The 54712-nt window shown below is 42.4% G+C and overlaps 1 protein-coding gene across 1 annotated transcript; it reads left to right on the top strand.

Moving 5' to 3' along the window:
- Window positions 1-9280: 9280 nt before the first annotated feature.
- RNF130 (ring finger protein 130) lies at window positions 9281-41930 on the top strand. The gene is made up of 8 exons (XM_009870145.1): window positions 9281-9471; window positions 22793-23043; window positions 26637-26708; window positions 28505-28587; window positions 35254-35350; window positions 36383-36587; window positions 38737-38830; window positions 41737-41930. Exons 1-8 carry the CDS (start codon window positions 9459-9461, stop codon window positions 41750-41752), a joined length of 831 nt encoding a protein of 276 aa, XP_009868447.1. The 5' UTR covers window positions 9281-9458; the 3' UTR covers window positions 41753-41930.
- Window positions 41931-54712: the final 12782 nt, after the last annotated feature.

The following is a 54712-nucleotide window of genomic DNA, read 5'->3' as shown; positions in this document are numbered from 1 at the left end:
TAAAACGCTTCCCGGGGTTTGCCGGCCTTTGTCTGAGCCGGGCGGGCTTTTTCCCGCACCCTGCTTGGGGTTGCGGCTCAGTCGGCGCGAGGTTGATGGTTGGGCTCGATGATCTTTAAGGTCTTTTTCCAATCTGGGCGGTTCTGTGGTTCCTAGAGAGCTCTGGCGAAAGAGGAGGGAGGGCTTGCCCACGGGGAAGGTGATTATAAGCGACCCAAACAAAAAAAATCCATGCTTGGAGAGCGCTGGCTCAAATAACGGCTCTGCAAAGCTAAATGTGTTTTCCGGCGGGGATTCCTGTGGGCTCGCTGCACCGAGAGATGAAGGTGTTATTTTCAAACTAATTACGGAGCATCGGTAATGCTAGTTAACAATATTGGGTTAAGCAGTGCCACGAATCTCAGAAGAGCCGCATCGCTGTCTCGCCACGATAGACGCACGTCTGGATGGCTTTTGCAGCTGCATGAGGTCATGGTGGTTCGGGGTACCTGTCTTAAAAATGCTGTTTAAGCCATCCATCAAGGCGTACAAAGACTGAAGCCATCAAGCTGTTACTCTTGCAGTCAGTCCAAAATGTTCATGTTTGCAGCACTGAACGCTGCGTAGTGCTTCCAGATAAGTTTTCTTCTAATTAAGTGAAGCTGTTGTCCATCGATTGTGGTTGTTTGGGTTTTTTGTTTGTTTTTTTTGTTTACAAAGGTCTTACAGAGAACGCTTAATTTAAACAAGTGAGAGTATTGTCTTGATTTTTGCCTGAAATGAAACCAGTTGCTTAAGTCTTAATGATGTGGTTTTAGTAGTATCTCATTTTGAAAACCCTTCTTGACCTTATCTAAACTGCCATCTTTAAGAAATGCACCACTTGATGGACCACAGTGGTCCCAGCCTGTCTCCTGGACAGTAAACCTCTCAATAATGCATTAAGTGAAATAACGCAGTCAGTTAAAACTAGACTCTGGTGAATATTGAGAGTTTTTTAAAAGACTTGATAACGCAGGACTATTGTATTATTAAAGGCTTTTTAAGAATTTACTAAATCTTAAGATCAGGAAAACAGTTTGATGCTTCTTCAGGAAAAAATGCCTCCTTCTAGGCAGCCTGCTACAAGCTTCTAGTATGCCTGAAGCCGACTGTGCATCAGCAGATGCTTGGTGGTTTCACTGAAGCTCAGTTTCATTAGCTTTTCAGAATGTTAACTAGGTTATAGTAATGTAGCATGTTTTGGGGTGGAAGAATGAGGAAGCAGAAATCGTTAAGCAATTCCACTGTAAAAGGATTTTCACTTGTACTTCAGATCCTATCATCACTGTGCTTTCGGATTCAGCCAAAGTCAAATATGCTTCTGCTTCCTGGTATTCCTCTCTTAAACACACACACCCCATGATGTGAAATCAGGAGGCTGTCCTGGAAGTGTTAGGCATGTAAATACTGCTATCGCAAGAAGTATTTTTAGGGGGTTTAAAACTGCTGCCTTTTAATGTATGCAAGGTATCAAAACACTTGATTTTTTTAATTTATTTTTTTTAGTAGCTGCATTATTTGTCAAGAAAATCTTTTGATATTAATTGCTTTATAACCTGCTTCTCTAACTTTTCCTGCTTTCTTGTGTGGTCTTCACTAAAGTGTGGTTAAAACATTGAGGGAGACTGGCAGCATTTTTTACTGGAAGCTAATATTGAAATATAAAGAGCTGAATAAAATTCAGAGCAGTCCATAAACAGTGGTTTTTATACTTTACTGCTAGTTATTATAATGAAAAACTTCAGTGAGAAAGCACGGCAGGAGCTGTGAAATTGCAAACCTCGATTTCTGCAGTTTTGGCGTGCTGCAGTCATTAAAACTTTGCCATCAGCTGTTGAGGAGATTGTTTTGTCCTTCTGTTTGTCAACAACAGACGGTGTTAAAGCAAACACTGCAGCAGCTGTCTTCCTTCAAAGTTCTTCTGAGCTGTCCCACACAAGTTGTTACACAGTATACGTTTTATTTGAGCTTTGCCAAGGTGCACTTCATGTGGCTTAGAAATATTTCCTGTAGTGGGAAAGACTGGAATACTTTATGCTCTTAGTTAAGGTGCTCTTGAACGCTTGAGGGTTTTATATTTATATTCTTCTGCTGGTTTATATCCAAATTTGATAAAAGATGGTGCTGTCTTGCTGAAAGTAATTGCTCTAATGCCTTTTTATCAGCCTGTTGGTACTGCTGAACTTGTTTGCAAAATGTATTTTTCTAATAGCCCTTACCAGGCTAGCACCAGACTCTGCTGTTAGAGCAGCCAACGCTCTACCCTGGTTCTCATGTATCTGAAGAAGGCAAGGACTCTACAGCTGTTAACAGCTATGTTTGGCGATGCTGTGACTTTGAAACTGCTTTGATGTCAAGCATTCCACCCATTCATGGACCATTCCTTGAAATTTCCACAAATATGGGTGATCTGTTAACACCTTGATGGCATAGACTGGGGCATCTATGTTCCAGAGCTGAAATGCCCTTAATGTCCAATTTTCGCATACTGTGTTAAGATCCCTTATTCATTGCCTGCATTCGTTTCTTGAATCTGCCTAATATTTTATATTCTACTTTTTGAAATTGCCAGTCCCATGCGATTACCCATCCTTTAAATCTCTGTGCAGAACGACATAGTCACTTCTCCCAATTCTTTAGCAGAATTTCTTTAATTGAATTCAACCTTGTCATGTTAATGCATGTTTCCCTGTTCTTTTTATAGGCCCTTGCTTGAAACTGATACTGGTTTTCAAAAGCAGCAGTCCCCTGAAAGTGATCTGGCAGTGATTTCCATGACTGCTTGTGAATGTGACTCGTGAAAGCGCAGCTCCCGCGGGCTGTCGGTCACAGTTGGCTGCTGGGTGTAAATGCAGCACCTGTGTGAGCAGCTCTTTGAAGTGCATTCAACGCACACAAGCAGCAGAGTTTCTCTATTAATATCTTTTTCCCGTTCTTTTAGTTCCTTTTCTTACTTCCTCCAACTTGTTATTCTTTTGTCATGACTCAAATGGTTTCTTATTAGGAGAGTGGTTTAAACAGCTTCTGGGTGCGAGTGCTTGTGGATAATCCTCTCCTCCTGCATGGAACGGTAATAAAATGCATCTTCACAGTCTGATGCAGCTGTTCCAATAGTTTAGTTCAGGCCTGTGTTATCTCTTCCATGACATTACTGAGCATTTCTCGTTCAGTCCCATCCTCAGTTATTTGTGACTTTCTGGAACCCCCATTTCAGCCCAAACTTCTCACGATGGGTGCCAAGGTGTTTGTATCAGTGTCTCTGCACCATGAAGTGTTCAGCCCTGTACCGCTCTAGTGGCTTCTGCTTTTTAAGCATCTTTGGTATTAGGTGCCCGACACCCCTTTCAATGTCAGGCATGTTCCTCCTGCTACGACCAACCAAGCTAGCAGCCACTGAAAACTCACTTTTAATGGTTCTTGGTAGAAACTGCAACACTCTGTGGTTTCGTTCCCCAAAAAAACGTTCTCCACAGCAAACAGGACTCTTCTGTAACCGCTGAGTCTGGGTTACTGCATCTCGTTCTGGGTTTGGGTACGTGGTTGAGGACTGGAAAGGTCAGTGCTCTCGAAGTCCCCTCGCAGGTGGTCAGACCTTGCTGGGAAGGTGAGGCTTTGTGCACCTCGGCTGGCTGAGGAAGCAGGGAGGGCGGTTGGGACCTGGGAATGGAACCGGTAGGAAGTGAGATAGCAGCAAACTCGAAACAGAACTTGAGAGAGCATAAAAGACTCCATGAGCCAACAGGTCAGGGGGGTCAGGAACGAGGGGGCGAGGGGAGTGGAAAGGGACTGGGGTCTAAAGGCTGTGGGGGGTGATGGCTGCGTGGGAGAAAGAGCTGGTAGGAAGAGGAGATTGCTGCTGAGGGAGTAGTAGGGTTGTGGCTGGACATGCAGAAAGAACTTGAGGAAGAATGTATGTTAGAAAAAGGTGGAAGTGGGGCAGAAACGGTATTGGCATGGTGTTGGGAACGGAGGTGTATCTGGTGCGGAATGCTGTAACCACAGGGTTTTGTAGCATCTGACGCTTCATAAACACTTTGTGTGAACAAGTTTTAGCTGCAGAAGGCTTAAAATGCCAGTTTCCTGGTAACTGCAGAGCTTTAGGTAGCATTCAGATAGAATTTTGTGTTCCTTTCTGGCCCAGGATGCAAAACAGTAAGCTTGAGGGTAGTGCAACAAGGAAATATATTGATAGAGTAGTGGAAGAAAAATCTTGTGCCGAACATCCCTCCATTACTGTAGGTCTCAGTATCCAGCTTAATTAGTAGACATTAATTGATAACAGAAGTGGAGGTTACATATTGGAGTTTATAGCCATAATTGCAGTATGCTTACTGAGCTCACAAGATTAAATCTGAACTATTACAGGACTCTTCTAAGCTTTAGTGATTTTCTTTTGTTTAACTTCTTCCCTCGAATAAGATTACCTCTTGCTCAAAGGGTTTCTTTCAGTGTCAAAGCTAGATTTAGTCGAAGCAATTACCTGAAATAGCTCTGAAAATAAAATGTCGTTTTATTGTAACTCACTTTTTAAAAGTGGGAATTATGACTGGCTTGAGTAAGGACTACACTGATAATGACACAAGTAGTAACACGTTGAAAGAAATGTATTGCATGTATCAGACCCTCACGGAGTAGGAAATAACTAGTACCCTTCCTTGAAATAAGAATCCATCCGTTCTGCTGAGTTACTTCTGTGAATTTCCCAGTGGAATTCCTTTTCTGGAAAGGTTATCACAGGGTTATAATTACCGTGTTGCACAAGGCTGGCTGTTTTACCAGTCAGGTGTGTTTTCGGTGTAGCACCTGCCAGGGCTGTGCCCGCTGGCGGGAAGGAATGCTTTGGTGTGGGACAGCATCCTCCCGTTCTCCTTCCCAACGAGTCTCTGGGATCTGCTGCCCCTCAAGCTCTCGGTGGTGTCTCTCCACCTATTGTATTACAGCGATGGAAGGTCAGACTTGAAAATCGTTTCTGTATGTCTAGCTGAGACAGACCAGCTCTGGCAACTGGTGCTGGCCTCGGAGAGCAGAGTATTAGCTAAGATGCGATCAATATCGAGATACCTGACCTTTAAAAGAAAGAAAAGAAAAAGAAAAAAAAACCTATGGATAGAATAGTTAATTGCCAGGGTGTGGGATCATGGCACTGGCCTTTTCTTTGAAAAGGAGATAAAGTCTGGTAAGAGTCAGTGCAGCAGCCTTAGCTGAAGAGAGACATCAAGCTGCGTTCTAAGCAATGCAAGAGCAACATAAACACACGGTACGTGAGAGAAAGCAAATCCAGCTGCGGTTCCAATGTAGGAGACAGTCTGCATTCAGGCAGGTGCGTACTTCTGACAAAGCCTCTGACCACTGACCTATTAATTTCACTTTTGCCCTGCAAAAAGGCCAATCCTCTTATGGGAGAGGGCCAAAGGACCTGGTCAAGCAATTGGAAAAGATGAGGAGGAAAGTACTGTCGCTGTGCTAATGTGAGCTTGGCAGTGCTTCAGTGGTTGAGGAAACCTGGTTGGATCTGGTGCATTATGCACTATTCTTTTTGTATGAATCCCTAAAATGCCATCACAAACATTAGTCCTTTAGCAGAAAGCGCTCTTGGACTTAAAAAAAATTCTTAAGGAGGAGAAGTTAGATGAAAGTTGAGCAGTCCTGTGTGGTCTGCCGGAGGAAACTGAAGTTCTCCTAAAATTGAAAAAAGCCATGCAGCCTAACGGTAGATACTTAAATCACAGCTGATGCATCTGTAAAGAGGATCTTCTTGGGCTTGTGATGGGGAGAGAGAGATTTATGACAACATTGTACATAGCTCTTGAACCCAGCAGGCTGCCACTTCTAACAGAAAATTGGGATTTTGCCAGCACGTTCATGGTACACAGGTAGACCTGGAGAAAAGAAAGGCAAATTACTTCTGTTTCAAATAAGCTAGAAAAGTAGTGCATCTATAGGGAAACACACTCAGATGGCTTTCTTTATACTTATATCTTCTGAAATAATGAAATTACATGAGTGACTTCTGATCGTATCTTTTTATGCACGAGTGACTTGCTATAGAATGACTTTAATTTAATGTGAAGTCGCTTTTCATTCTGGCATGGACATCATCCAGGTAATACTTGCAAGCCCCAGTCTTTTAGATCCTAATTGGACTTTGGACAAGAGAGCATAGATGGCATGATAATGAGAGCTATCAGTGATGATTCTTGCTGATGCTGTTTGTTTATCTGTGTCCCTTACAATGCCAGCTGATGTGCCTGGGTGTATAGCAGATGGTTTATTTTAGCCAGCTCGCGATGTTAGAGGGGTGACCGTGATTATAAGACTTACAGTCCTTTCAGAGTGTATTAAATCTATTGAAAAGACAAGCAGAAAAATGCAGGCTTTCCGCTATTGTCCCCGAATTTTATTTAGTTAAAAGTGAAAAGGTTACTTTAACGTTTCTGTGGTGCACTAGGCTGCTAATGTGAAGAAAAGTGCGTTGTGACTTCTTACTAAATCTCAAGGGACTTGCAGTTACTCAGCTCAGGTTTATCTAAACCAACCACATTCTCCTATATGTTTTTGTATTGCTTAAATGGGGCAAAAATAATATTGTCAGCTGTTAATTTTTCATCAGGACACACTGAATCCACCTTGTCAGGAATAACATGCTGTATGCATTTGAGTGGTGTTTGTTGGTCTATATCAGGAAAGCTTTTATCTCTTAGTATCTTATTTCCTAATCCTGTTGCTCTATCCAGTAATGTTTCGTAGCTCTGTCCACAGCTGAATGAGACTTTGATCTCTACCGTGGTAGAAAATTTTGTACTACTTTTCCCACAGATGCAACTTCTATTAGCTCTTACCTCTTTCTCTGACAGTTTTTAAGCTAAAAATATTGAGCAGTACAGACTGAAAGGTGCCTACATACATTTTTATTTTTTTTTCCTGTAAAAACTGAACTGTCTAACGGACTTCTGAGAATGCTGCCTCCCTCTTCAGGGTGCCTTTTACCTTTCATTGCTTTTTTTTTTTTCATTCTAGTAGCCAATAACCCTATTTTTTGTGGCCAGTTTTGTTTTCACTTGTTATTTTAGGTTTTGGGCGTGACTGTACCGAAGCAAACTGCACACAATCCATAGGATTACCGTTTTCACCCATCTTGTACTTAAAGTAAATTTATGTTGGCTGTAGTGTCTACCTTCAGTGTTAATTTTGATAGTTTGAGGAGATTCTGTGGAACTGTGGCCATTTATTGAATGCTATCCTGCAAAGGATGTATCACACCTGAGATTTTAGAATCTGATTTCACTGGAGAAGGGTGGGATTTTTAACTTTTAAGGCTTTAGAAACTTCCTGTCACAATCTGCTGGTGATTTCACCCTCCTGCATTTTTAAGTGGAAATATTTTAGGCAAGGGGGAAGCGTGCGTTGGACTGCAAACTGCTTTATCTTAACAGAAGATACCAAGGTATGCTGTGGTTCTATCACATTTTCAAAAAGAACTGGAATTCCTTTTTTTTAAAAAAAAATGCACTGTTATCCCAAAATTGAAGGCTACAAGGACAAGTTACAAAAGTGCAGTTGGTAAGAAAGTGCCGTCCTGTGATCACTGCTGTTCATTGCTGTCCCCAGCACGCGTGTGGGTCAGCGCTAGGTAGCAATTTCCAAAGGGATTTGAGGAATAATGTCAGGGCCGTGGAAGGAAATGTTCCGTAAAATTCAACTCCGGGCATCTGCATTTCAGATTTCCCCTGATCTCTGTATAAAACAAAAGCATCAATACAAAAACAGGGCAGAGAGCCCTCTGCGTCCGAAATGTCTGATACAGCCTTGAAAAACAATTGGGGAAAGGATGTGCTTGCATCTGGCTCCCCACCCTCCTTCCAGGGGAACAGGGAGAGGCACTTCTTGTCCAAATTAAGAGATGCAACGACTTCCTGAACGGCTGCCACCATATAGATTTGTCCACGCTAGTTTTCTTCAGGCAAGCAAAAGATTATTATTTTTTTCTTTCAGAAAAGATCTTGTAGCTATTTGAATCTCCTTTGTTGCAGGTTTTAACCTGAGCTATGTTAAGCTGAGAATGCTTAAAAATATCTTTTGTTCTGTTTCCAGCTAATATGTTAAACAGGATTTTTTTTTTGTGGTAGATCTTGTGCTGAAATCTCATAGTCTGTGCTGAAGAACTCAATTCCTTAATGCTTTCAGAGCTATTATGCGAATAAATTGCTTGTTTATGTCTTGGAAAATCACTGTTTATCCCAACCATTTTTAGTAGCCAAAGACTCTTATTCTCTTGTCATTTGAAAGGGTAAATATATTTATATTGCAAGATGCTGTTGTCTCTCCATTTCTAAAATCCATTAATGATAGGACCAGTGTATCAGACTAAACTGGGTGGTTCCAGTGGTGTAAACAGAAATGTCTTTCATCAGTTTCAGCTGCTCTGCCCTGAAGTTATGTTCTGCCTTGCTTTTTGTGCTTTTGGTACAGAGCTCTGGGGGGGTTGGATTGTTCCAGGCTCCATTACAGCATCAGAAAGGACAAAAGAGCTTTGCATACCCTCGATTTTCAGTCATCTGACACTTGCCATTTCTGTTACTCTTCCTTTACACCAGCAATACCTGTTTCTCTGACAACTTGAGTGCATTGCGCTTGCAAAACCGTTTGTTTCTCCATGAATTTGAATGCGCTTCCTTGTAGACAAAATGTGCACACGTAAAAAGCCGGCGTTGGCTGCTGGGCTTTTACAAGATCAGCTTTTGATACTGTCCTTTTCTAACAGTAGCCTGCACATGGCAGATAACTCTGAAATCTCGTTTTCACGACCTCCTTTGTTTAGTTGTACTTCCCACTGCAGTTGTATTTGTGACTGCATTAGAAAGAAAAAAAAAAAGGTTATACTCCCCAGAATGGCTGATAAACAGCTGTTTTGTAAATGCCTGTAGCTTATGAGCCATATTCTGATGTTTTTCAGCCTCTAGGCAGGTATTGATTCGAATCTGAATTAATTGTTCTAGCAGCACTAGAGTTAAAAATAGCTTATGTTAGTGAGCCTAATTCTCAGGCATATAGACACGGCTTTCAAGGTGCGAGACTTTATAAAAAGACCTTTTCATAACAATGCAGTTATCTTTAGGCTTTATTAACGAGAGGAGAGTGGCTTCCTGGTGCATAATGTTAAGTAATTCAGCAAAACTTGGAGTTAGTTTTTTATTTTCTTCTTTTTTTGCCTGTTGGAACAAACTGCTGTGTGTGTAAATGTGTTTCCCATTTCAGTTGCAGATCGCCTGGGCTGTGACCCTCGAACACGTTTCCAGGTTCCACCAAACACCAAGCAGTGGATTGCTTTACTACAGCGAGGAAACTGTACATTTAGAGAGAAAATACTGCGAGCAGCTTCACATAATGCCACAGCTGTGGTCATTTACAACAATATATCCAGTGAAGAACCTGTCACAATGACTCATCAAGGTAAATAAGCCGGAGTCTCTCTCACTATGACTCCTTTTTCCCCAAGTTCTCTGTTGCCACATAAACTATTGCTAAAGAGCTCTTGGCAGTGCACGGGTGCTAGTTGAAATAGCCGGTTCTCTAATGAAGTTTACATGTATGCAATGTAGCAAAACAAGCCAATCGTTCTGAAAATTTATTTTCCTTTAGCACAGATTTTATCCAGTGAGGAACACTTTCCTCTGCAGTGGGGATACGGTGTTTGAGTAAGATCTTGAGAGCAAACTGTTTCAAACCTGAATTTTTCAAGGTGTTTCTACCTGAAGAGTTTTGATAGTAGCATGTCTTTAACGGGCTGTTGTGGTGGGGCCTATCAAATGTTAACAGTTATATTGGAATCTGAGCTTGCACACGTCTTTTAATGACGATTTACGGAGGGTTGCCTTTCTGTGATGCGTCTTTGAGTGCCGTGCAGGAATCAGCAAAACTTAGTGGTTTGGAGAGCAGTTGCTTCTGTAAGTGGACTAGAATTAGACTATTGCTGGTCTAGAATAATGCTGCAAATCTGGATTTCTACAGATTTCTACTTTTTTAGGGCTATTTATGTGGAAAATTTTGCTGTTACCAGTGAATTGCTCTAGCCTTTGGGAGCCTTATATATAAATATTCTCCTTGGTTAAAAATTATTTTTGGAATTCTCATAACATTTTTCATTTTCCCGGAAGGTTTTCACTATTTGGAGTTATCGAGCTTAATCATGAAAGGCATATTTCTGTTTTTTAATGGCTGTACTGTGCTTTTTTTTTTTTTCCTAGAATATTTTCAGTCCTTTTAAACAGGGGGTTGCTTGGAAACTGGAATTTCCTAATTATTGCTCTGCATATTGTCACGCAATTAGGAATGAATTCTTCTGTTAAAGAAGCACTCTGGTTGCTGCTTTCTCTCCCTTTTAAAGAAGACAAAAGTCTTGTGGCTTCTTCTGGTTTAGTAGGGGGTTGACCTTCCCAGTTCTGCATACCACAGGAATTTTCCAGGGAGATTTTGACCTCTGTGTGGCAATTCAAAGCCCGTTGACAATCCATTTTTATCTTAAGTACCTTCCTTAAATGTTTTTTTTACAAGTAATCTGTAGGCAAAAAGTCCCATATTCTAGTCAAACACTTCTTACCACCTTTCTCTTCTGGTGTTTTGCCACTTCTCTCTCTGCTGATGTAGTAACCTCCTAAACTTTCAGCTCTCACCTCTCTTTGAAATACCTGTGAAACTGTAAGGTTGGCAGTGTCTGCTTAGCAATTATTTGTGACTCCTGTGGCCTGGAATGCCTCGCTGTGGCAGAAAAAGAAGACTACCAGTAACAATACAGCTCTAGCATCGTTTGCTCTACTACACATTAAATCATATAATGGGTTTGATTATGGCTTTAATACCTTCTCTGTTGCACGGATGTTAGATTTGGCAGGTGCTTTCATAGCAATGGGATGCTGTCTGTCTTCTGTTAGGAAATCCGAGTTCCCTCAATGTTTCAGCTCTGAAGACCAGTGTGTTGCCTTTAAAATGACATCAGTAGGTCCCGTGGTCCTGGGAGATTGAATTAACGTCTCAAGTTATAGAATGGGAGAGCTGCTGTGGATAAAATGGTGTCTTATAAGCTGTTCAGATATTTGGAAAAAAAGCTAATACTGTCTTCAGGATGTTGACTTTCAAATATTTACGCTTACTCATGGAAAGCTTTAAAAAATTAGTCACTGGAGATGATACGTATTTTATCTGTGAGTGTTTGAGATACTGGTTTTTAGCCGCATGTACTCGGTCTCTCATACACTGGAATCTCTGTCACCAGTTTGAGATGCAGGCACTATCTCAAAATTAATATTGGGCGTGAAGTGTTCCAGATACGTGACAGACTAAAAGTCATTATCTGGAGCTCAAGTGCCCCCTTAGCACAGCACCACGACGAAGAGGAATGGCACTCCACAGCTTTTGTTTTGATTGCATTGGGGTCATGTACGGGATCTCCTGAGCGATCTGCGCTTTGCAGAGCTTCCTATAAATAACTTCCTGTTTGCTCGGTGTAGGAACTGCAAGTGTGTGTAACCGAGGTGTAGGCTGGTCCTTTGGCATTAGCCTCAGCACCGGGAAGGTTCACAATCCTGCATTCCCCTCGGCGAGAGTTGTTCCAAGTGGGATATAGATCCACGAACCTGTGCTTACGTGATCAGCCTGTGCAGACACATGTTCAAGGCCCCCTCTGGTCTTCTGCTTCCTGCATTTTCAACCATATTACTGCTCCTTTTCTTAAGTGGTGAACCACCACATCATCTGCTAGTTAGATATTCCAGTACACTACAACTCTTCTCTTTAGTATCTTCTATCCCTAAAGGTTGGGAGGAGTTGACCCTGTTCTGCTGCTGATTCAGTTAAATGTGTTAAATAGAGTCGATATAAAGTGAAAATGAAGGTGAACCACCAAGTATTCCACTGTTCTTTTAAAAATGCATTCTTCACAAGGCAATTTTGCAACTCTGTGATGATAAGGAGGTTCATGGCTCTGTATTTTCTTTCCATAGGCATGTGAAAATAGGCCTTGTGTCATTTTATATCACTGTAACATATTTTTTGTACTGCTGTGCACCAAACCTCTAGGAATATTCTGTCTTCCTGGTGAAGCAGAGAGGAAAGTGGCAGCTGCTGATAATGCACACTCCATGAAAGCTTTCTGACTTTGATGTGTGTGTGAATTCCAATCACCAGCTTAGGCAACGCCTGTGCTAAAAATAAGTCAAATATTATAGAGATTTATGGATGTTGCCCACCTGCAGAGAGGTGATTCCCTATGAAAAGAGCTCAGTAAGCAGTTCTCGCCTATGGGATTAATATTTTATTTAAGTTATTTTATGCTTGAAGACACATTTGAGAATTTTAATATTATGGAAATTTGTCCGTACTCAACATAGTACTTAGCAGAATATTCCTGCTGGTGGCTGGATAGCAGCTGTCACTCTTCAATCAGTCTATCATCACCATGTCACATGAACAGTGTCTATTGCTGGTACCAGAATTTGCTTTTTCTTGTGTGATAGTCCATTAAGTCTTTGCCCCTTTGACTTCAAATTGAATTTTCAAGCAGGTATTGACCTTAAGGAGTTGGTGAACTTTTTAATAAATAAATAAACCTCTGTTAATATTGTTTGCAACATGATTTTCTTTCTTTATATCCTTGTATGTGTTAAGGTGTGCATGTAAAATAAACTTACTTTACACTTTCTTGTGAATGTCCTCTATCACTCTAAGTGAAGGACGTTTTTTCCCAACACTGTTGTGTTAGACTAAGATATCCGTGGCAGGAAGGCAGTTTTATGAGTGGTTTTGCTAGCTACTTCTGTTAAAGCAGAACAAATAATGCCTAATGTAAAAAAGAGCATGTGTGGTAGAGAAAATATGTAGTAGCTGTCTGCTTTATGATCAATTATGAGAATAGGAAGGAAATGCAGGTAAAACAGCATTTTCATTCTTTTTGTGTGGTGGAGACAGTCCTGAGAAGTACATAATAGTTAAATTTTATACTCAACTTCTCTATTAAAATCTAGACTTTATTTGGATTTACAGAAAAAGGATGCAAACCAAAGACGTCTCTGAATTTAAAGTTTCATACTCGGAATTTGTAGAACAAACACGAACAGAAAGATAAACAAATATAGAAGGAAGTATGGAGTTGCTGGTTTTATTAACTGCTCTTTATCAGTGCTGAAGACATTTTCTGCAGTGTTTAAACAACTTCTAATATAGTACCTTTTTCAGAGGATTTACCTGATACAGGTAGATCTTTTAAAGTCTTTAGGACAAGCTGTAGACACCAGGATCAATCTTAGAAGGTGCACAGGCGCCGGAAGCGAGGTCTCTACTTGCCTTGAACTGCGATAGACCCGAGTATATTTTACCTGGATGATTTTAGGTCACTGGGTCAGAGGCAGGAGGAACAAGAAGTAATTTGGAGTTGTTGCCATCTAATGGCTGTTCCACGTTCTTGCCCTAACGCGGGGCGGGCAGCGTGGGCTGCAGGGATCCATCCGGCACCGCTGGCCTCGGTCGGGGCGCGCTGGCGGCGTGCAGCACTTCTCTTCCTCTGCTGCTTGCCTTTTCCTCACAAATGTCTCTTTACGTAACTCTAAGCTGAACTGAGGCGTGAAAGCTATGGCAGGGCGCATTGCAGATTATTTTGCGCAAACGCGTGCTGACGAATATTTCGGCTCTGTACCAAATCCGCTGCAAAACTTGCCCTGGACTACTGAGAGACCTAGTTCTAATCCACAGCTCAAACCTAATTTTATTGTGTATTACAATATTGTTATTATGGTTTATTATTATTTACTCACTCTGGAATATTAGTGAAAAGGAAGGAGGGATGAATCATGAAAGTTGAAGCTTAGAAAAAGGCAAGACTTACCGTGCAGTGGTTTGGGTTGGACAATCAATATTCTTGCCATAGTTTACATATCTTTGATCGGTTTATACTGTTTATATTTGCTAGTCGAAGATGCAGGACACAAGTGTTGACAGCATTATAGTTAATCCTGTTTCCCACTGCGTTTCTTGGAGGTGTGTCAATCGGGAAAATCTGTCTCACAGTAGACGGAGGCGTCTGACACATAATGAGATGTGGAGAGGAGTGGGTTTGAAGCACAGATTCTGGACTGTAAAGGAGTTCTTGTCTCTTCACGACAAGCCAGGGAAGCCCCCTTACAAAGCTGACAGAGCCTCAGTGCCTTGCAGAACTTCTTACCAGTGTTTCTGCATGGTTTCTGCCTCATCCACAACTGAAATAAAAGCAGTTGGGCTCATTTTTCCTTAGCCAGCTGAAAGGGTAATTAGTTCTGTGACTGTGAAAAGGCCCACGGGACTGTTAGTGGCTGTAAGTAATTACATTCTTTTTCTTATCCAAAGTCTGAGCTCTGGCAACAGAGTAGTCCCTAAAAATCTATGGATTCAGTGGAATCAAATTTGATATTAATCTATTAATACCCTATTTATGAAGCTCTTGAAATATTTTGTAGTGTCCCTTGGGTAAGGCTCCCTTGCCGTTTCTCTTTTGTGCTTTACTGAATTGGTTTGGAATGACTGGCCAGATTGATGAGTCCGCATGGAAGTTGTCTGGAGGTAGAAAACACATGAGCATGACAGATTACCCTTCTTGGAAATGCTCGGGGTTTTAGCTCCAGCTTTACCGGGAAAGCAAACTGCTCTCCAGAAATAGCAAAATGGAAGCCACCTACTAGCACCTGCTCACGCTACAGAATGAAAGATTGCGGAGACTTTCAGTTAGCAAAATCCAAGTGTGCCTTAAGCTGATGAATGGGCCAGCAAGGTCTACATTACGTTAGTGTTATTGTTTAATCAAGAATGTGACATCGCACTTGGTGACTGGGTGTTAAATCCAGATCTAAGGTAACAGGTTTTGGACATTGCGTAGACGTATACGTGAAGGAAGGTTGTTTTCAAATAAGCAGAAACATCTTCTGAAGATAGAAAGCCTTATGTATTTCCAAAGTATGTGAAAGTGTGATAGGAATAACTTCTTTTTCAGTAGTGCGTCGTGTTAGGATTACACCATTTCCCTAGTCAAAACCTAATGTGAATCTTCTGCTTTTTATTAATTTACGTTTGCTCAGAGTTTGAATATAAAATTTGGTCTACTTTGTTAGCATGCTAAAACCCTAACAGCAAAAGTATTCCTTAAATTGGAAACTGCAACAGCAGTTTACTCGCCATAATACATAGTTCAATGCCTTGTAAAACTGTGAATGAAAAAATAACTCCATCCACAGATTGCAGAAGGGGGATGATAAACTGATAAATGTCTTTGCACCAAATTTTTTTATATTCTTCCAGCATTATTTAAGTAGACTGTCCATTTCATTTAAAAAAAAGAATTGTAATATGACTAGATGTAAAGAGGCATTGCTAAAAGAAAAAAAAAAAGTTGTGTGAGTTGTCTGTAGTCGTTGCAACATCCGTCTGCTTTTCCCTTATCTAGGCCTGGGTTTGCTAGGGTAAAGAACCCAAAGGGTCATGTGGACTCAAAACATGTATATAAATATAGTTCCTAGACGATAATAGTCCTTCTGCATAAAAGGAATATATGATGTAAGTAAAATGATCAAGGCAGTCAAAAGTGGAGAAGGAGAAGAAAAACAACACCTGAAAGTGATGTCCTCACCATTTTCAGTGGCATCTGCTGCGGTTCTGGTCCCGGAGATGGAGATGTTCTCCCTTTGGGTGCTTCCCCCCAGCCAAGATTCTGTCCTGCTGCCCATCAGAAACGTTGAAATTGTGTTTTCTTGCTTTCCAAAATCAAGATGGGGCAGAGATTTGGGAACTTGGCTCAGAGAAGAGGTGGCTGCATCTTGTATCTTAAGTAGAAGGATGTTAATCCTTCCAGCAGTGCTTAGTGCTTATGACTTCAGACAGAAGATAGAAAGGAGCTCTCTGGGTGAGGCTGGTGGAGAGGAGACGATGTGCCATGAAGCCAAAGTCTAAGCCTCCCTTCTCCATCCTAGTTCCAGCTTTGGGAAGACTGTGAAAGCGTTGGTTTTCCTGAGTGGAGTGTAGCGGGGAGGCAGCTGGACCTCGCCAGGCTGGAGGAGACGTGGGGGCAGAGCTACTTCGTCTCACGTGTACAGGCACAGCTTGGGCTTGAGGCTGGAGGTTGTGGCTGTGACTGCCTGTGGTGATCCTTACGCAGGTTTCTCCTTAGCAAACATCGCCCTGAGCGTCAGGGTAGAGCAACCGGGTTACGAAATAACGTGCCTGCAGTTGTCATCCAATAGAGCCCGATGGTTTCAGCAACTGATTTTGCTGCTTAGCTCTCCTTTGAGGAATTCTTGGTCATAGCAGATTGTAAAACTGATAGAAAATATGGCAGGAATGTTATGCTGAGGTATCCTTCCTTGTTTAATAAAGGAGGGGGAGCATCGGAAACATCACTTATGCTTTTAAGATTACTATTTATTACCTATGGACTTAATTTAATGTGCTACAGGCTAGAACAACACGAATCGATTAGGCTTTAGTACTTGTTTTGAAGTTAATTGTGCTACACCCACCTTTGGAGAGCTACTTTTGCTGCTTCTGTTTTTCTAATCATGTGCCTCAGTTATATATGCCCACTCTTCTTAAGGGAGCAGGACTTGGTACACGTCTGTCAGCAGCCCAGCAGTGTGTGGTACACTGCCAAAACCTCAAGTGTGTGCAGTCATGTTCGGAGTGCAGTGCCTTTTCCTGGCCTGGCAGAGTGAAATCTGTTGCAGCTCTTTTTTGCTGCAGTCAGGTAAGGGTTTTGAGTGTTCTTCAGACATAAATTGGCTGTGTTTTGGTTCCTCACTAAACTTGAATATCTACTTCTTTGTCCTCCAGAGCAGACAAGTCAGAATTGAAGGTTTAACTTCAGAAGCTGTTTATTTTGGTCTTCGCAGGTAGTTTTGCAGAGGTTTGTGTAGCAAAGAGATTTGTGTTTCCTGCAAATATCTGCTTGATGTTTGGGGATAGCTAGTTGTTCCACTGGTTGTATTTAATTGATACAGACTGTGACAGCCTGACGTTTGGGTAACAGTTTCCTATCCTGCTGTCCTTTACGATTTTCTCATGGTCGTGTTGTAACATCTGTTCTAGTGTCTGACACTACATGAAATAGGCATCTGTCGAGGGCAGCACCCTAAAGTAAATGTTTACATACAGAGAGCAATTCAACATTTTCAATGTTATAAAAGGAACAGAAAGCAAATGTTTTAAAATGCTATCCACTCTCATTTTAAAATTGATATTCTTGGCATTAAATTCTTGCTTGGCTTAGAACTAAATAAATGACAAATATTAAGGGGTTTTTTTCTGTTTTCAGAAGTTATTTGATTTGGGATATCTCAAATAATCTCAAAACTGTATTTTTACTCTTGAGATTGCACTTGTGTGTTGACAGCTTGGATGTGCTCTTGTGTACTTTCTGATTAGATCAAAATAAAAATATGCGCAGCTAGACCTGTTTTAATCACTCTGAAGATACGTCAAGGCTCTTCCTCTTGGTGTCTGCTTTTCCAAAAGCCCATTTTAGAATGTAAGACTTCTTCAGAATGAATTTCTCTGTTTTGTATCGGACTAAAATTTTCAAGGTAAATGAATAATTTATGTATTTTTCCCCAAGGTCGTCAAGTGCTGTGGGATTTATCTTTAAAAGCAGTGCTCCCCAAGCCCACCTTGTCTAGCAGTGTGCTTCTGCATGTGGCTCAGCGTGCCTTTTCCCTTGGCCTCACTCACCTGGTGGCTTCCATGGGTGATAATCCCTCTCTCTGTGGCTAAATCCCTTGCCTTGTAGGGGCAATTTTTGCTTCTGCTCCCTTGCAGCCCAGACGTCTTCTAATGTTCTCACAGAACTCCCAGTTGGTCTCTCAAAACTTCATATATAACCATAGCACTTCATTTGTGCTTTCCTGTTTTCTTTACTGACGTTTTATGGGCTCCTAAATTCTGTTGGAGTATTTTTGCTGTTACTTAATGTTATTCTAAGAAATCTGTCTGTCGCAGTAGTAGTACTCATCCCTTTCCTGAGTATTGCTTTATTTTTTTTTTACTTCTGGTATAAAGTGTTCAGGAATGCTTAGCATCAGTTACGGGATTTTAATGGAAGAGTAGGGAAGTCTGGTTTGCCAAGAGGGGCAGTTTTATTTTCAATTACATTATCCACAATGAAGTTCCCATTGTGGCTGAATAGGCAGCGGCACGGTGGTGTCTGGCTCATGTCCTGAATCCAGCCAACAAGTGACTTTCTGCACCATTCTGAACCTCTGTTAGGAAGGTGGGGTGTTTGTTTGCTTTTTTAAAGGAAGTACTCTGAAATTTCCACCAGTGAAGTTACCCAGATAAGTATTTTCTAGTATTTTTGTGGATCCTCCTATGTTCCAGCTTGTACCCATTGCCCCTTGTCCTGTCATTGGACGTTGCCGAAAAGACCCTGGCCCCGCCCCCCTGACACTCCCCCTTGACGTATTTATAAACATTTATGAGGTCACCCCTCAGCCTCCTCTTCTCAAGCTAAAGAGCCCCATCTCCTTCAGCCTTTCCTCACCAGGGAGATGTTCCATCCCTCCATCATCTCTGTGGCTGCGCTGGACTCTCTCCAGCAGTTCCCTGTCTCTCTTGAGCTGAGGGGCCCAGACCTGGACACAAGATTCCAGATGTGGCCTCACCAGGGCAGAGCAGAGGGGCAGGAGGACCTCTCTCGACCTACTGGCTACTCCCCTTCTAACCCAGCCAGGAAGCCATTGGCCTTCTTGGCCATGAGGGCACACTGCTGGCTCATGGCCATCCTGCTGCCCACCAGCTCCCCCAGGGCTCTTTCCCCTGCGCTGCTCTCCAGCAGGTCAGTCCCCAGCCTGTGCTGGCACATGGGCTTGTTCTTTCCCAAGTGCAAAACTCTACACTTGCCCTTGTTGAACTTCATCAGATTTCTCCCTGCCCAGCCCTCCAACCTGTCCAGGTGTCTCTGAATGGCAAGGACTTTCGCTGAAAATACCAGCCCTGAGAAAAGGGCTAACCTTTATTACGAGTGTCAGGCTTAATTCTCAGTTTTCTGCAAACCTTGTTACATCAAATCACAATAGTTCAGTGCCTCTTACAGGAGGTCCCACATTTTGCTGAGCTTGGGGTGGGATCCCAGGCTTTGCCCTCCCCACGTGCTGAAGCGTTGCAGCAGTAGCAGCAGTTTGGTGCCAGGTTGCTCGTACACCCATGCCACTCCCCAAGTACTGACCAGACAGCTGCTTGGGCAAGCCCAGGGGAAAAAGAAATAAATTAAAAAATCAGCAGCGTGGCAGATGCATTTAGCCAGGCTGCCATTCCCTGGATCCTCCCAGGGATGGTAGATGAGTGGAAGATGCTCTTTGAACCGTGCCTCTCCAGCTTGGTCAGGGTTATCCCATCTTTTGAGCTCCAGACTAACATTTGGTAGTCAAGAACCAACAAAACAAACACAAAAGGAAACAATTAATTGCTTGTTATGAGACTAGTAATTTTTCTTTGAGATGGCTTTTTAAATGTGCTCTTTGAGAATTTCTGAGTGATATGGATAGATCCGAGAGCGAGCAAAGAAGTTTCCTTACAAGGCCTTCAAGTCCTCTCTTCTCCTCTCCCAATGTAATATTACACAGATTTAATGATTAATTCTAGCTTCATCCCCTTTCGTATGTAGAGTTGTGTAACTATTCTAATTAAATATGCACGTGGTAAAATTGCAAACTAGACAGAGCTATCTGGTCTTGGATGATGGCAATTAAATGATTTATATTTACAGGCATCAATATTTATCTTATGCCTACTGTGTGTCCTAGCTTGTCATCTATGGTTGGGTGTATAGTTCATTGGCTTTAGTTAGCGTTGTGGTGTCTTCTCTGGACACTGTGCTCTTGGCTGAGGAGAGTATTGCTTTTCCTAAGATTGTGTTGTAAGACCATATTTTAACTTTTAAAACTACTTGGTCTTTCCGTGTTCACCTGAGGAGTTTTTTCCAGCCTAAAAGTTTCAGAAAAGTAAGGCTTCAAGGTGCTTAAAATAAAAGAGTCGGTGTCTCCTTCTACCCTGAATTGTTCTCAAACAGGGAGCTCTTGCTAAAATTATTTAGGGTGATGCCCCTGACAAAAATATGGATGAACCAAGTCCCAGTTTCCACTGAGCTTCAGTATGTTAACCAGGCACAATTTATTTTTTCTTTTCTGCAGTTCTCCTTGGCTCTCGCAGGGTCAGAAGCAGCAGTAGCACTTTGGCTGCTCCCAGTTGAGTCATTTGGAATGCAAATCGCTTTGCAGTGATGCCAGAGGTTCCCTTTGTGCTGGACTTTATATAAAACGCGTGACAGATTGTCAGCTTGGTCACATTCCCTGGGCAGCGGGGAATCGGTAGAGCCTTCAGCTTCTGATTCAGACAGAACTGGACTAGTATCGGAAGATCTTAGTCAGCTTTGCAGATAACTGTAAATCCTGTCAGAGTGCTTCTGACTGATATTTTGGTACTAACATAACTCCTCAGCGCAAATAAATGTGTGCTGGGGAAGCTCAGCAGAACATGTGCTCTGGGGAATACAGTCCCCCCACACCCTTCCCCGCCTTTCTTCGCTCTCCAAACTGGATATGAAGAACAGAAGTGAAGCCTCGGGGAACATAGCAAGCAGCATAAATTATCTGCCTTTGATTGATCTTGCACCATCTGAGCTGCAGGGATATTGGGGGCTGCAGCAGCACGTGTTGCATCTACACAGAATCTTGCGGGAAAGGGGGCTCTTGGCTGGTGAATAAGTGCTCCGAGTTTGGGCAAGGACTCTCCGCACAGCTGGGCAAATAGGAATGAGAGTAAAGTTCTTTGGAAAATAAAGTGATGGATTTTTACTTTTTTGTTACTTTTTTTTCCCTGTGCTTTGCTGCCTATTAAATACCTTCTTGGTTAGTTTACATGGAACTGAACTCAGTATGTCTTGAACTGAATTGTCTCTGAAGAGCTGGGCTGAAGTGGCCTGGTGTGAATCTGTGGTACACTAGTGATTAAATAAATTATATCCATAAATCATGTTGGGCTTTTGAGTTACTTTAACGCTTCCTTTAAAAATACTCATTTAGAGAGAAACACTGAACATTCTTTTCCTACTTAGACCCATGTTACTAGGACAAGGCATGAATGTCTTTACCATTTCAATTTTAAATAAAGAAAAGCTGAAATTTCTTGGGGAAAACAATTTTGGGGATGCGAAATATGTTTTTTAATCATTGTGCAAATCTTAATTTCTGAGATTATCAGCTTTGATTCTCCTGAGTAGCTCTATCAGCACAATCCACAACACCAATATTAGGGAATTGGCTCTGAAAGCTGAGAAGAGTGACTGTAAAAGTGACTATTTGGCATGGTGAATGGAAAGAGTAACAAGATAATGTTTAAAGCTCTTACACAACTCTGTTAAAGCCTCCATTTTGGAAAATTGTCTCGCTGTCTCGATCTGTCACCCTGACTTTTGTCCCCTGGGTTTCAAAGATGCTGCTCTTTCGGGTCTTCTATCTGCATCATTTTGTAGATACAGTAACTTCTTAAAAATCAGATTTGGATTAAAAGACTTTGAACAAATTGTGTTAAAATAGGACCTCATCTTCTATCTTCACTATCACGTTAGGTTGTCTGGAGCTTAAATCCTCTCCAAATCCAGAATCTCGGTGCTGAAGTTGCTGGCGAGATACAGTCCCTCTCCGAGGGAACGTGAGCTGGAGCGAGCAGATGGAACAAACAGACGAGCAGGCTTTGCAAGCAGTTGGAAAATAGGTCTTGAAAGGGATTTTGGTATAGGAAGCAAATAGATCTGGATGAACAAGGCTGGCAGTCATAAAGCTTTTGTTTCTTTCTGCCTTTACTTTTCCTGTAAACTTTGCTTTCTTTGACCTTAGACCAGAATTGCCCTCAGTTCAGGATCCTCTTTTTTTATGCATGCTTTGAGAACATAGGCGCTCTCTCTGCTCTGCTGGCGATTTTGTTCTTTTTCAGCAAGCCTTGAGGTTTAGTTCTCTTATTATCCTTGTTCTGATAATTTTCCCTTTGGGACAGGAGGTAGTCTAGAGGCAAAACACTATGGAAACCACATGAGCTGTGCGTTTGAAAAGGAGCTGATGAAGCTACCAGCCTCTTTGCAGTCTTATCAAGGGTGTCTTTGTAGGGGTGATAAAATCAGCTCTCAGACTTCTGCCAAGTTTTTTTTCATTTCTCTTACGCTTTGCAGCCAGACTTACTGGCTTTACTTTCACTTCTGTCTGAAGTGGTGCAGGTAGAAGTTAGGCTTTGTTGCTTCCGTGCTGGAATGGGGATTGACAGAGCCTTGACAGCCTCGGTGCGTGTGAAAGCCACACAGCCAGGCCGGGGAACTTGCAGAGCTCTCTAGAGCAACTCCCAGCGCTGTGTGCCCTGAGACCACGCCAGCGATATTATTGAACTCACCTTCTAAATGTTTGTCTGTGAGTTGCCTATTCAGGTACTCGCAGCTTCAAATCTGGAACGAATGTGCTTTTTCAAGCTAGTTCAGACTGCACACGTTCCTTATGTGGGAAATAGCGTGTAACCACCGGTTGAGATCTGTTACTGCGTGTGGAGCCCTAATTAGAAAACGGAGGTTTGAAGGGCAGCTGGGAGCCGAGTGCCTAGTAGCCTGCTCCATGTGCCATAGATGGCTGAGATTAAAAATCTCTCAAATGGCTTTGCATTTGGAAAACCTTCTGAGAGGCATGCCGTGTTAATTTTAAATGTAAATCATGTATTCTTCTCTTTCTTATAGGAACTGGAGACATTGTTGCTGTCATGATTACAGAATCAAAAGTTAAGGAGATCCTGAATTACTTGGAAAAGAATATCTCTGTCCTGATGGCAATAGCAGTGGGATCCCGTGTTCCTCCAAAAAACTTCAGTCGGGGCTCTCTAGTCTTTGTGTCAATATCATTCATAGTTTTGATGATAATTTCTTCAGCATGGTTAATATTTTACTTCATCCAGAAGATCAGGTACACAAGTGCACGTGACAGGAATCAGGTAAGATGACTCTATTAATTTAATTTTTTTTTTTTTCCCGTTTAAGTTCTGGGTGTGATACTTCTGTGTACACTAGTCAGCAGAGAACAATCATTTCTAAGGAATGTCCATCAAACTAATTTTCCGAACCTCTTTGTTTTGAGGCAGATCTTGTTGCCAGACAAGGATTTTTATATAGCAAAGTCTTTTCATCTTGAGCAGCACCAGTACAAGGTCTTACTACCTGACAGGAAAGAGTAGAACTCAAGCAAAATATTTAGGTTTTGATGAGTTGTAAGTCCAAGAGGGAGGTAGATTCTGTGTTGGCTGAATAATACATACTGTATGTACATTGGGAATAGGGAAGAAAGTTAAGTTGTGAATGAACTTGGGTAGTGTAGGGGAACACTGAGCTAACGTTACGAATTCTATCCATGTTCTTAAGGATGGCTTCAGTGTCGGTTAAGGTAATTCAGAAGTTGTATAAAGGTATTTCCAAGCTAGAATCCCTAATGAATATTAGGATATGCAAACTAAGGTATGGAGCTGCTTAGTGATCTGTGTTAACTTCCAGCTTTACTCAAGATCACGCTTCGTATGGATTCCCTAAGTCTCTTAGTTGTGTATTTTAAGAAAAATTTTGTCCACTACACCTTTTTGACATTCTTTTTCAACTCTTAATTTGTTCAAGGACTGAATTAAGTATAGCCATACTCAGAAATCTTGATTAAATAAATCCATCAACTCAAATATGAATTAAACTTTAGAAGCAAGTATTTTACTGGTGTGGACTCAGTTAATGACCCACTGTCTCCATAGCGTGCCTTGGCTTTTAGTGAGAAGGGTCAGTGAACCTCAGGAAATCCCTTTGCCTTTGCGTCTCGGTCAAGACTAACTCGCAGAGCTGCTGACCTCCTATCACTGTCACCCTTTTCCCACTAAATTACGACTGACACACAGGAGCACGCTCTGAGGCAGAGCTTTGGTGTTTTGTCAAACCTAAAACAAACACAACCTTACAGATCCTCGGTTGTGACAAAGGATTTCCTTTTCAGTTTCTATAAATAGTGTCTGATGCTGCAGGTCCCACGGGCATCTTGTAGATTTTCCTAACGATGTCATTCTGAAGTGACCACACTGCAACCAGTACTTAGTGCAGTCCCTTGGGATGGGGAAAGTTTAAATATAACTGTTACTCAATGAGTGTCTGTGAAGTATTAAATTGTGCCTTCTGCATCCCCTACATGGCTCTAGGCTTCTTCCAAATGTCCACATTTCAAAACAGTTGCTCCACGGGGAAAAGACTTTTCTGACCTTTTTTCTTTCTTTAGATTTTTACAAAGGTCAGGAGAAACTTGATGAAAATTTTATGTGGTTTAAAAAGCTGAGCTTATTAAACTTTAATAAGAAGGTGGCGACAGCTACAGCTTGTTTTTACAGAGCTTTGAGAGCTTTCACAGAGAGAAAGCTGTACTGTTAGTGATGAAATCACTTGGTTTAGGCTATGATCTTGTTTTTAAGTTATGTCGAGGCACACTTTAAAAAAAAAAAACATCAAAGTCAAAAACATGCTGTGTTTTGTAGATAGGGCAGGTAGATACTGGTATTTCACATCGTTGCTCTTGCGCGCTTCCGCCAGAGCTACGAAACTCCTCTGCGTGTGCTGGTGGCCTTTCCCACTGAGCCAGCTCTGGGTTTTAAAAGCAGCCGTATCCTGTATGCCTGTGCCCTCACTTGTCAAAACAGCAGATCCTGAGCATTCCCAATGCTGGCATAAAAAAGTATTTGTTAAAGTTAGAATACGGAAGAGATGGAAATAGAAGAGGTGAAAGTTATTGTTTAGCAAATTTATATGGGAGAACATGTTTACATTTTGGAAGAGTTTTGCTGAAATGTTATGCTTCCAATAGGAAAATAATCTCTCTTTAAGTTTTCTTGTAGTGCATGTACAATTGTATGCAGTACAACTCGATATAAATAGTACCCACCATTACTTAGTTGGTAGTGTTGAGCGTTTAAGTTAAATGCCTTTCCAGCCTTGTTCCTCTCTTAGTGATCACACTTTGGGTTATACGATGATTATCGACTCCAGCAGCATGCCAGTGTGTGCTGTCGGTAGGTGCTTGGGCCAGCGTGCTTGTTCCAGGACATGCAATTTAGATTTGCTTAAATTGATGAATTCTCACATGTGGCAGTTAGGATGAGGTTTCTGACTTCAGGAAGCATGTGATTTCCCCATCCTAGTTCTGTTTCTGATGCTGCATTTCCTCTGTGGATATACTTCAGTAGTTGGTAATGAGTATCTGATTTTTTAAATTGTTTTTCTCCAAATCTATGCTCTAAAAAATGTAAAATAAGAGCTCTTCTTATATGGAAACCACAAAGAAAAAAGGCTTATGTAATTCTAGAATAACAGTGGTGCTGTTGATTGTGGTGGACTTCTGAGGTCTTTGTGTTTCTCAAACGAAAGCCACCTGCCTTAGTTTCAGTTTGTGTGCAGAGAAAGTGTATGGTACTGGGGAGGTACACCTTGTGATGCATTTAATTTTCAACTGTGGAGAAGCAGAGCACGAAAAACACTTTTTTTTTTTTTTTTTTTTTTTGGCAAGCCGCATGTGAGAATTTGGCAAGTGTGGTTTCCATTCTCACAAAGAGCCCGTCTCTTTCAGAGACAGAGTATTCAGTACAAGTTGGAGGTGCAGGATGAAATACCTGAACTTCCCTTGTTCCAGTCAATGTTAACCAAATCTGATTTCTTGGGTTCCTGAAATGAGAAGACGCGAGCTGTGTCCCACTTGGTCCCAGGGACGCTGGGGAGCAGCTGGCCAAGAGCCCGTTCTTCGCTGACTGGGGACAGGGATTGCAGGAGGAGCCAGCACTTGGATTGCAGAAAAGGCTCCTTCCCTCCAACAGTGGTGGCTGTAAAAACAGCGTAACAACGGAAGAATAGCATAGACTCTGCCTTTGGATTGAAGTTCATCTTCAAACTATTATTCGTTTCAGCTTTATTTAAGTCTGCATGGGCTTATTTAGATTTCGTGACCCATATTTGTCTTTTGCTTTGTGAGATCTTGGTGGTTTCGGGTAATAGCAAGAGAGAAACTAGGTTACACTGAGAGTATCTCTTATGTCTCAGAATAAGATCAGCCTGCTCAGGGAAGAGAAAAAAAAATGAAAAAAATTGTTCAAGCTGAGAAAAATGAGAGGTATATAATAGCACACTGAATAAGAAGCAGTATGAACAGAATATAACAGAAATCATTGAGAGGGCATGTTCCTTCAGCTTTTTTTTTTTTGCTTTTTTTTTTTCCCTGTGGACTGGGATTGATTAATTTTGTCACACAAATGTTGGATCACTTTTGTGGATTGTATACAGCCCATGAGATTTATGCCCCTGCTTATCGAGTGCGTTTGTGGGCTCAGCTGCTGGGTCCTTTTCTTCTGCCTGGCAAATCTGTGTGCTTTGCTCTGAATGCTTTTTGTCTCGTGTGGTGGCCTCCTGCCATAGTGTGTATTGCAACATTCGTGTTGAGCCCAAATAAGTAATTATGAAGGACAGTAATGAAGCTTGATTATCAGGGTTAATTGTGTTCTTTTCTTTGTCACTTCATTAGCGTCGTCTTGGAGATGCTGCCAAGAAAGCCATCGGTAAATTGACAACCAGGACAGTAAAGAAGGGTGATAAGGTATAATAATAAGATTTCAGCCTGGATAACTTGAGCATCATGTTTAATTTTTGCTGGGGGAAACAATCTCAGTTTTTCCTTTCTGCTTCTGATTTATCACCTGCCTGCCAAGTTGGAGGCTTACTTTGGCCTGTGACACAGTATTTTGTGTAACTTCTGGTAGCAGTGTTAATTCTGTACATTTCAAAAAAGGTTTTCTTGCTTTAAATACTCCTTGCACTCCACCTGCAGCTGTGGCTGAGAGCGGTTTTTTGTACTGGCTGGCTGGAGGATTTTGCTGGTGGGAGTGCATAAGGCTAGCATTGTTTACGTGGAATTCTGTAAGCTTAGAGTCATTTCATATGGAAGTCATGTAAAGTAAAAATAAATACAAAAACAGGTAATAAAGGACAATCTTTTATGTAAAATGTGAGTACTGACTAATCTGAGGGGGAGCATAAACAGATATTTCCATGAGGATAGCAAAATGTCACTCCAATAATATTTCTTGCCAGTATATGAACTAAAATAGATGGTGTGGTAAGTCCTAAACTACTTCTGCTTTTATGAGCAGTACTGCTTTGCCTTTGATTCTGAAAGGAAAAAATAGTCACTTAATCTTGCTTAATTTTTTGCTCTTCAATTTGAAAAAGGCAAGGGTATTCTGCCTGTGATTTGATTTTCAAGAGATTATTTTCTTGACCCTGTTAGTGTGATTTCTTTTTATCTTTCTTATCAACACTATCAGCAGTGGAGCATTAAGAAGTGATGGAAAAATTTGCTTCCAGAGAGAAGGCAGAAAAAAAGTCTTTTCTGCGCTTTCTTCCTCCCTATGTACTTTTATTTCAAGACACTAAATCTTTTCTGTGAGTATGCGAGTACATAGAGGTAATGGGAGCTTCTCTGTACTAAAAGAAAAGATGCTCTTGAGAGTACAAATTCCAAACTGGCAGGTGACGGGTAGGTTGCAACACAGATGGTGTGAGATGCCAATGCAGGTGAACGAAGAGTAAGAGAAAAACCCATTGTCCTTCGTTAGAGGAGCCTGTGGGATCCTCTGCCTGCAGCTCTGGCCAGGGACAGGCTCTTGTCCTGCTGGGGATCCTGTCTCGGTGTCTCACTAGCAGCGAAAAGAATCATGAACTTGAATTAAAAGAAGATGCTATCTGTTTTGTATCACAGGCCCAAGTATTTTAAATATAGATTGCTGGTGCCATATCGACATCCAGGTGAAGTCAGTCTTTTGCCATGAGAAGTTTTAAATTCTTATATTTAAGTAAGATAAAATCATAACTTAGGGAAAAACAGATAAAAGAGAAGAACCAGTCAGTCAGTGATCCTCATCTTCGTGTCTGGAGAAGAATTAGGATAATTCTGCTAGTAAGCAGCAGACAAAAATACGGAATTCCTCTGAAGTAAGTAAAATCTGCTAATTTTGGCTGCAAAAGGGAATCCCAGGATTCTTATCCTGCAAAAAAAAATAATAATCCTGGAATAAAATCAAATTTTCAGCTTCAAGCTGAAGTAAAGCCTTTAGGAATATCACCATTGTATTTTATAGTGATTCAGCTGAATATTAGAATTGTCTTAGGCCTTAGCTTATGTTTGAAATGATCATTTACCAGCTCCAAAGGAGGGGAGAGTTTTGAGTGTATGAAATACTTTTCTTTCTCAAGTCACGTTGAAATATAACCACTTAGTCATTGGATTTGTATCTTCATGCTAACAGCCGATTGGCACAATGTACTAGTCACAACTGCTTTTCCGTTTGTCATAGCTTCGACTCTTGACTTGAATTTTCATTCTGTTCATTTTAGGAAACAGACCCAGACTTTGATCATTGTGCTGTCTGCATTGAGAGTTACAAACAGAACGATGTTGTTCGCATTTTACCATGCAAGTAAGCTAGTAAAGTTGCTTTGTTTGGAAACTGTTCTTTCTTTGTGTTCCTTTGCTTCATTTCATGTAATATTGATGCTGCTGTAATTTACAGACACGTTCGTTAGATGTTTCCAGCCCTAATAACAACCACTTTATTTTTGACTATGATACCAGAAGGTGTGAAGGTGGGTGCTGGCACTGTTGTTGTACAGGAGATTAAACAAAAGGTGATGGTCTTGACGGAGAGCAGTGTGGACGTGTCAGCAGTGGGGCGGTTAAGGATGTAAGGAGAGGCAAGTGCAGATTTGAGGACAGAGCAGTGGGCAGACACTAAAAACTGGAGTATAATGAGCCAGGGACAGCTGCAGGGTTCTGCACAGGAGATGTGCAACGTTGGCTGCTGGTGTGTGAAACCATGTGGGAAACGGAAATGCGGTCTCCCCAACCCTCACACCTCCTCTGCCATCAGTCACCCCCGTGCCATCGTCTGTCTTTGCTCTCTCCAGCACAGGGGGTTCTTGGCTTGCGCCTGAAGACTCGTACTTGCTGGATATTCTGCATTGGTACTCAAAATGTACCAACTTCCTCCTCCTCTCATGCTGTTTTTTTGCCATTTACCAGTGTTCAGTTTGTTTCCATCCCAGTTCCATTCCTGAGTTGTTTTGGGGTATTTGCTCTTTGAGAGATGCTTCTAAGTACTTTTCCACCTGGTGATTGGTTTTGACGCATCGGTGCGTTTTGGAAGCCTTAAGCATTACCAAGGACATCTTTCCCTTGTGTTCTGAAATGCAAAGCTTTCTCCTTATCTCCAGACACAAAAAAACACATGTAAATTATGTTGTATATATGCAGCCAAGATCCAGTAATTTGGCCTCTGTGCTAGATATATAAATAGTGCTCTGCAGGATACTCTAGAAGCAACAAAGTCATGGTGTTGGAGTCAGTCTTCAGGCACACAGCAGCACCTGAGAGCTCATTATTGGTCTTCTAAATCCTCCTGCAGGCTGTTCTGAATAGCTGGAATATTTTACTTCTAATGCATAATGAATTTCTGTCATCATAAAAAGAAAACAGTATTACTTTGTATCTTATTGATCAAAATATGTGTGTGCTCTACTTCTGAAGCCAGAAGTTTAATTCATTTTACTTCTCTCTATATTCTTTACCTCTTGGACTGCGGGAAATAACGACCTGTTTTAGATTCTTGGTGATGTTGTTTCGTTAATATGCCCTGTAAATGTTTGTTTAGAAAATCCCATGAAAATGTTTGCAAATAGAAGAGTTTATCTGTAGATCTGTAAAGATTTGGGAGCTTTTGGTCATGTGGCTGTGTGTGCATTTCTTTTTTACAATTTAGTCATTTTTACTCCAAGATTATGTCCTCTTGCCCTAAAAAATGTACTCCCAAGTGTTAAGATTCCAGAGAATTATGTCCTACATTGTATTCTCAAGTCAACCTTGCATGTGTGAATCAAATCCTAGTATTTTGAATTGTTATATAGAAGATTATTTGGAAACACTGGTTTTGAACCGCTATAAATGATTTTTTGATAAGCTTCACTTGTGTAGCTCGGGGCGGTGCTGTGAGGATCAAGGCTGTGGAATGGAGGTTCCCAAGTCCCACTCCTCTGTGCCTTCCTCGTGAGACTGAGCAGAGGTCAGAGGGAGATCCTTGCAGGGAAGGGAGAACGAGGCTTCATCTGGTAGGAAAGCATCTTCTCCCACAACGCGCAAGGCAGAGCTGGGACTAAAAGTCAGCTTCATTAGTTAAACAGCCACCACTGTCCAAGCAATGGGTATGGAGCTAGTATCAGCAGATCTGGTACAGACCTTTTAACCAAGATGATCATTGATTTTTATTATTTTTTTTAAGTCCATTTCCTTCAGACACCTTTGGTTTTCACAAGAATATAAGGTCAGTGGAGACTTGCATTATGTTCCTACCAAAGGCTGTTTGACAACTTCCGTGTTTGCTTTCTACTTCTCTTTTTTAAATCTTGCTTTTCATCTGCTGGAGCTCAGCTTTTTGAGTTGAGTGCAGAAATGTCTTTGTTACACAGAAACAGCAAGACGGATACTTTCCGCAAGACATTTTTTATATTTGTAGACGAAGAGGCAACCAGTACCTGCAGAGATGAGCACCACAAATTTCTGATTGTATGTAAGGCTTTTCAGTCTTTAGCATCTGAGATGCTTCTCCCCAAATCTTGTTTTGGAGGCTTAATCCCTTTCAAACTCCTGATACTTCAACCTCTTGTTTTAGTGCAACATGTAAAGTCAGTTTAAAAAAAAACACCAAAAAACTAAAAAAAACCACACACAAACGTACAGAAGCCAACTGAGAAGGTGCAAGAAAATTGTGGAGAAAATGGTCTGACCAAGAGGAAGCAAATGAGAGGCTAGAAATTTTTCTTACTGTGCCTGTTGAGGAAGCTATAATCATTAGACAGTAGGAATCACTGACATAGGACATCCTTGCTGCTTTCATCAATTCAAAAGTAGCATTTCCCTTTGGTACCACAGCTGTTCCCTGCAGTTTAAGTACGGTCTGTCTCTCTGTGCCTCAGCAGAGAGGAGTCTGGTCTGGGCAGACACACAGCAGGCAAAACCTGCCAGCAGCTCAGCACGTTGCACCTAATTTCTGTAGTGAAACGCCGTATTGGTGATGTAAAGTTTTGTGGCAGGTGGGAAGCTGTGGCCAGTTCATAAATAAACTAAAGTGGAAATGGCTGCAAACAATGCAGCTGAATTTCTAGCATTCCTTTTGTGCTTCACTGAGAGGAGTATGTTCAGTACCAGCAGCCTATGGACATCCCTACAGCTTTTAGTGCTCAGAGGAATAAGTCTTAGGTTTACAGGCCTGAGGAACATCTCTGTCTTTTGTGAAAATCGTTATGTAAGTTAAAAATGAGTAGGCAAATGTCAGAAGGATTCTAGCAAAATACAAACCTCATGGCCAGTTTTCTTTATTCGGATAGTTTTACTCTACTGTTGCGTCTAGGAGATGAGCAGGCACTAGGTGAAAAGCGATCAGGAGAGGGTAGCGTGAAGGACTAGTGAGAGATAAGGGAAGGGGAGAGCAAAGTGACAGGTTAGAGAAAAGCAGAGGGAGTGACATTGGAAAGGGCAGAAAGATGGCCTGGGAAGGAAGGAATTAACAAGACAGGAAGAAGATTAAAGGAGTAGTAGATACATTAAAATAAATGGCTTTTGAGCTAAATTCCCAATAGTTCATATACCGGGCAAGAAGAGGGAAAGTGACAAAAGTGACTAAGCCAGATTTTCATGTTTGATTCTGTGCTGCTGCAAATAGCTGCTTTTCCTTCTTTTTTTTTCTTTTCTTTTTTTTTTTTTTAAGAGCAAGTTAGCACAGTATCTCAATGCCATCCTTTCTGCTCACTGCAATGACTCTGCACAACGCCCGCTTTCTGCGCTACCTGCCTGCACGGGCAGGCTCTCTTCTCCCCCAGCAGCGCTGCGGACTTGTGCAACGCACCGAGGCTGCTCTCTCCTGGCATCGCCTGCCGTGGGGAGAGACGTGGTGCCTTCCAGACACCTCTCCTCAGCCGTGCTGGCTGTCACGGGCTGCCTGCGGCAGGGCAGGAAGGACCTGTGCCCACTTGCCAGCCCAGCTGGAAGGTTTGTCCCCCAGGGCGAGGCGAGCAGCTGCCCCGGGTGCCAGCCAGAGGTGCTGCTGTGCAGCAGCACGTTGATCGGGTGCCTTTGGTGGGGTGCTGCACCCAGAACGGGGAAGTGTAGTGAGCTCTTGGGGAAATAGCACTTGTAAACTCACTCCAACTCTTCTTCTGTGACGTGCGAATTCAAAGGCATTGCACCACCAAGAGAGATTTCTAACTCAATTTCTCTCTGCGAAATGCTGCAAAGAAGGCATGTTGGACAACAGAGTAGGCATTAGGGTGTTTATGACAAGCTGGAGTGCAGCTGGCTTGGGTATGCTGACAGAGTGGAAAAATACCTGCAGGTCACCTGTTTGGAGTTATGCCCGCATGGGAGACTCCTTCGGTGCTACCAGCCCGGCTGCCGGCCCTGCTTCCTCCGGCCCCGAGGCTGCAGAAGCAGCAGCAGATGTGTCACACTTGACTCCCCGGTGTCTGGCTCCTGGGGGAACATCATCAGCTGCTGTGACCTAGAGCAGCTCGCTAGGAAATCTTCAGAATTATGGTCTTGGAAAACAAGTGACAGATACATGAAGATGGCAGAAAATGCAAGGGCTTCCTTTGTCGGACTGAGATTTTAAAATAGTCCATGTGTTTACTATCTTTATTGCTGTATAGCTGCTCTTTAACTCTTGCAAGCAGAGAAATCCAGACAGAGCCTGAGCCATAATGATGGTATCAGCAGGCTTTTTAAGGAGTAGATAAACTGCACGAGTGGTAGACAGAGCCATGCTGATCTAAATCAATAAATAACCTTTGGAGAACTGCACTTTTCTGAAACACATAAAAAGACATCCTTGAATGTTTAGGAACTAAAAGCAAAGAATTAAGAGGTCACAAAAATAGTTTTAGTGCATTTAAACTATATCAAACTGCTAAGGACTCTTTAAAATAACTCCTGTTTAGTAGATGTATGTTGGCATCCATATCAGTTCCCTGCTTCATTTGATCTGAGTGCTTCTACAGCACTGATTAGCAGATAACAATATATTAAAGCTGTTTTCATACTTCTGTGGAGTCTTGATGTCTGCTCTTTCCCAAAATATTAGATTTTCAGGTTTATCCTACGCTATTAAAAAAAAACAAAACAAAACAAACCCAAAAAAATACTTCAGAGCCTTAAAAGGAAACATGAACAACTAAAAGCCATGATTTTCCTAACATAAAAAATAGTATCTCTATATGTTTCAGAAGATTTTTAAATCATTTTCTATCACCCAGGATTTCTAAACATTATTTTTCCTCTAGTTTTGTGAGTAACAAAGGGAATGCATTAAGACCTAATAGAAATGAGTCAATATTTTGTGCAATTATTTGAGCAGTAAGCAATGTGTGTGTCCTGGTTTTCATGACTGCTGTATTGCTAAAGGACACAGGCCAGCGAAGTGACTAGCTGAGAGTCTCCAAGTTTCTATTTCTGCAATATTTGGTATGTAGGTAAGTAAAGTTCTTCAGCTCCCCATCCGTCTTCTGTTGAGTATATTATACTCTGTAAGTCTATGCATCTCTTTAGTTAGTACAGGTAGTATATGTGGTTGTAGCTGACTGGAACCTAATTCTATTGATTTACTTTAGTCCCACCTTCAGTGTTAGTAGCTATAGACAAAACATAATTATATACTGTCTTATTCCACCTTTGTTAACCATTTGAGGAGGCCTTTCCTTCAGGTCACCTTCCAGAGACTTAAAAGAGAATTATCTGCTAACGTGTCTCATTTGGGTCTCTGGTATTAAAATCACAAGGAATAGGGAACGAAGGAGTCCCAGACCCCATGACGACCTCACTTGAGGGACAGAGCAGCAAGTATAACCTGAGAAAGGAGGGGTCGGAGAGTATCTCGACTTCGTGCTGCCTTGGGAGCATGGATGACCTCTTACAGCCGTGATGATGCCCCAAACAGATGGCAAGAACTCCTTGTTCTGTCACTGCCCCTTTGCCTGCTGGTTCCAGAACGCAGCTCTTTGCTGGCTAAGCAGCCTTTGCAACTTCTGATCTTGGTCACGTTCACCGGGCTGTCGTGTTCGGGTGTGCCGCCCTTACTGGTTTTCTGCTCTGCAGTCAGTGCCACGGGAAGTGAAAGGTCTGAGTTCTTATCGTGGGTGGCTGTTCAGATGAGGTTATCATGAGTATTTGCTAAAGCTCTGTTGTGTAGAAAGTCTGGTGATACCCACTCCTGCCATGGATACGCTCTGAGAAGTTCTTTCCCTTTTGACCAGCTAAGAGGCCATTTCCTTTAGTTTCTTTAATTTACATACATTGTTTTGGTCTTTGCACAGTCCTTCCTCGTTATATCGGTTTATACCAATCTCAGCACTGTTACATTCATATTCATGTATGTGACTAAGATTTTGTATGCAATGTAGGTGGCGATTCAGACTGTTCTCTATTTTGGAGTTCCCTGCTGGGCAAGTAGAAGCCCAGTTTGCCTTTGTCTTTGAAAGATTGTTTTGTTTTTATGACTGTCATGTGATGATGGACATGTTTTCCTTCTTGAGATCAAGAAATACTAATTGTAGGAAAAGCCTTCTTTTTACTTAGATGTGATAATTATAGAAGCCCTTTGAAAATCAAACATAAGTGTGTTTGGATTGGTTGCACTGGCTTTTGAATAAAATTGACCACTGGTGGGTCTGTGATCTTCCTACCCAGTTTATGGCCAGGTTCTACATAGAAATTGCGACAAGATGTTGCACAAGGTTACGATCAGGACGTTGTTACCCTAGTTATTCTACCCATGTGCATACTTATATTCACTGCAAAAGGGAGAAAATCCCTTCCTTTTAAGTGTTTCTTCCTAGTTATACTATTACTAAAGGATGGCAATAAGAAGCAAGAAGTTTTGATTATTTTTTTTCTTATTACAATTAGTACAAAATACTGGCAATTCTAGCATTTGTTCTGCTGGCTTAATTAAAAAAAAAAAAAACTTAGCTAAAAGCTTGTTAAAATAATTTATATAACCTGGAATTGTTTGCAAGTTACATATGTGCCTTGTCTGTTCTTCTAGGCATGTTTTCCACAAAGCCTGTGTGGATCCGTGGCTTAGTGAGCACTGTACGTGCCCAATGTGTAAACTGAACATTTTGAAGGCACTGGGAATTGTGGTAAGCTGCGCTGTTGTGAGCTCCTCTTCCTCCCATGTCTGAGACCCCAGACAGGATAAATAATTTTGGGGAGCAAGGGGCAAGAGTGTTCCAATACCCTTACTCAGAAAGTGTTTGGGGCTTTTTTTACCAATTTCTTTGCTGCTGATAAAGCTGATTTGTTGGTTTTGTTCTTTTCCCTTGTTGGTCATTGCGAATATATTGTTGTATTTGCATTTATAACAATTTCTTCTCTACAGTAAGTCTACTAGGTGCTCTGGTATCTTCCCTTTTCTGAATTTCTTCCAGCCTTTGCTAAATTTACTCTGTAAATCTCTTGTTGTGGTCTCCTGTAGATACTCTTGGATTTGTTTGCACATTAAAAGCTGTGCCCTAGCCGAGGCCAGCAAGTTTTCCGGAAGCAGCTCATGGCTTATGGGATCCCTGATGACCAGTTCAAAAAGAATTGAGGAACCTCAAAGAGGATTTTTTTTTTATCTTTCCTGTATGAGCAATATAAAGTGGAAGTAGTTATCTTTTCAGGAGAAAGAGAAGAGCACATGACGATATTGTCTTAAGCAGCTTTTGAATTAAGCCAGTGAGGATAATCAGGCCTTCATTTTTAGCTGTGTATCAGCTGCAAATTTGTATGTTTTCTAAGAAATAGTTGCAGGTATATTGTGGAGGATCTGTTTTTGCAGTTAATGACATACCTGGGTTTTTAGAGGAGGATAGAATAGAATTCGGTGCGTGCTGCCATTGCTCGTGCTGGTAAACCACACGGTCATGGGCTGCGATACAAGCATATTTGAGTCCCTTCCCTGAATCTAATCCTTTTTTCTGCATCCTCTTCCACCTCTTTAAGGTGGAGTGAAGGAGAGACTTCAAACAGAACTTGCCAATTCATGTGCTTCTCTCCAGTGTGATGTGAGGACAGCCGTAGCAGCTGAATAAAGCACGCACGTGTGGTTTTACCCAGTTGATGGGTTTGCTACGTGTAGAATATTCACTGTTGTAATGCGGATTCACTTTTTTTTATTATTATTTCTCCAGCCAAATGTGCCATGTACAGATAACGTAGCCTTTGACATGGAAAGGCTGACCAGAGGCCAACCAGCTAGCAGGCGGTCGGCCCTCGGCGACTTTGCCAACGACAGCTCTCTCAGCCTGGAGCCCCTGCGCACCTCCGGGCTGTCGCAGCTCCCACAGGACGGAGAGCTGACGCCGCGCTCGGGAGAGATCAACATCGCCGTGACAAGTGAGTTTTTCTTGGGCTTCCAGCACTGTCCTATGGTTTTCCCGGTCTGTGGCACTTACTCTGCTGTAGCTCTGTGCTGCAGGGCTGTGGCGAAAGATTTCTCTGCAGGGACAAAGGTGACCTCTCTGTCTCTGTAAGAGGCGGACGCTCCATGCTGAAACAGATAAGACAGTGCCAGGGCTTTCATTATTAATGGTATATACATTTAGCTCTGCATGCAGAGGGCAATGGATGCACTGAAAGGGCAACAAAATAATCTCCCCCACTTTGGTAACTGGTACGAGAAGCTGGCTTGTCAAAACCATTATTTACCCTTTCAGAATACTTTACATGCAATAATTTATGCAAATGTAAATATTTTAGCTGATTGCTATTTCTGCAGATGTTTTTCCCCTGAGAACATTACTACTGGAATTCTGACGTCCCTCAGCATGATTTCTCTTGCAAAATCTGTGAATTAGAAAAAAGTGTTTGGTGCACCAACATTTTAGTATTGTCCAGGTGTTCTATGACATCAGAAAACTGTTCCTGCACTGCTTGCAAGATCTTATCCGTAAGAACAGCATGGGAAATTTCTACTCAGTGGATTTTACATAGTGCTATTAAAAACGTTAAAAACTATAATTGATACAGTATGTGTGGAATTGCATCATTTTTCCATATGCTGTACAGTCTCAATCTGAATAGTTGTTTTTCTGGCTGAATTGCAAAAATAGAATCTGTGCAGTACAACAGTCTCATTTAGTCCATGTGTTTTGTTAATGTGCCTCTGCATTTTGAACTTGGTGACATTGTCTGCCACTGATAGAAGTATCGGTAACTGATACAATTCTAAAGGGTGTTTCTCTAGATACTGTAGCAAAGTAAATGTCTCATTAAAAAAAATAAATCTCACCTTCGGAAGCAGGTAGTCTGTATCTAGAAATGTCTTGATCTGAGAGCAAAAAATCCACAGACAAAATCTGGATTCTTTACAAAGCCAGTAAGTCACTTTGTCATGCAGTGTTCAACACCTGATGCATTTTGCATTCAACTCTGTTGAACAGAGAGCAAATCTGTTGGTGCGCTGCTTTCCTTATCGTGGGGGGGAAGACTTGTAGTTCAAGTAAGTCACTTTGTCATGCAGTGTTCAACACCTGATGCATTTTGCATTCAACTCTGTTGAACAGAGAGCTTGTTGGTGCGCTGCTTTCCTTGTCGTGAGGGGGAAGACTCTGTAGTTCAACTGAAACTTTTCACTACTTGGTTTTACAAAAAAAGTGGGGTTTACTGTCTGTTCCCAACTGTAGTACCACTCTTGCACAGATGGCATGCCAGAGTGAAACAAGGAATAATCATCAACAGTTCATTCTGACAATGTTTATAAGATAAAGCTTTAGAAAAGACTGTTCAAATGTTTTATTTTCTGTGTGCATTCTTTGATGCATGAGAGTTAAACCAAAGGCCATGTTCAATGAAAGTGTTTGTATTCCAGACTATTAGTATGTGCCAAATGGATTTTGAGAAGGGAGAACTTTGAATAGTGAACATTCTTTAATATCCTTCTTTACTACTTTCTTCTCAATGTGTCTGTGTATACACACTAACGTTGAAATTATATTTCCATGTTGTATTCCTGTCTATTAAATAGAAAACTCCAGTTACGCTTTAACTGTTGAACAAGCTATCCTATTTTTCTGTTGTTTTTTTAAAGTAACACTGTAGCATTTATTCAGGAGGGAGGGGGTGAAGACGTGAGTCAAGTATAAAAGTATCCTGGGTATGCTTTTGTGAAGAGCCGCATCTCAGCAAACCTAACCCAGCCCTGACAATCTCTCTGACTTGGGGGCAGACAGAGTTTTCTTTACATTTTCCCTCGTTCCTGCATTTCACCTTACGTTGTTAAGTAATCTTCCTTTGTCGCTAACCCTTGGGCTCAGCCAGGAAATGTTGTTGTGCCATGCTTGTTTTCCACACCTCTCTCCACTTCTTCTTTGCTAGCCTTCTCCAGTCAGTAACTGTGGCTAACCTCCTTCTGCTTCACCTCCTGGTGCCACTCATGGCTTAGAAGCCTCTTGCCTTCCGCCAGTGGTGTTTGAGGGAAATATTGGCATCGCTTTGACATAAGCCTTCTCCCACGAGTGATTTCCTCCCTTTCCTTTGTCAACAGAAGAATGGTTTATTATTGCCAGTTTTGGCCTCCTCAGTGCCCTTACACTCTGCTACATGATCATCAAAGCCACAGCTAGCTTGAATGCTAATGAGTAAGTAAATGTTCAGATGTTTCTATATATTTCTGGTGGGTGGATGACATTGGGAACAAATACCAAGAGAATAGGGAAGGGGAGGAAGTGCAGTTTTCAGTCAAATGTCTTTTCTGCTTTTCTTGAATGTAAATGTTTTTATTAACAGTAGGTTCCAGGGTAAGATCTAAAGTCCCTCTCAGTTTATATTAGCTGGATTGTCTGAGGAGGTGTCCTTCCTAGAGGTGTCCTTCCTAAGTGGAGACATGGAACAGGGAAAGGGGAGAATATATTCCAGTTTTGATCAGTGGTCTACGTAAACATTAGATTTCTGCCATAAAATCCCCATTTTCAAAATTCAGCTCGCGGAGCCAGGTTGATCAGTTGGTCACCTTTGACAGTTTTCACCTCAGTTTCATAGTCATGTCATATTTTAAAAAAATAAAAATCTTTATTTCTAATTGGCATACTTTCAGCTGAAAAAAAGCATTTAAAAAGAAAGCTACCTTTTTGCTCTTAGGGAGAGATGAAGGCAATGAATATACTACTGCTTCTTCTCTCTTAAATGAAGAGAGCAGACCAGTCTTCTGACCTCTTATTTTAGTGTGCTTAAAAATAGCAGTCAAAGGAGGCCTTACAGACATCCACGCTTTCTTAATTTTTATAGACACCTCCAGTGTCTCCCTTCAGACAGGCTGGACAAGAAATGGCACTAGCATGTGACTTTCAGTCTCTTTTTATAGTTCTGTGTGTGGGCAAGTACAAATCTATTTGGCAGGTATATTAACTAGGTACATCTAGCTCTTTTCATTTTGGTGTACAGAACAACTGGGCTCATGATATATATATTTTATCATTATTTATTTGAGGAGGGAGAGCATCAACGTCTTACTTTGTTCTTTGTCTCTGAACATTTTGATGCAGCTGAGTTTCCATTAATGTGCTGATCTTTTACCAAAAGTGGGGTGAAATTCAAAAGCAGTCTCCTGTGCAGCCTGGAATCATAGCTTTATAAATATAATTTCGCTTTTTCTTTTTTTTTTTTTGAGATAAAAGAAAGAAGTGGCCTTTTTTTTACTTTTACTGCTGTCTGGAAAGTGTAAAGCGTCCTTCTTAAGACGCAAACATGTCCAATAGTCTCCAGTGTAAAATTTTAGACAGTCTCAAGCTAATCTTCAGGAGGGGCCATAGTAAGTTCAGAGAGGTCTTGGTGATCAGAGACCTTTGATTACCACTAGTTTGTAAGTCTTCCTTTCCTCACCTTTTCAGATGCTAATCACAAAAGGTCTTAATGAAGAACAGTTTTAGAACTTAAAATAGCTCCATCAAGCCCCCTGATTTAATTTTTTTTTTGTCCCATTTGTCAAAATGTTGAAATTGCAGCTATCAGTCAGCAACCTGACAACACAGCTGTAGCTGTACCCAGCTAATCTGCCCTGAGAAATAGCTTGGGACAGCATGGACCAGGGATGAGTTGTGCAACGGGGATGTCTGCATTTCTGGCACTTCCACATCGTTAGGAAGAAGTCAGAGCCCCTGTAGTGTCATCCAGATGTGGGCACTGATAGCAGTTGCATTTCTGCCTTGCTTTGCAATTCTTTTTGTTTTCTTTTGCTCAGTGGTACCTGGGTCTGTTTTTGCTGAAAGGGTAAGCTGCTTCACACGGGTAGAGGTTTAGGGCTTTCTGTCCTCCCATGAAATGTTTTCACCGGGACGTTCCCTTCATACAAAGGGCTGCTGGAGCGGGGGTTCCTTTCTCCAGTGGTAGGGGTGAAAAGGCGAACGTCTACAAGCATACTCTTTGGGACAGACTTGAGAAAACTAGCAAGTGCAGAGAACAGAGCTATCAAAAATCACTTATTTAGGTAACTGAGGTACCTGGCTGTAGCCTTTAGCCTCAGCAGCTTTTTGAGTGAATCCTTTGGGATCTAAGCAGCCTCCGTAAGTGCTGCTAGGTTCAGCTGCTCTATTTTAGACTGTTTAAAATGTGTAGGTACGACACTAACGCTTAGGTTTCTTGCATTGACACTTTATGTTCCCCAGCGCCAAAGCATTTCCTTTGCTGACTATCATGCCAAAAACGTGGCAGCACCCTCTTACCATTCAATGTCACCTGCTTCTTATGCTCTTCTCCATATAAAAAGCATTGCTGACATACCCTACGTTTGTTCTAGTAGTGTTTCAAGAGGGAGCTGAGGGGTTTTTTTCTTATCAGAAAACAACAGTAGCAAGAATGAGGCCGTGTAGTGTACTGATGCAAGTAAAAGGTGCCAAATATTCAGCATTAAAATTCACCTAAAAACATGTCCTGATGCATTTTTTTTTCCTACGTCCTTTCCACAGCTTAAATGTATTTAGAGCAATAGTTCTGGAGTTGTGTGAATATAGATACCTAACCATGTGTGTGTGAATATATGTATTTGTGTGTTATGTGTATACAGACACACATATGCATTTGTAAATGGTTCCTCATAAAAATCAAAGTTGTCTTAGTGATAAGAAAGTAAGGGAACAGCTGCTTTCTCTTGGTCTCATAATATCCAAGCGCTATTAATATTAAACTATTTAGGATTTAAAGGAACAGATGAAGCACATTTTGCTTTGCTTCTTATGGAATGGTTCGAAGTTGCTGTGTAACTGTATGGAAGTCCAAAAAGCCCAGATGCTGGATAGCACCACTTAGAGAAAGTTTTCTCAGAAATTTAGCAGTGCTCAAAGCTGTGACTGTCCTGTCTTCTTCACTGGTTCTGTAAGAATAACTTAAGGAGTGCAGAACTCTTTTAATGCTCTGGCCTTGTACAATTAGTCATTTCTCACTAACTGACTTTTACAGGATTATGTATATTTTTTATTTTTTTTTAGCGTTGACAGTATTAACTTTAATATAAATATTTTGTTCCTTTCGTGTGTTTTTTTCTGTCCCACAGAGCAGAATGGTATTGAAGAAACGCTTTCCGGCCGATTGCCTTGGAGAGAGACACCTATTTTTATGCATCATTTATCGATCATGCAGCACAAGCAATTATTTAGTACATTCTATTTTTTCATAAAATTTGCTGATGCCAAAGCTTTGTATTAAGGAAAATGTGAGGAAATAAAAAAACAACAACTTTAATTATGAAATCTTACTCTGTGAGCGTTTTATTTTCCTTGGACTTTCTGTGTTAGTACTTAAAATTTACAAAAGGCTGTCAGACTTGTAAGGTGCTTTATTTCCTTTGAGTGATTTCATCTTTGCAGATGTGTATTCTTCTCCTTTCATTTTGGGACACGCAAGCTAACAAGTGGAAATCCCACATGGTGCCCTTCTTATTGTGCCACCCAGCACCACAACAGCCGACACGAGTATTGTTAACAATCACTCTGTACAAACTTGCTGAGAAAAAAAAGCTGACCCAAGCATTCTAGTATATAACGGTCCTGCCCTGACTCCAGCTGGGAATTAATCTGAAATAATAACGTTTTCTTCATTTCTCCTCCTGTAACACTCCTGCATGGCACTGGGACAATTGCAGTGTGATTTTTGTCTTCAGATCAGGCATCGCTGAAGGTTTGCAGCACTGTGTTCTCAAATCATAAACCTTTTCTGTCTTTTGCTTTCATCCCACCCTTCTTCCTGATGAAAATGAGGCTACTCTAAACAGCTTCTTCCTCCCTAATACTGAGTGAAAAGGTAGCGCTTTCCCCCACTGTCACCTGCGAAGGCTCCCCTCGTATTAGTGACGGATTCGTTTTTGTTCAAGTGATAGTCTGTAATAGAGAAACTCTGCACAAACCTGTCCCTTCTTGCTGTGGCTTTATGACTGGGGTGGAGGCAGAAGGAAAACATCTCTCATCTCTGTCCTCGCTCAGGCTGTTTCACACAAGTTTACTTATGCAAGCAGCAAATGAGTAGTTTCGCAACAGTCGGTTAAAACATGCGGATCTGATTTGCAGCCAAGTGCTAATGCTTGAGTTAATGAGATGGGTGGATGAAGGTAACAAATCGGTAAGCAAAATCTAATTGATAGAGCTTAAAACTTATTCTGCGTTTGGTTGGTTTTGTTGTTTTCCTATCAAGATGTAGACATTTGAAACTTAATGCTTTCTAATTTAATTAAATGAATAGAGAGAGCCAATTTTACTGCAAGATTTAATTTTTTTATGTACTGGGAAACAGAAGATTTAATTCAATTTTATTTTTATGTATAGGCAGTTTTAGAATTTAGGAACACAGCCAGAATCTACATTAAAATAGTTCCTTAATTCTTATCTGTCCAGCAGGCTTTAGCTGAGAAGGCAGCTTTTATAATAAGAATTGAAGTATATGATAGCTTCAGTACATTTACTAGAATGATTTTTCAGTGTGTGTCCTTGTGAAATTTTGAAAGAAATGTGAAAACAATCAATAGAGCAGTTTTGAAGGACTGGAAAACCCCATTGGGCTTACTCATGAAGAGGACCAAAAAAAAAAAAAAACCTCAAAAAAATACCGTCTCCGGGGCCTGTCTCCCTTTAAAATACAGCATGTGTCAACTGAATGTCGTTGCCAAAACTGGGATGTGGTCAGAGCATGATTTAAGGGCACAGACTGAAAAGGATGGCGTGTTTTTTTCACCTGTTTCTCAGCAGCAATAGCAACATTGATAAATTTGCTCTGGCCTCCTGAAACAAAAACCCTGAGTGCTTCTTAACGCTGTCAGGGGTGCCCAGGGACAGCCCCAGCAGCGCGATGACCCAGATGCAAAAGGCACCAGAAACGGTTCCAGTTCGTGTTTCTTCTACAGAAGAGCAGCACAAGTTGGGTGATACTGGGAACAAAATGTTTGACAGGACTTCTGGTGCGTTAGAGGACTTAAAAGAATATGGTCCTGGTTATTTAATCTTTCTTTTGAGCCTCTGACAAGTTTTTTTTCAACAAAGCGTTGCTAAAAATACAGAGAGTAGCTGCTAGGTTAATTACATGTCGGGCTTGCAATGTAAATTTATCCTGTTAATGCGATAAATACAATGGAATGAACACATTCAAAGAGGAACTCTGCAGCATTGCAGAAACTCAATTTTTTGACTCGACTTTAACATAAAAAGGAAATTCCCCCAAGTTTTTGTTGCCTTTCATGTTTTTAGATACTCACACGTGAAAAATGAGGAATGTTACTCTTATATGTGTAAAGTTAATAGTGGGAGGAAAGGAGAAGAGCTGCTTCCTCTTTCCACGTGTTGCAAAGCTGGGGTAATAGTTCACGAGGACGTGGCAGCGCTTGGCTGAGCAGCTGCTTTGAGGAAGGGATGCTTTATGAAATAATCCTGCTTTGTCGTTCCTTACCCGGGGGGATGTCTGAAGCAGATTGTCTGAGATAATGCTCTGATCGGATTTCCACACTAAGAAGTCACTGTGCCGGAGGAGCTGTGGAGGGACTGCAGCTCGTGGCACAAGATGGCCCTGGTTCATGACTTGGGGCATTAAAATACTTCTCAGAGAGAAGAGGGAGGCCAGGGGATGATTACTCCTCATGTACCTGCAATGCTACAGCAATGCCATATCTTGAATTTTTTGCCTTACTGTTGTGCCTACTTCTGTAGCATCCTGTGGTAGGTAGAAAGGTCAGTTCTAGCATGGTATGTTTATTTTCAGATTCAGTACAAGTTGACTGAGAAGTTCCTTGTAAGTGCGTAACGAATAATAGTGGCAGAGAGCACTGAAGGATTCATTTTCATGCATTAAAACTGAATGCAGACTTCCCATTTGTTTCCTATCCCTAAAGGATAAATCTTGACCGTTCTTGGTAAGTGTGAAATAGAAGGAACAGATTCATAAGCTGAACTCAGAACTGCAGATGTTCTACTTGTCCTTAAAATACATGTATTTAGTAAATTTATCAGCTGGACTGTTGCCACAGTTTTTAAACGAGCACTAGCAATTTTCTGCATTATGATGAGCATGTCGGGGTCACTGTGCCCTGCTGACTCAGTTTCTCGAGCCATAAGCTGTGGGCAGTGATACCGACCTGGTTGTTAGAGCACTTGAAGATGGCGTGTTGAGAAGCACTGAGCAGCAGCTGGATTTCCAGCACTGGGTGGGCTGTGCCGCGTGGTAGAGGAGAGACACATCCAGGAAAAGAGTGAGTGACGTGGCCCGAAAATGGCACGAAAGCCACGACATTTGTGTCTGTACAGAAACATGCAACCTCCCTGGCAGTGGGTGGCTTAAATTTCTTTTGCCAAGAGGCGAGAAAACATCACAGTAAAAATTCTAGAGGTGTTGGAAACACAATGCCTTTTTTCCAGATATTTGATGTCAGGTGACGGGTCGGCCTGTTGATTAAATCTCGCCCTTGAATCTGCTAGAGTGGAAATGTGGGCACACACAGAGGAAATGACAGCCTGGGCTGTCTGCTTCCTAATCCCTTGTTTGATTTTTGTGTGATAAAAACAAAAGCAATAGCGAGCTTTCAGAATCCCCTATTTCATTTCAGTGCTGGCTGTTCAGTGTGTAACGTTTCAGCCGCTGGAGGAAAGGGAGATGAGACATCCACTATCCACAGCTTATTTCACCTGCAAGCTGAGACTCTCTCCTCAGAAATTAAGTGATCCTGACCCTTAACATATTTCAAGAAGAATCTTGACATCATTTTTTCCTGGTGCAGTTTCGGAGTAGCTTCAGTTTTTTTGTTCAAGATAGACTATAATCAGCTGGAAATTATAGATCCAAGTTTATGTTCCCTCAGAAACTCAACTCTTTTTCTATTTATTTTAAGCATTGCCTGGTGTTAGAAACATGTAAATTTGGGAGAGGTTTCAGATACAGAAAGTGGGTGTTCATCATTCCCTACTTCCTGTTTCTGCAAAGTATATTTCAACACAATACACTTCTTCCAAAAACCTGGGTATGTGCTCCTGGCAGAACAAGCAGTTCACTCCTATGCAATGTATCTACTAATTGCACTCTTGTTTTGGTTAACTGCAAGTTTAAAAATAAATAAATGTGCTTATGAGAACTTCTCAGTGTAAATGGTGAAGTACTGGCTTTTGGTGATAAAAGAGAGGTTTGGAGAAGCTTTAGGAAACTAGAAGCAGCTTTGTTACTCTTTCAACTCTACATTTGCTTATAACCTTAGCTTTTTTCTTTTTAATCCTAGTAAGGACCTTTTTTTTTCTCTTTTCTGAGTCTCTGTCTTACGGGTGAGTGGAGAAGGAGAAAAGGTGTTTTGGACAGTAGCAGCTGAATTCTTCTTCCCTGGTATCTTTTGTAAGATCTTTATTTCAGAAAGGCATAGGCCGGACTCAAAATCTTGGCAAAGATTTAAGCACCTAAATTCCACCAGTGCTAAAACTGCAATCCCCTAAGTGTCTTGCTACACAAATGCTTGAAAATGGAGGCACCTTGGTTTGCTGAGTGCCTTCTTGATGAACTTGGAAGCTTTTCAGTTTCCTCCAGTTTGGCTCATGTGGCTGCCTGGCACAGTGTAATCCAAGCAGCCTTGCTCCCAACTAATCCCTCCTGGGATCGAGAAACCGAGTAATGAAACGTTTTGGCCAAGGGCCTAATCTGATAGATGCTTTCAGACAGAACCGTTTGTACAGCAGTGCTGCTCATTTTTGGTATCACCATGTGGTTTTTGGAGAAGAGAGTTGGGTCTCCTTTGGTTCTGTGTAAGGAAATACATAGGCGCCTGTTTCTAGGAGGTGACTCTGGGTGGGTGGAGGTTGGTGAGCTCTGGAGAAGGTCAGGCTCTTGGCAGCATCGGTTGGACGATCTGTGGTGACCTCCTCGCTCAGCCTGCTCGCTCCCTTCGGCCCCATGCCAGAGCGTTTTGTGCTGGTCCATGGCATAGGGACCTGGGCACCCACCAAACCTTCCTGGGTTTCTCGAGGAAGCACATGCTTGCTTTAACGAGGCTGTGAATCAACAGCAAGCACTGAATGTGAAACTCCAGCCTGCCCCAGCCTTGCTCAGACTTGACCCGTTTTATCTGAAAGAACTGTTTGAGGTGGGATGGTTCATGCACGTGGAAAGCAGTTGCTCTGAACTGGCAGGGGAGCACACGATGGGAGGTGAACTCTCGTCGGGCTGTTTCTGATTTATGTTAAAGGGTGGCTCTTTTTTCCCTGCGTACCATGTTTGCGGTCAGCACCCCTGTACGGGGATGCTTTACTCAGTTCTTACGTTGTTCGCGTGTGTTCTAACGAGGTTTTGTTCTACCTCTTGCAGGCGGTCACTTCTTTCATCGTAACTCTCTGTCCCCTCGAAGCCTGGTCTATGAGAGCGAGTTCTCAACCATCGAGCCTGCCCTGGATATGTATGACGAGAACAAAACCTGAAAGGGATCCATGCTCCTTCCTGGCCCTTTTTCAGTTTTTTTCATTTCTCATTCCTATTGTTGTGTACTCTTTTTCCATGGATCTCCTTTGTCTGAAGAAGAGCTGCTTTTTCCAGAACACGAACCCGCCTTCTCGATTGCAAAGACGAAGACCAGCTGTGGTGGTTTCTGAGGGTGGCGTCTTTGAGCTGACAAAGAATTGCGCGCAAGCATGATTGTCTGATGGAAATTGCTGAGTAACAGCATGGGGAGCTGTGTCGGTCCAGCCGCGGCGACGCAGAAGAAGTTTTACGGTGGTCCTAAGAGTTTGTGTTGTCCTGCAAATGCATCTCTTACACAGGCGTCTGCTGTTTCCATTTTTTCAATTGTCCAGAAGGTTGGGCAATGTCAGAAAGGGAACTGGTTGTAGAGGAGATGGCCAGTGACTGGTAAAAGCACTCGAATATCTTGGTCAATCCATAACCTTACTGTGAAATAGCCCCTTCTGAAAGGGACCTTTATAAGTGCATTGAGTTTCCTACAACCCACGTAACCCCGGACAATAGCAGTCTGACGTTAAAGCTGCGGAGAGGACCTGTGTTTGCAGAAAGACTTCAAGGAACTTGATGCTTGGGGTTTTTTTCTCCAATTCAACTGAAGCAGGAGAAAAATGGCCTGCACAGAACACACTTTTGGTCCTTCCATGTGCTCAAGTCAAGTGAGTCTCTTTCTATAGAGAGGACGTTCACAGAACCAGCACTTGATCTACCTAAAAAACATTAGACTTTTTGAAATATGCAGGAATCTAATTAGCTTTCTCACTTAACTTTTTTTTTGGGAGGGTGGGTTTAAAAAAATCCACCAAATTTTTCACTGAGGTTTTTTAAAAGCCAGCATGTTGGCATTACACAGAGAAGAAAAGAGGTAAGCTTCTTATCCCGTTCTCCCGTTGAGATCTGCAACAGTTAAATAACAAACATGTTCTCTAAGCCGTGCCCTTTCCCACTGACATCAGTAACGGGAATGCAGAAAGCAGAAGAAAGGAAAGCAGCAACCGGTTTGACGCACTGCAGGAAAAATGGATTTTTACCAGCGTGTGACAAAAGCAGTAAGGAAATGAGTATTGTTTGCAAGCTTCTGAAAGAGTAATGCAGAAATGGAGAGCAAGAGAGGAACCTCTGGAGTTAAGTCATCCACGGTGCCTCAGATGTGCAAATGTGGAGGAGTGAGCGCTTCTGCTCCACCTTTTCCTACCGGACAATGTATAGCTGTTTAATGAATGTTTGGATTTTTCTCCGTTGCAGTCCAAGTTCCTGTAGGTGTAGAAACGCATTTGTGTCCTTGTAACGTGAAACAAAGCTTCATCCTCTGTATAGGAATCTTGAGAAATCAGTTAGGCCAAAAAGAGAGGTAAGGCCTACCCTGCTGTGCTTCAATTTCATCTGCTTTTGCTGCAAGCGGGGGAATTTCCACACCTTTATTATGTTTTTTTTAATTGTACAGCAGTCTGCTTGACGTAGATCCTTACCTGAATTGTGGTTTGACCGTGTCTTTAACACGGATGTTTAAGAGAAAAAGAAAAACCCAGCTCTGTAAAATGAGGAAATGATATCCTCTTTGCTGAGCATGCTTCGAGTTTTTTTGCTGTGCATCAGCTTTATTTAATCTGATAATTTAAGAGTGGGTGGTGTGAAGGGTAGGGAGGTTTTTCTCATAATACCCATGTCTCTATTTACCAAATGCACTTCTGTTGTCATTCTGCTTGCTCTAGGAATACACTTAAACTCCAAACTTTTTAAGAGCACAATTTTAACACCCATTTTCCCCTGCAAAGCAGAAGTGGAGGTCGCAGAAAATGCCAGCCGGTGGCTTGAGCAGCGGCAGGTCGTGGCCAGCGTCCCTCCCGTCCTTGCAGATGGACAAAGCGAGGGGCAGCTCGCGACAGCGCCGGCGAGCCCAGGCAGAGCTCCCAAACCCGGCCCAGCTGAGCTGAGCTCGGGGCCAAACAGGGCTCGGGGGTGGTAGAAGGGCTGATTGAGCAACCCCTGTTTTGGTAATTACATCTGTGAGATCCTGGCAGGCGCATGAGAGCGATGAAGGTGGGGGAGGCCTTCCAAAAACAAACCGCCCGAGAGAAAAATCGCCGCCTCTCAAGGATGTTATAGGGCTCATTTTCATCCGTGGTGGGCAGTCGGGTTATGGGAAACCGGGAACCGCCTGCATGTTCATGGTTAAATACAAAAATACCTGGATGTCTCTGGCCACCGGCGCCGCAGCAAGAGTGTGAGATCTGTGCCGAGCCCTATGCGCAGGGTTTGGGGCAGGGGAGCCCCTCGTAGCGCTGCACGGGGGGTCCAAGCAAATCCTGCTGGTAGGGGATGCTTCAGCCCCATGGAGGGGTTTGCCCCAAGGCCACTGGGAATGTCACCGGAGCATGGTTTTGGCACAAGAACAAAACGGACGGTTTCTCAGCTCCAACTGAGACCGTTTGCACCAGCTGTGTGACAGCATGTACAGGAAAGCTAGGAAAGAAGGGAGATTAAAATAAGCATTAGAAAGTACCAAGCCCTCAAAGACAAAATATAATAAATGGTGTCATTTGTATTTTGTTAAATCTCCTTATTTCTAACACAACATCTTGGTTTTGAGCAGAGGGAGGGAAGATTTGCCTCTGTGGTGATCAGGGTCTAGCATAGTTGTATAAAAATGGATCTGTGCTCTAGCATCTTGGATCAGGGAGCTGACAATCATAATTGACATCCTGGATCTGGAAAATCTTGCAACACTGGAAAAATTAAAAGCTCGTTTAAACAATTGATCCTTATCTGCGTGCTGGGACGTGCCGTAGCAGACATTCTTCTACTTAGTCATACTTAGGCACCACAGCAACATGGGTGATTTTTCTGGGCTGTGCTGGTAAGTTTGAGGTTTTCCTTTTAATATTAATCAGTATATTAAAAAAAAGCTTGATGAGCATCGTTGTTCTGCTGCAGTGATGCTGTGTATGGTCGAATCATTTCATAGAAGTGAAATATACTGCAATCTATCAAGAACTGTAAGTGCCAGGAAATAATTTTAAAGGTTAAAAGAAGTGCTTTCTAACAGAAAACGTTAATTTTATGACTTCTACATGTATAAAAAAAAGCTTTTATCTCCAAGTGTTTCCCTAAACCATTTAAACCCTGGCACTTTACCTTCTCTTTCCCAGCCTCCTGTTCTATGAAAGTTTTGCATGTTCCCATAAGACATTTGTAAGATCAAGGTTTGCTTGTGTTCTTAGAGGATAATTGCCAGTAGAAAAACAGACTGTAAATGTGCATTTTATCTATAATACTGATATTAAGTATTAAATTCAAAGCATGTTTAAATTTACTTAATGACACTCACGATTGCTCCCTCCGGTGAGCTCATGCGTCGGTATCTGTTTGCACTGTACCCTTGCTTCTAGGATGCTTGCCCTGGCACCTGAGGATGCTGTAGGAGTAGCCAGATATCCTACATAAGCCAAAGAAAGACCCAAAATCATTAACTAAATGTGTTTAGGACTGTTATGAGACTTTTACACATCTGTTTTCTTTCAACACGCTCATGTAAAGCAGTGCAAAGGCTTGGGAGAGCCAAGAGCTTTAGCAGCTACAGAAAAGCAGAGGGAGACGTGCAGGCAGCAAGGGTCGTGCTGAAGCTCCAGGACTCTTTTAGCCTAATTTAGTTTTAAGATGGTGCCACAGTCATAGGCCATGAGCTGAAGGATGGAGGCGCCAGGGTTGAGCTGAAGTTCAAGGCAGCTCTGCAGCCTGATTCCTGGGGAGTGAGTTAATTGTTAAAAGTATGTATTTTTTTGCTTAGCTAATAGTCATCTGGGTTTTGCAACAAAGAAATGTGGTACCACACACGCCAAGGCATGGTGTGCAAATCTGAGAAGCATGGGGCTGGTGCTGGCCCTGTGGGTTGGGGAGACAAGGGCAGGAGGGCTCAGGACAGGGACCCCAGGAAACACCTCGACCTTCAAAAAGTGATGCTTTCACTCCTTTTTCACCCCATGTTACGCATCCACCTGTGACCTTATTTTCCAGCCCAAGCTGTGCAGAAGAATGTGTGATGTGCCATGACAGCTTGCATATGTGTTGTTATATTTAAAGATACCTTCGCGTTTTTTCCCTTCCCTGCCAGACTTGCTGTGCCGCGGGGTGTTGCCGTATGCGCAGCCCGTGCTCCGGCACGCGGGGTGGAAACCGCTGAGCCGGGGAGGAGGGGAGGGAGGGGAAGATGCTCCAATTAACCAGACTGGGGGGAAATCAGAAGAAAGGTAGACTCTACGGCAGGTTGGTGCTCATTTCTTCTAGTAGAAAAAGTACTCCCCACAGCCATTCTTTATGGGATGCAGTGACAAGAGCGAGGTTCTAGCTGGATTTTGCTCCTGGTGCAGGACCTGGGATCAGTGATGTCCTGAGTCGTTGGCCAAACCCCTGAATTCTCAAGGTTCATTTACGTAGTGCCTGTGAAGTGCTTTGGGTGGATGAAAGCTGCTCACATGAGCCTTTGCAAAGCAGCATTAACTGACACCTTTTTATCTATGTCAGTTCTTTGATCCTTTCATTCACCTACTCCTTTTAAAAAAGCGTGTAATGTTGCCAAACACTCTTAATGCTCCCCGATTAATCTCTGCCCTTCCACCCCATCAATTACTGTCGAGGTCCCTGTGGTGTAGACACTGCCATCCACCCAGCCTCCAGCATCTTCCTCATCACTGTGCTGTCACCCGGCCAGCCAGCCCCTCCAAGGGGATTCATCACTCCAAGCCAGCATCATGGTCCGTGGGAGCATGGAGGTTCCTGGCAGATTGTTCTCAGCCAAATTGTTGAATCTGGCTATTGTTGTGCGATGCTCATTTTGTGGATTCCTGCCCAGAGCATCCTTTTGCTCCTCGGCTTGACAGCCGGATGGAGATGCCCAGATGAACAGAGATGGATGTGTAAGTTGTGCAATAATGTCTGAATATTTATTCTTTTTATGGCAATAATGTCCAGGGTCTCTGGGAATGGAGGCCCTGTGGTAAAAGTGTTGCCCAAAAATAGTCCCTTCCCTAAAGATTTAATAATTTAGTATTAATATTCATGCAAAGTAAGAAGTATATAGGGTTTTATTGAAAGTTGAAGCTATTTAGAGTGATTTCATTGCAAGGCTGAGGTGTGACATGAGCTAGTGTCATAAAGCGGCACCGAGGTTTTGCAGCCCAAAACCCCCCAAAGGTGCATGTGGAGGATCCCTCGATTTTGCTGGGCATGCACTACTCCCTTCTCCACTGGCATCCGCCTGCAGCTCGCTGCGGCTGAGCCCCTCAGGAGCAAGAAGCTTTTTAATCTTTGCCCTAAGCTCAGCTGTGCACATTGTTTGCCGCTTGTTTTTTTTTTTTTCTTTGCTGCTTCCCATGTGCTCTGGGACTCACCTTTGCTTGGCCCAAATTTGGTCTTCGGCTGCTCAAACCCTTCAGGGGGAACAAGAGACACTAATTCCCAATAGAGCAGCTCTGCCAGGCTATGGTAGTGGCACTGGATCGCTAAATCTGCTCTTTTTTCTCCTGTGCCTGTAACACCCTCTGGCTATCTCCAGCAAAAGAGGCTGTATCTGCCCGCAGCCTTTGCACCCACCTGGGCTGCGTCAGTGGGGATCTTACAGAAAACAGCTCAATGGCTCAGCCTCCCTCCCATGCTCCAGCACAGGAAATATCTGGGCTTGAAAAGAGAGTTGATGCTCTTTGCTGCTCTCGAGGCAGAAAAGCTGAACAGGGTGTTTGGTGCCGTTCAAGTGAAGCCGCTGTTTACAGATGGCTGCAGGGCAGGGTCCTGGCACCAGGCTGGCCTCGCTTTGTGTTTGCTCTGGAAGGTGCTACATGAAAAAGAAGCCTTCCTGGTTGCCACCACATCAGCAGGTAGGCTTTTTTCACCCCATATGTCTAGACTTAACTCCCAGCACTGGTAAGATCTGTTGCGCAAGTCCTAAAAAAGGGGAATAACCTTTCTGAGCAAACTGACTGATGTCATCGCTCTTTGGCTTATCCAGTCAGCCCTGCTGCAGTTTGCTAGTAGATGTCAAATACTAAAAGCTTTTCAGTATGACTGTGCCTGTTTGGAATCACCTGCTCGAGGCCATGACTAACTATGCACAGAATCGACCAAAAGGGAATCGTTTTATCCCAGCAGAGCAGGGACACCCCAGCCTTTGGGCTCGGCAGACTGCAGCGAACAACAACAGAAAACAAATAAACCAAATTTGCGTGCGTGTGAAATGAAAAGCCTGTTTTGACTGGCTTGCTGCGAGGGGGACCACGCTGGTGTGACCACGTAACCTCAAACTGCCAGCAGCTCCCGGGGGTCTGGCCAAGTGACGGGGATGCCATGGGGATGCAGGGGCGGCGCGGTGCCCTCCCGGCAGCCAGAACTTTCCAGCCCTTGTGAAACTGTAGCTTGACAGCAGCAGAACTTCTTGACATGTTTTGGTGTAAGTATAACACTGTATTGTAGTTAGGTGGTATATGCCAATATGTTAATAGTGTATACTGATTAGTTAGGGTTTGCTAATGTAATACATTTCAATAAAAAGCAGTTTAAAAATACAGAGTTTGTGAGCTTGGCATCTTTCAAAATGCAGGAGGGTGAAATTGTCGCCTAGTGACTCCAGTCTCTCCAGTATTTCATATATCTTGGAGGACAGTGTGGAACAACATTGTCAAAAAATCTATTTTCAAAGAGGAATTTTCCCACTCTGCGGTAAATATTGTTTTATTTTGCTATACTAGTGCCTAGAAATCTCAGGCCATTAAAGGCCACATGGTTCAAAGTGGCTTATGAATATACAGGAGACACTAATCCGCCTTCCCACAGCATTTGCTACCCGGGCGATGGCCCATAGCAGGAACAGAGATAATAACTCAAAGAAGGATCCTTCATCATCTTGTCCCCATGCTCGAGCCCTTCCCATTTTGGTGACAAAACTGCAAACGCCGCCGGGCCATCGAGATGAAGGCAGAGCCTTGAAAGCTCAGCCAGCTAATAAATATTTATATTACAGTAGTGTACAAAAGCTCCAGCTGGGATTAGGGCACTGCACTAACACAGAAGAGAGATCATCCCGGGGTTAACGGATTTCTAGGCTAAAGACAACACAGCATTCCCGCCTTCCTGGGAGCTGGGCAAAAAGCACAGAGATGGTAGATGTCAATGTTTTCTGTTGTTATAACACTTTCAGAGTTTGCAGGGAGGCTCTAATGGTTATTAAAACAAGAGGAGTGGTTCACTAAAGTACTGGGAAGCTGCTCTGCGGCCAAGAGGTGAGAAGGAACCACATCTTCCACTCTCCTGTTTGCTGCAAAGATCGTGCTTGGACTCGATCACAAGCTCTGTGTGGGCTCCGGAGCTGCAAAATGAGGTCCAGAATGGAGTTTCCTGCCACGAGAGGGGTGCCAGGGGCCACCCAGGACACGGGCCGGCTCACAGGGCTGAGGTGCCAGAGGTGCATGTGCTCTGCAGCAAAAAGGGCAAATGAATTCTTCTCTCCCCAAAGGAGAGGTGGAAGCATCGCCAGCCCGGGCAGGAGAGCTGGATGGTTCCCAACGTTTGGAGAGGAG

The sequence above is a fragment of the Apaloderma vittatum genome, unplaced genomic scaffold (genome assembly GCF_000703405.1).
Source record: "Apaloderma vittatum isolate BGI_N311 unplaced genomic scaffold, ASM70340v1 scaffold9050, whole genome shotgun sequence".
Lineage (NCBI taxonomy): Eukaryota > Metazoa > Chordata > Aves > Trogoniformes > Trogonidae > Apaloderma > Apaloderma vittatum.
Note: the sequence above shows the minus strand (reverse complement) of the source record. Positions and strands in the feature narration are given on the sequence as shown.

Coding starts and splice junctions, on each gene's coding strand:
- RNF130 (XM_009870145.1), top strand. Junction 35,351..36,382: donor TGAAGGCACTGGGAATTGTG/GTAAGCTGCGCT, acceptor TTATTTCTCCAG/CCAAATGTGCCATGTACAGA. Junction 36,588..38,736: donor GATCAACATCGCCGTGACAA/GTGAGTTTTTCT, acceptor CTTTGTCAACAG/AAGAATGGTTTATTATTGCC.